The 72,089-nt window shown below is 43.1% G+C and overlaps 2 protein-coding genes across 2 annotated transcripts; both read right to left on the bottom strand.

Annotated features, from left to right (window-relative positions):
- Positions 1–17,451: 17,451 nt before the first annotated feature.
- Positions 17,452–51,253, bottom strand: LOC146635152 (uncharacterized). Its single transcript, XM_085350040.1, has 9 exons — positions 51,223–51,253; positions 50,408–50,443; positions 49,966–50,232; positions 49,641–49,886; positions 49,369–49,554; positions 47,574–47,638; positions 44,778–44,856; positions 19,781–19,957; positions 17,452–17,495 (listed from the first exon to the last, which is right to left on the bottom strand). The coding sequence occupies exons 1-9, from the start codon at positions 51,251–51,253 to the stop codon at positions 17,452–17,454; spliced, it is 1,131 nt and encodes a 376-aa protein (XP_085206166.1).
- Positions 51,254–66,439: 15,186 nt separating this feature from the next.
- Positions 66,440–68,900, bottom strand: LOC146635153 (Fc receptor-like protein 5). The gene is made up of 5 exons (XM_085350506.1): positions 68,870–68,900; positions 67,512–67,547; positions 67,075–67,338; positions 66,750–66,995; positions 66,440–66,663 (listed from the first exon to the last, which is right to left on the bottom strand). The coding sequence occupies exons 1-5, from the start codon at positions 68,898–68,900 to the stop codon at positions 66,440–66,442; spliced, it is 801 nt and encodes a 266-aa protein (XP_085206632.1).
- Positions 68,901–72,089: the final 3,189 nt, after the last annotated feature.

Raw genomic sequence — 72,089 nt, forward strand, 5'->3', positions numbered from 1 at the left:
AAGTAGATGTCTTTCTGAAAGTGCTGTAACTAAGTTTAAGAATATAATCCACCCACTGTTATCATCTTCAATGCCCTGTACCAACATAGAGCAGAGCAGCTATCTGAACGCTACTCCAACAGAGGTCGATTATCTTGTTAATAATTTTACATTCTCACTACGTACGACTGGACACTGTAGCTCCTGTGAAAACTGAGGTCTCTAATCAGAAGTACCTGACTCCGTGGTATAATTCTCAAACACGTACCCTAAAGCAGATGACTCGTAAGCTGGAGAGGAAATGGCGTGTCACAAATCTAGAGGATCATCATTTAGCCTGGAGAAATAGTTTGCTGCTTTATAAGAAAGCTCTCCGCAAAGCCAGAACATCTTACTATTCATCACTGATTGAAGAAAATAAGAACAACCCCAGGTTTCTCTTCAGCACTGTAGCCAGGCTGACAAAAAGCCAGAGCACTGTTGAGCCAACCATCCTTTTAACGTTAACTAGTAATGACTTCATGAATTTCTTCACAAATAAAATTTTAATCATTAGAGACAAAATTACCAATAATCATCCCACAGATGTAATATTATCTACAGCTACTTTTAGTACCATTGATATTCATTTAGACTCTTTTTCTCTAATTGATCTTTCTGAGTTAACTTCAATAATTACTTCCTCCAAACCATCAACGTGTCTTTTAGACCCCATTCCTACAAAACTGCTCAAAGAAGTCCTGCCATTAATTAATTCGTCAATCTTAAATATGATCAACCTATCTCTAATAATCGGCTATGTACCACAGGCCTTCAAGCTAGCTGTAGTTAAACCTTTACTCAAAAAGCCATCTCTAGACCCAGCAGTCTTAGCTAATTATAGGCCAATCTCCAACCTTCCTTTCATATCAAAAATCCTTGAAAGAGTAGTTGTCAAACAGCTAACAGATCATCTGCAGAGGAATGGTTTATTTGAAGAGTTTCAGTCAGGTTTCAGAGCTCAGCACAGCACAGAAACAGCTTTAGTGAAAGTAACAAATGATCTTCTTATGGCCTCTGACAGTGGACTCATCTCTGTGCTTGTCCTGCTAGACCTCAGTGCAGCGTTCGATACTGTTGACCAGTGTTGGTCAAGTTACTTGAAAAAAGTAATCAGTAACTAATTACTGATTACTTCCCCCAAAAAGTAATCCCATTACTTTACTGATTACTTATTTTCAAAAGTAATTAATTACTTAGTTACTTAGTTACTTTTTAAAAACACGATTTACAACCTGAATAGGTGATAAAGCGATAGATCTTTCAGCCCAATTCTACTTTTTCTACATAATCCATCATACAAAATGTAATCAAATGGAAAAGTCTCTTTTTTTTTAACTTGTTTTATCAGTTTTAATCTTTTAACTTTATGCATCAAGCAAAAATTTAATTATATGCAACATTCTCTGACTTGAATAAATTAGTTTAACATTTAAACTTATTTTCTACACATTCCAGCACATAAAATAAAATATTTTTTGTGTTTACACTCACTCTTTCAAATAGATGCAAGTAAAACACAGCAGAAAATAAATAAAGTCAAAGACTCAGCGGTCCTGTTGCTCTATTTTCACCTGTAAAGCAGGACTGCGGTAGGCGGAGGTTTACTCTGGTGCAGGTGTGCCGCGGTCAGTTGAAGAATCCGCGAGTTTCTCTGTGAATTTCCCATTACGTCATAGCACACTCGGTGCTTGCTTGGAAGTTTAGGGGTTTTTTTTCGCTGTAAAAAGAAGTTTTCTTCCCACGCACGATGGACGCTAATGTTTTTGTCACTTTTTATGGAATCAAACTCAAAGTAAGGTCAGTACTTCCACGCTTTAAACGCTGCACGCTCATACTCTCTCCCACAGTCATATGATCCATTGTTGCTCTGCACACAGCTGTTGTCACTAACGGCGCACTTGCTTACGTCACTGTCGTGAGACATTCTCGCAAAAAATCACGGTTTTAGTAACGCAGTAACGCAGCGTTCCTACGGGAAAGTAACCGTAATCCAATTACCGTTTTTGCAATAGTAATCCCTTACTTTACTCGTTACTTGAAAAAAGTAATCAGATTACAGTAACGCGTTACAAGTAACGCGTTACTGCCCATCTCTGCTGTCGACCATAATATCCTATTAGAGCTATTAGAACATGCTGTAGGTATTACAGGTACTGCACTGCAGTGGTTTGTATCATATCTATCTAATAGACTCCAATTTGTACATGTAAATGGAGAGTCCTCTTCACACACTGAGGTTAATTATGGAGTTCCACAGGGTTCGGTGCTAGGACCAATTCTGTTTACATTATACATGCTTCCCTTAGGCAGCATCATTAGAAGACATAGCATACATTTACACTGCTATGCAGATGACACCCAGCTCTATCTATCCGTGAAGCCAGATAACACACACCAATTAGTTAAACTGCAGGAATGTCTTGAAGACATAAAGACCTGGATGGCCGCTAACTTTCTGCTTCTTAATTCAGATAAAACTGAGGTTATTGTACTCGGCCCTGAAAAGCTTAGAAATATGGTATCTAACCAGATTCTTACGCTGGATGGCATTACCTTGGCCTCCAGTAACGCTGTGAGGAACCTTGGAGTCATTTTTGACCAGGACATGTCCTTCAACGCACATATTAAACAAATATGTAAGACTGCTTTCTTACATTTGTGCAACATCTCTAAAATTAGAAATATCTTGTCTCGGAGTGATGTTGAAAAACTAGTTCATGCATTTATTACTTCCAGGCTGGACTACTGTAATTCATTATGTTCTGGCTTCTTAAGAGTCGCCCCTCATGTTATGTAATGTTATATAAGTTCATGGAATCTTTATTTGTTTCTGGCACACTGTTCATTTTATTTTGACATCCTACCGGAAGTGCTACTTCTCATTACTTCCTGTCTAACGGGAGCTGGACGGTTTGCTACTCTTGAGAGCTCTGAGCCCTCACTCATGTGCGAATGCTCTGGTGGCTGCCCTTGCTATCAAGAAAACCTGTGTGTTTCTCCTCTCTGATTCTCTGCTGAAGAAGTGTTTCAGAATACATCTCTTGACAGGTACTTTTTTAGTATCTACTTAACTGTGATACTATCCAAGGCGAACTGAAAATCTCATGTCAACAAACTGCATGCCACCGATTGGATGGTAAGCGGCGTCCCTCGATGAGTCACGAGAGCATCTTGCCATTTTTGAAACCCAGCAATGGAAATAGCTACAAAAAAACATTGTGGTCCCCAAGTCTGACAAAATGCAAAAGGGGATTTTGTTTGTGACAGTGATGAGAAATCTGATTCACAAGTCAGAGCTCTGAGCTGGAGTCCTGATGTGGTTAGCTTAGCTTAGCATGGTGAATGGAAACAGGGTGAGCAGCTAGCATGTCTCTGTCTAAAGTGAAAGATAAAGAGCAGCTGTACCTGGACCATGTTCTGATGGTGTTTGGTAAATAACTGACATATTCAGTTCTCACAGATGAATCAACTGCAGCTGCTTCACTCTCTGCAGAATAAAATACATTTAATTATTGCAGTTACAACTGCAACAGTGCTGTGATATGAATTACTTTTATGCAGGTTTTGCCAACGAGCACACAGAACAGCGAGGTGCCTCTGAGAACAAGAAAAGTAAACGACCACAATGTTGCCATTTTTTTCCACACTGACGCGCTTCACCACAAAGGTCAAAGCAAACATGTTCTCACAGCATGAACACTATTATTAGCCAAAAGAGAAGTGTCTTGTGCTTCTGAGTATATGTAGCTGGTGTTATGAAGAGGTGATGTTGATTCTTCATTATCATGAAAACACACTGCAGGTTGCTGTGACTCACACAAAATTTTGCTAAAGACAAAAAACATTAACAAATTAATTTTGTTCAGTTTGAAAGTAACGTTTACCGGGTGTTTTAGGAGAAAGACTAAAAAAATATGATTTTGGTTGTTAAATTCAGTTTTGCGTTCATCAGGAGGAACAGAGAGAGCAGAGAAGCCGGGAAAAGTTTTTGATGCATAAAATATAGGAAATACAGGCGTAAGTGACCAACCACACTCACAGAGCTGTAAGCGTTCATCATCAGGCTGAAGCTTCAACACATTAGGATGTCACAGAAACTACAAAATTATTAACTTTATTAAAGTCAGACTAAGAATTTAAATAAAGACGCTGAGAAGGAATTTAAAATGATCTCCAACTCCAAATGATGTCTACATGATCCTTCCTGTTTTTAAAATGAACAACCCTGAGACTCACCTTCGAGTTTCCTGTGAACATATCGTCTCACCAGCAGAACCAGTAACACCAGTAGAAGCACAAAAAAGAATGATCCAACAAATGACAACACAGAGAGAACAGCAGCAGAGGTGGATGTAGATGGAGTTGTGGATGTAGCTGGAGGTGTGGATGTAGGTGGAGTTGTGGTGGCGTTTTCCCCTAAAATAAAGCAAACACAGTCATTAAATTGTCGTCACATTGTGAATGTTGAAAGCTGCAGAAACACAGACAGGTGAGTGTGTCACCTGTGACAGTGATCCAGCTGGATGGAGACTCTCCTTGACCGCTGATGTCACACTTGTAGAGGCCTTCATCAGACCCGGAAACATGCTGGATGGTCATGTGACCTGTAGGCTGCTTCCTGATGAGGGAGCCATCTTTATAGAAAGCAGCTGGGAGGTTGGAGGGAGTGGTCTTTGTTTTACAGAGCAGAGTGACGTCATCTCCCTCCATCACAGGGAGGACAGGACTCTGCAGGATCACTGATCCACCTCAACACAGAGACAAACTACAGCATTTCATCCATTTACACACAGCTTCATCAACACTAACTCCACACACTCAGCTTACCAGTGACTGTCAGGTTAACCATGTTACTGATGGGACCCTCTCTGGACTCACACCAGTAAACTCCACTGTCTCGTTCAACGATGTAACTAATGTCACAGGAAGAGTTAAATGATGTTCCCCACCCATCTCCACACTGAGTGGTATTTCCTTTGCTTGGTTTTCTCCTCAGAGTCCATCCAGCAGAGCTGTCGTCCTCCTCACAGCTCAGAGTCACAAAGTCTCCTTCAAAGGACTGAGAGCTGCTGGGACTCACAGTCAGATGAGCTGTAAGCGTTAAAATTATGATATGCTTTTGTCAAAATCTGTTTTTCATCAGCTCAATAAAGTGCTGATAAAAAGCCTTCAGTTAAACTTTCCTCTGCATCACATCTCGAGTGCTGACATATGACATTATCACTACTTGAACAGAATCAGGTCATATCAGTGAGCATTAATCAGGTTTAAACTGTGACAGAAGAAGGTTACTGACCTTGGTTTGTTGAGCAGCTCAGCAGTGAGATCAGAACTAAAGAGAAATGACACTCAGGTTGATTTGAGGTGAACATAAAGAACAACTCCACACAAACAGCACTAACAACTGGACCGCTATGATGCCTCCAATACTACAATCATTTCAACAGCAGATGCTGAAAAGCAACTATTGAAAGATCTCACGAACCTTCTGTTTCCCGTACCTCTAGTTTGGCATGCATTTTTAAAAAGCAGCTCTGAAAATGAGCAACATTGTTTTAACAGCAATAATTAAAATAATTATTTTATTTGCACTGACTATACTGTGGGTATTTACAAAATATTCAGTGTAATTAAATAACACAGTAAAGTCATGTGTCCACTGTGTAGCTGTGTTGATATAATGAGTGAATGAGTTGAGCTTTTCACTGCCTGCTGTGTTTCCTCGACTCCTGAGCAAAGATAAAGAGTCAGATGAGACCTGCAGTTGGTCCTCGTGGTGCTTTGCACTTGAATTCAGCCTGATTTGTTTTTCATGTCTTCTCCTCCATCATCAGTTATCAGGAGAGCAGACAGTCAAAGTACAAGAATTCAAACAAACACAGAGATTCTACTTACAGAGCAGACACAGCACAGATGTTTCCTTCATCGTCCTTCTCACTCATTTGAGCTTCTTTTCATTTCTGTTACTGACACCAAGTAAAGCCCGCCCTCTTCCTCTGAAGATGTCCTCTTCCTTCATTTGTACAGAGACAGTGGTACAGCTGATACTACAGGAAATAGTATGCCATGGAGGGCCAGGAGTGACAAAATGAATTCATTAAATAGACCCTTAAATATTTAATTATTTTTTCATTAATTAATTACATTTGGAATTAATTAATTATACAAATATTACAATAATTAATTAAATGGCCATTAATTTCATTTAAAACATTCAATCAATCAATTATTTATTTATTTAAATTTTTATTTAATTAACACATTTAATTAATTATTGACCCATTTAATTAATTATACAAGCAACCAACGAAGACCTGGAGGCCTGGCTCTCATCAGTGGATAAATCTGGCCTTCCTGGCAAGTTTAAAGCCTGGATTTATCAGCAAGAAATTCTAACCCGGATTTTGTGTCCCCTCTTAGTCTATAAAGTTCTCATCTCAACAGTGGAAGGATTCGAGATGAGGATCAGCAGGTTTCTGCGCAGGTGGTTGGGTCTGCCTCGAAGCCTTAGTAGCATCGCTCTGTATGGTCATAACAACAAGCTGAAGCTCCACTTTAGCAGCCTAAGCAAGGAGTTTATGGTGAGCCGTTCCAGGGAGCTGCTCCAATATTGGGAGTCCAGTGACCCCCGGGTTGCCCTGGCTGGAATAGAGGTTAGGACCGGGCGGAAGTGGAGGGCTGCTGAGGCTGTTGAGATTACAGTATCAAGGCTGCAGCAAAGGGTGATAGTGGGTACAGTGGCCCAGGGAAGAGTGGGCTTGGGTAGCAGTAGAACACCTAACTACAACAAGGCACAGGGGAAAGATAGGCGGTCGCTGATCCGTGAGGAGGTGCGAGGAGGAGTTGAGGGGAAGTCAGCGTGCAATTGAGGCAGCAGGGGGCTTGGACAAAATCGGAGCAAGTTGTAGAGTGTGTAAAAGCCACTATGGTGTGGTGTCCCTTTAAGACATCCAGGTCGAGGGTTGATGGTGTCATCAGTTTGTGCCACTGCCAGGCTTTTATATGGTTGTTGAAGAAGGCGTATTAAAGAACCACCGTGGATTACCGATACCAGCGTGGGTGTGTGTTCTTCCGACTAGCCTGCTAAGTGTTTTGCCGCCTCCTCTCAACCACGCAACACAACCCAAGGTTACAAGTGCAAGGTCACGTGGAATGATCTGTGGAAAGCAGAACCCCAGCGGATAAAATTCCTGATTCACGCAGTATATGATGTGCTACCAAGTCCATCAAATCTCTTCACTTGGGGGAAAGTAGAGACACCAGGCTGTCTTCTCTGTCAGAACAGAGGAACCCTGGAGCACATTTTAAGTTGCTGCCCAAAAGCCCTGGCCCAAGGACAATATCGCTGGCAACACGATCAAGTCCTGTAGGCTGTAGCGGATTTGATCTGAAGTGGGATCAGTCATAGTAAGAGCACCTGCTCAGTTAAGAACAAGGTAACAAGCTGGGGCTTGATCAACCCTGGCTGGGTCTCCTGGGAGAGGGGGTCTGATTGTTGAAAGACACGAAACCCCCAATGACCCCAGGTTACATCACTGATGATGTGTCCAGGGGCACATCATCAGTATTATCAACTTTAATGATGTATTTATTTAATTCATTTTGGCAGTCCTGACCCTTCGGCTGTCTTCATGAATTTATTTTAACACAAAGTTAACGCTGATTGAGTCAAAACCTTTGCTTTGGCCTGGTGGCCCTTCTCTTTAGTAGGTGTTTCTCCACAATAACAAACGGCATTTGGAAACTTGCTAAAAGCCCAATTGGGATAACCTCATGTTTTAAGGGAACATGTGTGTGTTCCCTCTTTTTCCTTTCAGGCTCATAGGGAACATTTTCTGCCCGGTTTTGTAGGGTCCTGATTATTAACCCTGGGCTTCTGAAAGCTCACACACACAAAGCCCGCTCTTAAAACATCCTAATTGGGCTTTGATCAAGACAGCAAAGATTCACAGAAAAGAACATCAGACACCAACTAGGGAGGATTAGAAAGACAAATGCAACAACATTGTCATCCCCTATGTAGCTTGTGTATCGGAAAAACTCAGGAGAGTCTTCTCCAAGCACAACACCCCAGTTTACTTCAGATCCAGCAACACACTCAGGCAAAGTGGTTCATCCCAGGAGACAAAACTCCTAAACACAAACTTAACAATGTCGTGTATGGTGTACAGTGTAGCGAGGAATGCTCGGACCTCTATATTGGAGAGACCAAGCAGCCACTTCATAAAAACATGGCACAACATAGAAGAGCCACCTCCACAGGATAAGACTCGTCTGTCCATCTGCAACTAAAGGACAAAGGTCACTCTTTCGAGGATGCCAATGTTCACATTTTGGAGAGAAGACAGATTGTTTGAAAGAGGAGTAAAAGAAACCATCTATGTCCGCTGTCAGTTGACCATTTTTCAACAGAGGCGGTGGTTTATGACACCACCTGTATGCCATCTATAATCCAGTTTCACCTCCAAGCTACTGAAAAAGGTACAGAGACTGTACTTCCTGAGAATTCACAGGAGAACATCACACAGAGACTGCTGGTGTCCTTCTACAAAGCCACCATTGAGAGTGTTCTAACCTATTGCATATGCATCTGGTACACTTGCTGCACAGTGGCTCAGAGGAAAGCACTCTAATGGATCATTAACACAGCCCAAAAGATCACCGGCTGCCCTCTGCACACTGGAAGATCTACACAACACCCACTGTCTTAAAAAGGCCTAAAACATCATAAAAGATACCTCACATCCTGGTCACTCCCTGTTTGAACTGTTGCCAATCACCAATCACGCCAGTCTCGTATTAATCTATGCGCTGACTGAAGCATGTATGTGGGAATGTATGTGAATGTTTGTTGATACCTCTTATTAGCACTTTAGGTATTCTATTTATTTTACTATTGAATTCTATTGTTTTATTTATATTTTGATATCGTTAGGGATGATGCAATGATCGGGGACCATTTTTAATTTCGTTGCACCTGTGACAATGACAATAAAGATTCTGATTCTGATTCTGAGATCCCTTCCCAGACGCCTTAACACCCACTCACATACTGGGCCACGTGACCTCAGGAAATCACATGATAGGGTGGGGCTAGGTTTCCCAATGACCTTACCTGAAACCTTGGCTGATTGTGACCTACACCCATTTTCACACCTTGACTTGTCTGATTAGGTAGAGGATCATTAGAGGGTCCATTGTCCCTCTTTGGAAGATTCTCCCACAGGGCTTAAATCTGGGACTCTCCATCATTTCACCCTAGAACCTAAGAAGTTTCTCGGAGGTAAAACGTCTTCAAGCGACTTAAAGAAGTCCAGACACTTTTCTTTCCAAGCTCCTAGGACTACAATGACCTGGATGACTGAGAACCTTCATCGACATGGAGTCACTTTGATGTTTAACTGTCATTAGCGCCAGTTGCTCTGTCATCCATCAACGAGTCCATCACTCTGTAGTCAGAGGGATGTTGTATAGGTCTTATGGGAGCCTAGTTTCTTGCACATGGTCGCAAACACGCGGGACTCAAAATTCCTGCCCTGGTCCATGTGAATTACTTCAGCCACCCCAAATCTGCTGAACATCCCCTCGACCACAGCATTCGAATTGTCTGGGCCTCTTGGTCAGGTAAGCTGTATGCCTCTGGCCACTTTGTGAAATAGTCCATAGCTGTGAGGATATAGCGGTTTCCCCTTTCTGTGCAGGGGAATGGACCCAGGATGTCCATCCCCACCCCCTCTACATCCACCCTGTTGGAGTTGAGCATATAATTTGGCTGTGAGACTCTTCAGTGTTGTACAGCTGGTGGCAAAAGTCCACTACATCCTGCCTATGTCAGGCCCAACAAAATTCCTACCAGAGGCGGCGGAGTGTTTTATTGACATCAAAGTGGCCAGACCACTGATCAATGGCCATGAGTACCATCAACAGAGAGTTGGGGAATGGCTGCAATCACAGCATTATAAGATGGTGAAAGATGTACCCTTAGGCCCCCTCCTTGATTCGGAGAATCGGTACTCATGGCCATTGATCAGTGAGCTTTGATCAGTGGTTGTTGATCAATGGACATGAGAATTTGCATAATTATGATTATGAACTGACCTCCCAGCCCATTGTTCCTTCAGTGGGCTTGTTTCAGTCATTATGCAAGTGTACTGATTGGGAAACCTGCAGTCAGCTGAGACTGAAGAAGTCACTTGGATGAGTGACAAAACGTTTCTCCCGATGAAAATGCTATGTCCAGATGAACAGAAAAAAACTTTTGGGGATTTACTTACCTGGACGATTGAGCATGCATCAAGACGTTACCAGCTGTTTATTAAAAACAGTAACACAGGCTACTGTGGGCCACAGCCAACCAGAGATGGGCAGTAACACGTTCACACCGTTACATATTCCATATGTTTTCTCAATTCTCAATTCTTTATTTATTTGTCACATGTAGTTATAGCTAGTACAACATACAGTGAAATGTTTTTCCTGGCTAAAAAATACTCCCCCCGACTGTGAGAAACATACTAGAAAAAACTTTTACCTAAACTAAACTAAACTAAACTAAGAAAACTATAAAAATGAACATATTTACATAAGTACAAATGTATATGATAAAATAAGATAAGATAAGATAAGATTCAGGAAAGAAAAAAGTAAAGTGTGAATTATGTACTATGTGTGAGATTGTCCAGCATATTATCCGGTTTGCGTTTTTGGTTGAGGAGTCTCACTGTTTGTGGGTAGAAACTCCTCCTGAACCTTTCTGTTCTTGTTTTCAGGCTACAGAGGCGTTTCCCTGACCTCAGCAGCCTGAACAATTTATGGGCTGGATGGCTGGAGTCCCTAATGATCCTGATGGCCCGGGAACTGCACCTTTCAACATAGATGTCCTGCAGTGCTGGTAGAGGTGTTCCCATAGTGCGTTCAGCTGTGCGCACAACCCTCTGCAGGGCTTTCTGTTGCTGTACTGTGCAGTTCCCGTACCACACCATGATGTTGTTGCACAAAATGCTCTCAATGACACCAGTGTAGAATCTCCTCTGTATGTTCTTGGAGATCTTAAACCTCTTTAGACGCCTCAGGTGATAGAGGCGCTGTCTGCCTTTACTAATAAGGAATTCCGTATGTGTGCTCCAAGTGAGGTCCTCGTTGTACGGGGTATGACCCCCCTTGGTCGTGGTGTGTGGATATTTCTTTAAGACACTCCGGCACGCCCGGCTATGCTCCACAACTTACATATAAAACAGCTGTGCAGACGTGACACCGGTGATCATTTGATCTCCACTTGTTGTGTGTGTGTGCAAAAGAGTGCTTACCTTGAGAGTACTGTGTGTGCGCGTCTATTGGAGCGTGCTTCGGCATCTTTCGTGGGCGATGTATTTCTTCCTTCTAGGTCCCCTGGTAGCCCTGGTATTCCCCTGGTATCCCTTAGCTTGGTTCCCCCTAGTTGGCCCTTGCTTCCCCTATGTTGGTCCCCCTTCCCCGGCATATCGCCTCGAAAAAAAAAAACAGGCTTATGCGCTGGTCGGACCATGCTGTGCAGCTGCCGGCTAGCGAGTAGCTCAGCTACAGTGTGGAAACGCGGCAGGGACACGGCTTCAGCGTTCAAGCATACGCTGTCGCCTTGGCACTGTGCAGCTCGGCTGCTAAGTGTGTTAACACAGAGGGGATACGGCTTCAGCGTTCCAAACGTTCGCTGTTGGCCTGCTTAACACTGTGGGAATAAACAGTGGGGAATTATGCTATGGTTCATGCCAGCTATCGTTAGCCGGCATGCGAGTAGCATTCCAGCCGGTTAGCCTGCCTGACGTGTTGCCCGCAGCTCGTGGGTTAACGCGGCCAGCAGGGCTCCTTTCGTAGCTCGGCTGCATTGGGGAAATGTGTCAGAGTTCCAAGCATATGCTTTTACCTGTCAGCACTGTGACACAGGAGCTAATAAACAGTGGAAGGGGAGTTCAGGTTGCGGCTAGCGCCGGCTGGAATGTGCAGAAAATAGGTTTAAATGTTAAACTAATTTATTCAAGTCAGACAGTGTTGCATATAATTAAATTTTTGCTTGATGCATAAAGTTAAAAGATTAAAACTAATAAAACAAGTTTTAAAAAGAGACTTTTCCATTTGATTTGATTACATTTTGTATGATGGGTTATGCAGATAAAGTAGAATTGGGCTGAAAGATCTATCGCTTTATCACCTATTCAGGTTGTAAATCGTATTTTTAAAAAGTAACTAAGTAACTAAGTAATTAATTACTTTTGAAAATAAGTAATCAGTAAAGTAATGGGATTACTTTTTTGGGGAAGTAATCGGTAATTAGTTACTGATTACTTTTGTCAAGTAACTTGACCAACACTGCAGCCAACACCAAAAAAACAGGAAAAAACATGCTCTTCTGAATCAAAACAAACCCCCACTTACTCTCTGCCCCAACTTGTGCTCCTTTTCCCCGCACACACCAACGACAACACTCTCTAACATCCACCCCCCAAACACTATCAGCCAAACCACACACATGCTCTCCTCAAGAGACTCTGTCATAGGTAGCTTATCTGACAGGCCGATTACCGATTCAAGACACTCAGTAAATCACATTGCTACCGGTGTGGATCAACTATGCCATAAGTGAGTGGCAATTCTGAACACAAAACACTGATAACACAACGGTCAACTAACTTGTAACCCAGTCTGTTACAATATAAATGTGGAGGTGCTATTAACATGTTTTGTTATAAAGGGCAGCTTACTGCCTTTAGCCTCATTCATGAGCATTACCAATTGTCTTCCAAAATCCAGAAGTCTGTGATGTGTTTCATAGTTTTGACAAAACCTTTGACAGCTAAACGTAACATGACCGAAACACCAACATAAAAAAACAACTGACATGAATCATATGTTAACCTTACTTATTTTTATTTTATTAACATGAACATTCTAACAGACAGCTGTTACTTAGAATACAGTTGAATAACTATTAAAAAACAGATGATTTAATATTTCGAGACAGTTAAAACTAATATTAGTTTTAACTCAAAATTCACAGTTAAAAAATTCCAACTCATATGAACACCAGATAATAGAGATAAAGATAAAGTGCTCTGTAGTTTTCTCAGTATCAGTCTCGTCCATTTCAATCCTGTTTTTCATCTTTAATCCAGCAGTTCTGCGCTCTGGAAACAAACAGCATTCACTTATCTTGTGCACAATATCGTGCCAACATTACATTATATCGAGCAGCAGCTGCCCATGTTAAACTGTGACTGTCACCAGGTAACATGGGTGTGTTTCTTGAATCAGCAGAAGTGTTAAACAGCTGACAGGTGACCAGGATGTATGCAGGTAAACTGAGGCTCTGTCGAGCTTATTGGTTGTGTCGTGAGGAAAATGTTGGCTCATTATTTATATGACTGAAACATAGAGACAGTAGACCAGGCAGAATTTCAATTAAAATAATTTAATTGTTGTCTAAAGATAATATTGAGAGATATATGTATTTGTTGGAGCTGGAGAGGATGGAGACCTTTTTTGCTGAGTCTTTAATCTTGTTAAACCACATGATGAACCACTGACAGAAAGAGACAACCATTCTGTTATCGTCCTGAGTTTTCGGACTCAGTAGTTTTGTTTTGATTATTATTATCTTTTCATTTTGGTGTTATTCTGGTTAAGATTTTCTAGTTCTTAGGTTTTGGGTTATGTGCTCCCTCGGTTTTTTTGTGTCTAGTCTTTCCTGCCAATGTGTTTCTATCTGTACTGTTTTGTTTATTTATTTATAAAGCAAGTTTAATTACAACAGAAGTGTTGGCCAAAGTGCTGTACAAAGATATAAATTACACAATAAAATTATTTTTTGCAAATTTAGTGTGTTGGGCACCTGGGTTCAGTTTACTTTGAAGGTCTTTGTCTCATGTCAGTGTATTCTTGTCACGGTATGGCATGGCACACCGTGGAAGGAGTGGGGAAGGAGGACCCAGGCGCGGTGCTCTATGTATAGACAGTGTTTATTTACAATGGTGACAATCCAAACAACGTAACAATAAATCCCCGTGTTTTCCCAGACTCCCGTGTCGTGTCTCCCCGTGAATAGTCCGTGTTTCTGTGCTCTCCGCTCCCGTGTCAGCACCCCCCGGTGCTCGCTGCTCCCGTGTCTTCCACGCTCCTCCTGCGGGAAACAAAAGACGCAGCCGTCAGGACACATACAACGCGGGCATACACACACACTAACTCAGTAACAGGACGACTAACGTGGAGTCTCATGCAATGATCCCGCGTCGGTGGGAGCTCCAAGACTCTCTTAAGTAGCTCCCCCGACGAGGCCTGATCAGCAGCAGGTGTGTGGCTTCGGGTGTGGCCAGTCCCCTTGCAGGGCCACACCCTCCAGGCCTGACGCCGCCTATAAACAAGTGCTCAGCCACCCACACACACACACACATATACACAAGCACAGGGAAGGGGGAGCAACACCAAAATACACAGCAATAATAATAGTAATAATAATAATAATAATATAATACATAACTGCTCAGGGATCCTGGGTTGCTCAGACCCAGGACCCTGACAGTACCCCCCCCTCTAAGGGTCGGCTCCCGACGACCCCAAAACAAAAACAAAAACAGCACAACCAACCCAGGGCGGGCGGCGGGGGGTCCAGGACGGAGGGCCAGAACCAAAACAAGCAAAAACCACAAAACAGCAAACCGACCCAGTTCACAGTCCCAAAGTCAGACCGCGCATCCCGCAGCGGTGCAAAAAGAAAACGAAAAGACGCCACAAACAGTCACAGGCGGCCCATCAACACAACAAGAGAGTTCAGGGGGCCTACCTCGAGCCCAACGGCGACGTAGCAGCTCCGGCGGACGGCCCCGGGTCCGGCGGCAGCAGCAAAACAGTTCAGGGGGCCTGCCACGGGTCCGGTGGCGGCAGAACGGTTCTGGTGGCCTGCCACGGGTCCGATGGCAACGTCGCTGCTCCGGTGAGCAACAGCGAGGCGTGGCAACAGGTCCATGACGCGCCGATCGCTGACGTGGACGCACCGGACGTGGACGGCGAGGAGGCCGCGCTAGACGTGGAGGTCCCTCCGGTCCGCTGACCTCCTCGGCCGGCAGCGAGAGCTCCTCCTCGGCCGGCAGCGAGAGCTCCTCCTCGGCCGGCAGCGAGAGCTCCTCCTCCGGCTCGCTGAGCTCCACAGCTGGCGATGCGGGCTCCTCCGGCTCACTGAGCTCCTGCTCGGGCATGCCGAGCTCCTCCGGCTCGCTGAGCTCCTCAGCTGGCGGTGCGGGCTCCTCCGGCTCGCTGAGCTCCTGCTCGGGCATGCTGAGCTCCTCCGGCTCGCTGAGCTCCTCAGCTGGCGGTGCGGGCTCCTCCGGCTCGCTGAGCTCCTGCTCGGGCATGCTGAGCTCCACAGCTGGCGATGCGGGCTCCTCCGGCTCACTGAGCTCCTGCTCGGGCATGCTGAGCTCCACAGCTGGCGATGCGGGCTCCTCCGGCTCACTGAGCTCCTGCTCGGGCATGCTGAGCTCCTCCTGCTCGCTGAGCTCCTCAGCTGGCGGTGCGGGCTCCTCCGGCTCGCTGAGCTCCTGCTCGGGCATGCTGAGCTCCTCCGGCTCGCTGAGCGCCTCAGCTGACGGTGCGGGCTCCTCCGGCTCGCTGAGCTCCTGCTCGGGCATGCTGAGCTCCTCCGGCTCGCTGAGCGCCTCAGCTGACGGTGCGGGCTCCTCCGGCTCGCTGAGCTCCTGCTCGGGCATGCTGAGCTCCTCCGGCTCCTGGGTTGCTCAGACCCAGGACCCTGACAATTCTCTTTTGCTTACCTTGCCTTGTCCTGCCAAATTAGTTCCAGCTGTGTTTCCACCTGTTCCCTCATGTTCCTGCCTGTGTGTATGTCCTCCAGTGCTCGTTGTTGCCTCGTACCCTTACGCTCTGTGTGTGTGTGTGTGTTTCCCTCCATGCTTCTCGTCCCTAGTCTCTTTTCTCAAGGTTTCTCAGTATTTAGCATTGGTATTGGTTTGTTATTGCAAGTTTATTGTTTATGGAATTTTTCTGCAACTGCAGTAAAGCAGCCTCTTTGAGTTTATTCCTCCGTCTGACTGTCCTGCATTTGGTTCCTAGATCCACGCCACAGCCGAATCATGACACGTTGGTGAAAATAAGAATCTGCAGATGCAACATATGGAACTATCAGCTGACTGTTAGCAGAGCTAACGAAATTACCGAAAAGAATGGAGCACTTTAGCGAACACGTTCTATGCTGACAACCTAAGCACACATGTGAAGATTACGCCACTACATTCAATATCAAAACAATATTTAAAGTGTAGTTGGTGACAGAAAAATTTTAAAACTTTTACTTACAGTTTAGATCACCACCACCATTGTTGCTTGTGAATTGAAATGATGTATTATTGTAGGGTCTACCTTACAGTATAAAACACCTTGAGGCAACTGTTGTTGTGATTTGGCACTATATAAATAAAATTGAATTGAAATGCATTCTGGGATACCTGGCTGCCTCAAGTCCACACTACCACCAGTTCATAGCAATTAATTATCTTGGAACCTTGGTCAATTAAGGGTTAAACTGTTGTTAAACATCAGCTGTTCTGCTGTAACAACAATGCTTTGTGGAAACTAAAGTCAACTATTGAAGAACACTGTTCACATCTGGGTTCTTTCTCATCCATGGTAAAAGCTGCTGCTCAGACTCTGGTTATTTTTTGACCAATATTTGACTTTTTATGCTCACATCAAGTCTGTAACCCACTCTAGCTTTTACCATTTAAGAAATATGGCTAAAGTCAGGACTGTTGTCTCCAAAGCTGAATTGGACATGCTTGTTCATGATCATTTCATGTCTCTCCTTTACCCGTCTTATCTCATTGAATTTTATGATGAGTTTTAGATCAACAATGGCGTAGTTTGTGATCAAGGTGATGCTGTAACAATATCAACCCAAAGATCTTGCAACTCATACCATCAGTAAAAAGAATTCTTTATTGACTTGTTTATTAATATTTAAAAATTAATTGAAGAGGTGGAAAAAATACAAATAACTACTACCAGGCAATTATATTTATTTACCTAGAAAAGTGGAAAAATTATAAAACTTTTTCACCATGCCAGTGGCTGCTGGTTGGTTTCTAGGTGACTGAGTAAACAAAGAGATAACACTCTTCAGTCTCAAACACAAATAAAAGAAGATTTAAAGACACAGGTTGATGCTCCGGTTGTATTTAGGCTGAGGTTGTGGTTTAGTCTTTATTCTTTGTTTTCTTCAGTTAATAGAGGTATGTGTCATTTAGCCAGAACCAAACCAGAAGTCCAGTTTTCCATCTGAGACCTTTGTGAAACCCACAGAAGTCTTGTTAGCATGTGAATGTCCTCTGGTCTGAGGTGCTGGGGGGACCAGTTAGAGACCAGCAGCTGGACATCAGTGGTTGGACTGGTGGACTACTTCAGTGAAGAGTAGACGACATCTGGCTCTGGTTTAAAGTCTGAACACAAACACAAACAGTTAGAACAACAGGGAACATGATTACAAGCTTTTTAGTTCAGTAAAGAACTCCAATCTCCATCTCTCTGCATCACACACAGTCCCAGTTTAGACTTTACTGGGAACCAGCTCCGATACAAATCACAGAGCTTCCATTCTGTTCACACTTTAGCTGCTTCTTCAAACCTAGAGCTCACAGATCTGTGCTGATCTTTAACTTTGATCACATGATTTCTTCTAGTTTGTTTCTTCTCTCAGCTTCAGTTTTTACCTTGAATTTTTACTTTGAATTTATTCCCTCTGCATTCCCTGTCTGTTCTCCCTCTGTTCCCTGGAGCTTATCTGTCATATTAGGGATTAGTTTAGAGTTGCAGCCTGAGCTTTAGGTTCACAGTTACATTTATATACACTGAACCCATTAATAGAAACTTTGTTCAATACAAACATCCACAAGAGGAACATGAGGCATATGACAAAAAAAAAATAAGAAACACCAGAACAGGTCCTCTGTAAACAAAGATTATCACCATTTTTTCTTCTTCTTTACATTTCAATAGAAACTGGCTTCTGTCAGGTTCTGTTTGTACTGTCCAAAGTGTTTCTTACTTATCAAAAAGTAGACAAAAACGTTTTCTAGAACATTATCACAAAAACATTATATTTAGTGTGACACAAAATACACTAAGTGTAGGAGCTAGTTTTATTCTGAGAGGAATAAAGAGGAACACACATCTGTAACTGCCCTCACTTCCTGCTGCTCATATCTCATTAAAGGAGCAGGTCAGTTATTCAGGAAATACTTTTCCATTAGTACCTACTCAGGTTAGCTCGCCACATCTGTCAGGGTTTTCCATTAGGTCATAGTAACTGGTATCCGGTACTTTTTTAGTATCTACTGCACTGTGATACTATCCAAGGCCATCTGAAAATATCATGTCAACAAACTGCATGCCACCGATTGGACTGTCAGTGCCGTCCCTCGATGAGTCTTGAGAGCGTCACACCATTTGTGAAACCCAGAAATTGAAATAGCAAAGAAAAAACAACGCTGTGGTCCCCAAGTCTGACGAAGAGCCACAGACCGAGCAGCAGGTCTATTATGGCCTTGTCACCCACCTTTGTTGCAATGACCACTCACATTAGACTATAATGTGAGTCTAGTACCATTATAGTCTATGGTACTAGACTATAATGAAAAAATTACTTGATCCAAATCAAATCATGTTGAGTCGATCTGAGTCGGTACTAACGCAAAAGATTTTTTTTGTGTGACAGTGATGAGAAGTCTGTTTCACAAGTCCTGATGCGGTTAGCTTAGCTTAGCATGGTGAATGGAAACAAGGTGAGCAGATAGCTTTTCTCCGTCCAAAGTGAAAGATAAAAAGCAGCTGTACCTGGACCACGTTCTGATGGTTTTTAGTCAATAACTGACATATTCAGTTCTCTGTGACAGATCAAAAGCAGCTGGTTCACTCTCTGTAGAATAAAACACATTAAAATTATTGCAGGTACAACTGCAACAGCGTTGTGATATTATTGCAATACAGCCACATAAATAAGTTTTATTATTTAATATTAATTACTTTTATGCACCTTTTTACAGTTTTTCTTCTTTTTTTTGCCAACAAGCACACAGAAAAGCGAGGTGTCTCTAAGAACAAGAAAGGTGCACAACCACGAAGCTGCCATTATTTCCACACTGACGCGCTTCACCACAAAGCTCAAAGCAAACATGTTCTCACAGCATGAACACTATTATTAGCCAAAAGAGAAGTGTCTTGTGCTTCTGAGTATATGTAGCTGGTGTCATGAAGAGGTGATGTTGATTCTTCATTATCATGAAAACACACTGCAGGTTGCTGTGACTCACACAAAATTTTGCTAAAGACAAAAAACATTAACAAATTAATTTTGTTCAGTTTGAAAGTAACATTTACCGGGTGTTTTAGGAGAAAGACTAAAAAAATATGATTTTGGTTGTTAAATTCAGTTTTGCGTTCATCAGGAGGAACAGAGAGAGCAGAGAAGCCGGGAAATGTTTTTGATGCATTAAATATAGGAAATACAGGCATAAGTGACCAACCACACTCACAGAGCTGTAAGCGTTCATAATCAGGGTGAAGTTTCAACACATTAGGATGTCACAGAAACTACAAAATTAACTTTATTAAAGTCAGGCTAAGAATTTAAGTAAAGACGCTGAGAAGGAATTTAAAATGATCTTTAACTCCAAATGATGTCTACATGATCCTTCCTGTTTTTAAAATGAACAACGCTGAGTCTCACCTTCGAGTTTCCTGTGAACATATCGTCTCACCAGCAGAACCAGTAACACCAGTAGAACCACAAAACAGAATGATCCAACAAATGACGACACAGAGAGAACCGCAGGAGAGAGTGATGGAGGAGGTGTGGATGTAGGTGGAGGTGTGGATTTAGGTGCAGGTGTGGTGGTGTGTTTGTCTAAAATAAAGCAAACACAGTCATTAAGTTGTCGTCACATTGTGAATGTTGAAAGCTGCAGAAACACAGACAGGTGAGTGTGTCACCTGTGACAGTGATCCAGCTGGATGGAGACTCTCCATGACCGCTGATGTCACACTTGTAGAGGCCTTCATCAGACCTGGAAACATGCTGGATGGTCATGTGACCTGTAGGCTGCTTCCTGATGAGGGAGCCATCTTTATAGAAAGCAGCTGGGAGGTTGGAGGGAGTGGTCTTTGTTTTACAGAGCAGAGTGACGTCATCTCCCTCCATCACAGGGAGGACAGGACTCTGCAGGATCACTGATCCACCTCAACACAGAGACAAACTACAGCATTTCATCCATTTACACACAGCTTCATCAACACTAACTCCACACACTCAGCTTACCAGTGACTGTCAGGTTAACCATGTTACTGATGGGACCCTCTCTGGACTCACACCAATAAACTCCACTGTCCCATGGAAAAACAGTGATGTTACAGGTCAAACCAGCTGGTTTTCCCCACCCATCTCCACATTGAGTCCTCTGTCTTGCATTTGTGTTTCTCCTCAGAGTCCATCCAGCAGAGCTGTCATCCTCCTCACAGCTCAGAGACACAAAGTCTCCTTCAAAGAACTGAGAGCTGCTGGGACTCACAGTCAGACGAGCTGTGAGGGTTAAAATGAAAAACTGATGATCACTGTTTGCTTTTGTCAAAATCTGTTTTTTATCAGCTCAATAAAGTGCTGATAAAAAGCCTTCAGTTCAACTTGCCTCTGCATCACATCTCGAGTGCTGACATATGACATTATCACTACTTGAACCAGATCAGGTCAAATCAGTGAGCATTAATCAGGTGACAGAAGAAGGTTACTGACCTTGGTTTGTTGTGCAGCTCAGCAGTGAGATCAGAACTAAAGAGAAATGACACTCAGGTTGATTTTAGGTGAACATAAAGAACAACTCAACACAAACAGCACTAACAACTGGACCGTTATGATGCCTCTAATACTACAATCATTTCAACAGCAGATGCTGAAAAGCAACTATTGAAAATCTCACAATTTTTTCTTCTGCCTCTAGTTTGGCATTTTTAAATAGCAGCTCTGAAAGTTAACAAAATTATATGAATATATTAATAATAAAAATATATATGTTCACGTGACTACACTGTGAATATACACAATATATTAGCTTAAAAAATACCAGAGTAAAGTCATGTGTCCACTGTGCAGCTGTGTTGATATAATGAGTGAATGATTTGATCTTTTCACTGCCTGCTGTGTTTCCTCGACTCCTGAGCAAAGATAAAGAGTCAGTTCAGACCTGCAGTTGGTCCTCGTGGTGTTTGAAGTTGAATTCAGCCTGATTTGTTTTTCATGTCTTCTCCTCCATCATCAGTTATCAGGAGAGCAGACAGTCAAAGTACAAGAATTCAAACAAACACAGAGATTCTACTTACAGAGCAGACACAGCACAGATGTTTCCTTCATCGTCCTTCTCACTCATTTGACCTTTTTTTCATTTCTGTCACTGACACCAAGTAAAGCCCGCCCTCTTCCTCTGAGTCTGTGGTTTATCTATAAGTACAAAGACTGTGGGTGTCTCACTACATGTGATAACATTATAAAAAACACATGTATATATTTCTGTCACCGTCACACCTAGTAAAGTCCTCCGTCTTCTTCTGAAGATGTCCTGTTTCTTTCTTAGTACAGACACGGTGGTACAACTGATGCCCCGGAAGTAGTGCTGAATATCCGTTTCATTAAAGAATCTATTCTTAAATATGTCACATTGCAATGCCCATGTATTATAAAAAAAGTAATAAGTTTTATATGAGGATCAATAAAGCACATTGTACTCAGTGAAACTTCACAGTTTATTCACAAACGTTAAAGAGGATCTAACGTCTATCCAATCTATCCTCTGCTCTCAGTGATCTGTATTTTGGTTGATGAACAAATCCATGTCCATGTAGTGGACGTCCCCCTCAGTGAGAGAGGCAGATATGAGCTGAAACACAGGAATTAAACCAGGGACGCTGCTGTTATGGAGCTGAACTGGAACCATTCAGACACTGAGGCCCTCTGAACACATTTTAATTACAGCTGTGCAGAGACACACTGATGACTGACTGGAACACTATGATTCACATTTACATGAACACCATCTTCACACATGGTTTATATGTGACCACTAGAGGGAGATGTTGGACTTTAAACACTTTAATGAATACAAGCAGCTCATCAGTGATGCTTCCTCAGTTTGTTCTGAGGAATAAACGAGCTGATCATGTGCAGTTCCTAATAAAATTTCAGTATTTTATTCAACGCGTTATTAAAAAATATATTTACTTAAATATGCCGCTAAGACTGGTGGACCTAAATCTTCACCACCACCTCTTTATACATACAAGCGAAAGGGGAGTGAGCGGGTCAGCGCTCAGGGCACAGAAACTAAGCTGGCTTCAAACACCATTTATTTCCATAAAAAAAAAAAACAGTCACAAATACAAGATAAAATTCCCCGTATACAATAAAAATAGTGTTGCAACCCGCTAAAAACCCTGCCGGCAGAAATAACTATACACTATTAAAACAAGGCTAAAACATGTTTTCCATATGCTAAAATTACCCTCCCATAGTCCCATAATCCCACAGTCCAGCCACACATGGGCGAGTGGTCCTTATATGAAAGAGACAGGAGAGGAACTTCTCTTCCGGGATGGTAAAACACGCCAGCAGCAGACCAGGGAGGAGGCTCCTATCGCAGACCTGTCTCCTCCTGACAGTGCGTCGCCGCACAGTCCCGCCCCACTCCACACCTGAACATGGCATCCCTCGTCTCACCGTCAGATGCAGGCAGAAGGGCATCCATGCCCTGTTGTGAATTGCGGCCATCGCCACCCACTGTTGCTGTTCCTGCCGTTGGGACTGGATCGCCGAACAGCACCCCACAGTCAGGCAGCAGTTCCTTCAACACACGTGCGGCCTTGCACGCGTTCCTTTTTCTCCTGCTCACCTTTCGTGTGTCACTCCTCTCTTTGTCTCTGCGCTCGCTATCCCCTTTAACAGGTCAACCTGGCAGCTGATAGGCCACCTTGGGGAACGCCCCCACCTCACAGGTGGCTACAATTGTCTGTTTAGTCCACAGTGGATTAAAGGAACATGGTACAACATTAACACACATAATATAAATATGAGGATAAAACCATGCCGTATAAATATAAATAAACAAACATGCAATATAAATATCACAAAATAAATATCATAAAATCAACACTATGTACCAATACACAGATTGATAAAACATAAAAACACAAATTTCCACTGTGTGACATGTGTTCATAAATATGATGATCAGACTAATTTTTAACATGTATGGACATCCTGATTCAATTTCAATTCAATTCAATTTTATTTATATAGCGCCAAATCACAACAAAAGTTGCCTCAAGGCGCTTCATAGATACAGAGAAAAACCCAACAATCATATGACCCCCTATGAGCAAGCGCTTTGGCAATAGTGGGAAGGAAAAACTCCCTTTTAACAGGAAGAAACCTCTGGCAGAACAAGGCTCAGGGAGGGGCGGGCATCTGCCGTGACCGGTTGGGGTGAGAGAAGGAAGACAGGATAAAAGACATGCTGTGGAAGAGAGACAGAGGTTAATAACAGATATGATTCAATGCAGAGAGGTCTATTAACACATAGTGAGTGAGAAAGGTGACTGGAAAGGAAAAACTCAATGCATCATGGGAATCCCCGGCAGCCTACGTCTATTGCAGCATAACTAAGGGAGGATTCAGGGTCACCTGGTCCAGCCCTAACTATATGCTTTAGCAAAAAGGAAAGTTTTAAGCCTAATCTTAAAAGTAGAGATAGTGTCTGTCTACCGAATCCAAACTGGAAGCTGGTTCCACAGAAAAGGGGCCTGAAAACTGAAGGCTCTCCCTCCCATTCTACTTTTAAATACTCTAGGAACAACAAGTAGGCCTGCAGAGCGAGAGCGAAGTGCTCTAATAGGGTGATATGGTACTACAAGGTCATTAAGATAAGATGGGGCCTGATTATTGTCAGGCGTTGTGTGCGGTGGCGAGGAAGGGATGACCCACATGCAGGACTCTTGGTGCAGAACGAGGTTTATTGAATAAGTAGACAACAGATGATAGGATGGATGGCTGGCTGACTGGACTGAACACACGATAGGAACAACATCATCATCAATGACACGACACCGATCGGATGGAACTGAGGACTTAAATACACGCTGGGTGATGAATGATTAGAAACCGTTGAGTACGCAGCTGAACTTAGTCTGACTAATGATACATGGAAATAACTGGAACACAATATGCAGGCGGTATGCTGGCACGGAAAACAGATGTGAAAATAAACTGAACATGACAAAACAGAAAACACTGGGTCAACGACCCAGGAACCCTGACAATTATTTAAGACCTTGTATGTGAGGAGCAGGATTTTGAATTCATTTCTGGATTTAACAGGAAGCCAATGAAGGGAAGCCAAAACAGGAGAAATATGCTCTCTCTTTCTAGTCCCTGTCAGTACTCTTGCTGCAGCATTTTGGATTAGCTGAAGGCTTTTGAGTGAGTTTTTTGGACATCCTGATAATAATGAATGATCAGCTGTACAGTACAGTGAACATATTTAATAATCAGAGTCAGAAGTAAAAATTGCTTTCTTTTTGCAGACTGCAGACTGTTCTTTGCTGTTAATGTGCAGCCACTGAGTTTTAATGCTTGCTTAAAAGTTGCAGCACTGCATGGCCCAGACCTCCCTCTCCCCAGCCACCTCCTCCAGCTTATCCGGGGGAATACCAAGGCGTTCCCAGGCCAGCCGAGAGATATAATCTCTCCAGCGTGTCCTGGGTCTGCCCCGGGGCCTCCTCCCGGTGGGACATGCCTGGAACACCTCACCCAGGAGGCGCCCAGGGGGCATCCTTGTCAGATGCCCGAACCACCTCAGCTGGCTCCTTTCGATGTGGAGCAGCAGCTGCTCTACTCTGAGCCCCTCCCGGATGACCGAACTTCTCACCCTATCTCTAAGGGAGAGGCCAGCCACCCTTCGGAGGAAGCTCACTTCTGCCGCTTGTATCCGCGATCTCGTTCGTTCGGTCACTACCCACAGCTCGTGGCCATAGGTGAGGGTAGGGACGTAGATCGACCGGTAAATTGAGAGCTTCGCTTTTACACTCAGCTCCCTCTTCACCACGACGGACCGGTGCAGCGTCCGCATTACTGCAGCTGCAGCCCCAATCCGTCTGTCGATCTCCGGCTCCCTTCTCCCATCACTCGCGAACAAGACCCCGAGATACTTGAACTCCTCCACTTGGGGCAGGAACTCATCCCCGACCCGGAGTGGGCACTCCACCCTTTTCCGGCTGAGAACCATGGCCTCAGATTTGGAGGTGCTGATCCTCATTCCCGCTGCTTCATACTCGGCTGCGAACCGTTCCAGTGCGAGCTGGAGGCCCTCACCCGATGAAGCCAACAGAACCACATCATCTGCAAAAATCAGAGATGAGATTCTGAGGCCACCAAAGTGAAAGCCCTCCGCCACTTGGCTGCGCCTAGAAATTCTGTCCAAAAAAAATTATGAACAGAACCGGAGACAAAGGGCAGCCCTGGCAGAGCCCATCACCCACCGGGAACGAGTCCGACTTATTGCCAGCAATGCGAACCAAGCTCTTGCAACGGTTGTATAGGGATCGAATGGCCCGTAGCAATGGGCCAGACACCCCATACTTCCACAACACCTCCCACAGGACACCCCGAGGGACACGGTCGAATGCCTTCTCCAAGTCCACAAAACACATGTAGACTGGTTGGGCAAACTCCCATGCACCCTCAAGTATCCTCGAGAGGATAAAGAGCTGGTCCAGTGTTCCGCGACCAGGACGAAAACCGCATTGTTCCTCCTGTATCCGAGGTTCGACTAGCGGACGAACTCTCCTTTCCAGCACCCTGGCATAGACTTTCCCAGGGAGGCTGAGGAGTGTGATCCCCCTGTAGTTGGAACACACCCTCCGGTCCCCCTTCTTAAAGATGGGGACCACCACCCCGGTCTGCCAGTCCACAGGTACCGCCCCTGATCTCCACGCAACATTGCAGAGGCGTGTCAACCAGGACAGCCCTACAACGTCCAGAGCCTTCAGGAACTCGGGGCGGACCTCATCAACACCAGGGGCTCTGCCACCAAGGAGTTGTTTAACTGCCTCAGTGACCTCGCCCCCGGAAATTGGCGGGTCATTCCCCTCATCCCCAGACTCTGCTTCCTCCTCGGAAGACGTGTCAGTGGAATTAAGGAGGTCCTCGAAGTATTCCTTCCACCGCCCGACAATTTTCTCAGTCGACGAAACTAATAATGTCCAATATAATGTGATCCAACACTGATGAAGATTAAAGTACACTAAAGTACATTGATTCTGCAGTAAATGCACCCTAATGTTTAAACACATGATGTCTGTGATGCACTGTCTTCCAAGTAACCTAACAGTGAGCAACACTGCCACCATGAGGTTCAAGTAAAACATTACATGATATAATTCGGCAAAAAGACATTTCACTTAAAATTTAGGGAACTTTAAATTGTTTAAAGTTTAAATAAATGAATAAAAACCGTTATGAATTGGCTTTAAATAATTTCACTCTTATATCAAAATCTCTAACAGATTAAACGTGTTCTATGTGATGTGAACGACTAAATATTGACATTTCAGAAGAATCTGTCACTCAGTTTTAAAGATTAATAATGAAAATCTTCTAGTTTTAATAGTCAGCAGGTCCGTTCACAAGAATGATATAACTGAAACCAAACTCTCTAACGAGCCTCTGAATGGCTCTTCATCAGAGGAGAAACAATTCTCTGCAACTTTAAAACTTTCACGTAATCACACAAGTTTTACATGTGGCCATTAGAGGGAGGTGTTATAGTTTTATTACCACATGGATATAAGCAGATCGTCAATGACGCTTCCACAGTTTATTACGAATGAACATATTTATTGTGAACAGTCAAAATTACTTTCTGCTGTACTCTCCTGCTGATCACCACAACATTCATTCAATCCTCTTCTTTTATTTCATTTTTATTATTATTTTTATTTTAGTTAATTTTAATATTAATTCTAGTAATACAGGAAAGCAAAATATTATTTTGTTCAATTGTGCTTAAAATGAAACAATCAGTAAATAAAATTGATTTTTTTTGTCTTATCAGCTCCTTCTGTATGGTTTCTTGCTGAGTAAGGTAGTAAAGACATTAAGACATTTCACACAATCATGGTCAGAATGAACTATAAGATCACTGAGGTCAAGACTTTAAACCTTCTTTTTTTTCTTTTATTTCAGAATAAGATGGAAAAATGGCACAAACCACTATTTTTAAAGTAGAGAATTCTGTAAAGTTTTGGCCTGCCTGCCACTCACTGGGTTATATTTAGGTTATTAACTGGTTAACTTGTTGGTTCAGGCACCAGGAGTGAATCAGAGGCTCAGTAGGGCCAGAGGCATAAAGTAAGTCAGGCTAATTTCATGTCAAGTTAAAATAATTAATCTAATCTGCATTTTTTAAATGTTTTGTTTCCTTTGTTTCACACAGACAACATTCATCTTCCATATTTATACATACACAGCTGCTCCTGCAAAAGGATAGAACAAATTAAAATTCTTTAAACTTTTTGTTTTTGATTCCAACTCTTGTTTCTTTATAAGTGTGACATTTTATCCTGGTGAATAGATGACAGGATTGCACTTTTAGTATGATACATCAAGAGAAGAATTCTGGTCCTCACTCGTTTCTAAATCCCGGCTATAGTCTTACTCATACTCTATTCCCCTCTGAAGCTTGTTTTTGTGCCATTCACTGACAAGTTCCTGTTTTTGGGTTTTAATTATAATTTTTGCACTGAAGAGTTTTGTATCAATTGACCAACACAATTCTTATTTTTACATCTGAGACTTTGGTGAAACCCAAAGAATCACATGAGAAAAACAAGTGAGAACAAAAGTTTATTAATCCAACAGTGAAACTAAATCACTGACATGGGAACAAGAACAAAGTGCCGGATGCATAGATTAAGTATTAATAACAGCGAAGATACTGTGCCCATAAAACATATTAACATACTTTAATTATCATGGTTGGTTTTAAGTACTTAAGAATAACTCCTGTGTTTTTTTTAAATTACATAATTAAAGACAAAAATAAATAGAAAAGCCTCTGGATGTGCTCTGGTCTGAGGTGCTGGGGGTCCAGTTAGAGACCAGCAGCTGGATGTCAATGGTTGGACTGGTGGACTACTTCAGTGAAGAGTAGATGACGTCTCGCTCTGGTTTAAAGTCTGAACACAAACACACACAGTTCAAACGACAGGAAACATGATTACAAGCTTTGTAGTTCAATCAATTACTTTCATGGAGTGAAACATTCTGCAAAACAAACTTAGTATACTAACTTCATCTTATTCAAATTTTGCATGAAAATACTTGGTAGTTTGTAATGGGATAAAGAGCCCATACTGGTGCACAGTGGTTGGTCAGTGTTGGGTTACATCAACTGTAGCAGACTTATTTTGTCATGATGAAGTTAAAAAGTCAAACACTTCTCTATCAATTGTATAGGAATTTCTTTTATTTATGTATTAATCAATTTATTCTATCCTATAATGCCTTTGTGCCACTGGATTTGAAGAAGTCTCACACTCATACAGTAAGACAAATGGTGGGGGTGTAGTAAGGAAGTTGGGGGAAGCAGACAACTCCACAGGAAGAGTCTTTTGTCTCTTTCAGGACTCTGGGAGGTAGCAAGGGAGTGTGAACCTTAAGGTGTGAAACAGCTGTGTACTGCCTTTTGTTCCTGAAGAAGGTATTTAACTGAGAGCCATGCTAGACTAGGGCGACTGCTGACCGTTTGCCCCGAGATCATGCAGGCTCTCCACAAGCTTGGTTGTCTGATCTTTGTTTTTTGATTAAAGAATGTTAGCTAATGCTCACCGCTCGTCTGCAGGCTTTATTTAATGGAAAAATTCCAAAACACTCTTCTCTTCATCTTGATAGATTTCTTAGATATCATGAACAGTGAATTTAAAAGACAGAAATCTACAAACTATAAAACATGTTATGTACAAATAATGATGATTCATGGTCCTGGATCTTTGGCCAAGTAAGGCAAGGCAAGGCAAGTTTATTTATATAGCACAATTCAACAACAAGGTGATTCAAAGTGCTTTACAGAGACATTAAAAACAAAAACAAATAAAAAAGCATGATTTAAAATTTATTAAAAAAACAGTAGATAAAATCAGTAGTTAAAATTTAAGTTTTGAAATTTATACTTAAAAGTGTGGATTTGGTGTTTTATTCAAATCCAGCTGAGAACAGGTGAGTCTTCAACCTGGATTTAAATAAACTGAGTGTTTCAGCTGATCTGAGGCTTTCTGGGAGTTTGTTCCAGATATAAGGAGCATAATGTCATGGTCCCTGTGCCCCGCTGGTCAATCCTCTATTGGGCAATATGTTTGTGGTTTGTTTGCTCTCTCGCCCTCTCTCTCTCACTCTCTCTCTCTCTCGCCACGGCGATGCTCACTGCGGGCTCCCGCTGCTGGCCCACACACCTGCTCATCACCACACCGGCCGCTGATCCCAGCTGATTACTGCACTACTTAGATGGCGAGTCTGCACTAGTCTTCGCTGGATCGTTGAGCTATCAGTGTCAGTTAGACTTGTGTTTCGGCTAACCTTTACCTTGAGAATTTCTTATAATTATCCTGCTAACGTTTTGTGTGTAGATCGTTTTTGGAACCCGATGCGGAGAGGAGTGATTGAGGGGGGAACGTTTTGTACAGAAAGTGTGGAACACCCTTCTCCCAACCCTGTTTCCCACGGACCCTGGCGACCCGGACCCATTTCCCCTGCACGTTGTATATAGCCACTTGGTGTATGTGTTCACTGTAAATAAACGCACTGTCCTTCGCTTAAAGGAAAACCCTGGCCTGCGCCTGAGTCTCTTTTGGAACCCCTAACACATAAAAGCTGAATGCAGCTTCTCCGTGTCCGGTTCTGACTCTGGGAACTGATAAAAGACCGGATCCAGATGACCTGAGGGATCTGGAAGGTTCATACTGGGTCAGGAGGTCATTGATGTATTTTGGTCCTAAACCATTCAGAGCTTTATAGACCAGTATCAGAACTTTAAAGTCTATCCTCTGACGGACAGGCAGCCAGTGTAAAGACCTCAGAGCTGGACTGATGTGGTCCACTTTTTTGGTCTTAGTGAGGACTCGAGCAGCAGAGTTCTGAATGAGCTGTAGTTGTCTGACTGATTTTTTAGGTAGACCTGTAAAGATGCTGTTACAGTAATCAAGCCTACTAAAGATGAATGCATGGACTTGTTTTTCCAGGTCCTGTTGAGACATCAGATCTTTTATCCTTGATATATTCTTGAGGTGATAGTAAGCTGATTTTGTTATTGTCTTAATGTGTTTTTCTAAGTTTAGGTCTGCATCCATTACTACACCCAAATTTCTCGCCTGGTTTGTGGTTTTTAGATGTATAGATTGAAGTTCTCTGGTGACCTGTAATCGTTTCTCTTTGGCGCCAAAGACTATTACTTCAGTTTTGTTTTTGTTTAGTTGGAGAAAATTGTGGCACAACCAGTCATTAATTTCCTCAATGCATTTACCAAGAGCCTGTACAGGGCCTCGGTCTCCTGGTGACATTGTGATATATATTTGTGTGTCATCTGCATAGCTGTGGTAGTTTATTTTGTTGTTGTTTATAATCTGTGATGAACTGCTGGACTTCCTCACACACACACACACACACACACACACACACACACACACACACACACACACACACACTCTTTGTGTGTATGTAGACGTCATATGTTAATGACCCTATGCATATTCATTTAACCACAATAAGAGGAGTGCTATGAGGAACCTGGCTGAGAGTCTGACGGAGGTCAAGTGGTGGAACGACACTTGGCTCCAGGCAGGTCTCCCTCATGCATGAGTAACAAGAAGAACTTTGCCTACTTCGTGTCTTGCTTGCTGTGTAATTATTAGAGATGGACCGATCCGATATTACGTATCGGTATCGGTCCGATACTGACCTAAATTACTGGATCGGATATCGGAGAAAAATAAAAAATGTAATCCGATCCATTAAATATCACGAAAGCACCTCACAAAACTTGCAACACGCCGTAACTCACCTCAGAACGTTAGCAGTCGGAGCAGTATGCATCACGTGATAGAGCGGCTGTGGCATGCGGGACCTGTCGGTGGTCTGGATAGCATTTGGAGCTTTGCTAGCAACCTGGCATTTCATCTCCGACAAAGTTATCCCCGAGAGAAGTAAAGCAAGTGTGTAAGTCCATCTCTGAATGTTTGTAAAGCATTCCTGCGTTAAGCTTAACGAGCGACTGCCTCTCGCTCTCCGGCTGCTACTTCAATCGTGAAACTGCTCAATGATCAGCTGATCGGCTTTTCTGCCGCGAGTCCGTCTCTCTTGTTTGTTTTTTGGTCCACTTTGCGCCAGAAAGAGGAAACCAGCGGCTGAACAACAGCAGCACGTTTAAGCTTGATCATCTGTTGTTAGAATGTATTTAATATTACTTTCTACACCAGGATCTTTTTCTACGTAGCTGACGGCTGGTAACTGTGCAGGGGCGGATCTAGCAAAGTTTAGCCAGGGGGGCTGATAGGGCATGAACAGGGAAAAGGGGGCACAAAGACGTACTTTTCTTTCTTATTCTCATTTAAAATGTCGAGCTGTTAATAAATAATTATCTGACACCCAAAGTTTTAATTTGATGTAAAATGAATAGAAGTCAATTACTGTATATAGTGACTATAAAGTCTAATATATATATACCCTAGTAAGCTATAGTACTTTTTACTTTGGGAAGGTACCATCTGTGCAGTCTGCAATTTTGTTGAAGATGTTGAATCTATTTAATATTTCTTGAAAAATAATTGATTTCTGTGCATTTTTTTTCACACTGCATCAAATTAAGGTTGATTACGTCGATTAAGCATCATGAGGTGGCGCGTGAGGGGTGGTTCCCTATTTTTTATTTATTTATTTTTGTTGTTGCTGGGAGTTGGAACCCTATTAGTTAGGTTGCTTAATATTTACGCTAAGTACTCTTTAAAATACCAGAATAGGGAGGATGGTGTAGGTCTAAGTTTATTAGATTGATCAGTATTGCTGAACTATGAAATATTTTTTTTGTATACAGGTATAACAGAATAGCTTTAGTGTAGTTGTTGTTTTAAACTTGAGTATGAACTTGCAGACTTGCAAAATGTAGCAAGATATTTTAAAAAACAGTTTTGTTGATTAAAAAACACTATATCGGATTCATATCGGTATCGGCAGATATCCAAATTTATGATATCGGTATCGGACATAAAAAAGTGGTATCGTGCCATCTCTAGTAATTATATTGCCTTCAACGTTCCAGCGAATAGGTTCAAGCTACAAACCTATCAACACCGTTTTGTGATCACTGCTGTTGATATATTTTACTGAAATTTTACTTTCAAAGAAAACACAGTAATGATCAGACACGCCCACATCAGACACAGTAATGTTTGAAATGCTCAGGCTCTTGGAGATCAGTAGGTCAAGAGTGTGTCCTGTATTATGTGTGGCCTCTGTTACATGCTGAGTCAGCCCAAAGTTGCCCAGAGTGTTACTCAGGTCTTTAGTCCCTTTGTCCTGAGGGTTGTCCACATGGATGTTAAAATCCCCAACAATAATTACACAGTCGAAATCAACACAGATCACAGACAGCAGTTCACTGAGGTCATTAAAAAAAGTCTGTGCAGTATTTGGGAGGCCTGTAAACATTAAGAAACAACTTTGGATGGGGCCTTCAGCTGTAAAGCCACATATTCCAAAGACTGAAAACTTCCAGGAGATAGCTGCTTACATTGAAATGATTCATTAAATAAGACAGCAACCCCCCCTCCTCTCCTGCTCACCCTGGCCTCACTGATAAAACTGTAGTTAGGAGGGGTCGTCTCGATGAGAACAGCTCCACTGTTACTTTGGTCCAACCAAGTTTCAGTTAAAAACATAAAATCAAGGCTGTGCTCAGTGATTAAATCATTAATTAAAAATGTTTTCCCAGCTAGAGATCTAATGTTTAATAAAGCCAACTTAAGTGATTTAGAGGTATTACTTGTTCCCTCGTGTTTGGGAGCAGTCTGTGGCACACAAGGTATGTTTACTATGTTCAAAGGTCTTTTAGAGTGCACCTCTCTGTGTTTTGACCAGGCCACATGTCTCCTTCTGTCACCTAAGAGTACAGAGATTTTAAAACCTTCTAGTAAACAGGGTCCCAGCTTCTCCTGGGAAAAGTCACCACTGCCATAATCCTCACAGCCCGGACCCTCCACACATCACACATCAGACTGCGGAGACAGAGCATGAAGGTGGTAAGGAGGAACTAAGGGGGGCGAGGCTGGGCAATGTAACTTCGATTGCTCTGTTGAGGGTGGGGCTCGATGGCGAACCTTTGGCTGCTCTGGTGGGGGGTTTATGGGGGACAAAAAGGGATTGGACCGGGAGGTAGATCTGAGCCCAGCATTGTCCTGCTCCATCATCTCCTCAGTGAATTTCAGGTGTGGGGAGGAGGGAGAAAGGGAGGAGAAAGGGAGGGGGAGGAGGGTGATGGCCTGTCAGGGGTTTGGGGGACTGGGGAAGATCGTGGTCCCTGGTCCTGGTCGTTGGTGTTGTTGAGAGAGTTGGAGGCAAATGGGGACCCCTCTTCTTGCCTCGGATGTCTCTCCTTTCTGAAGCTCTTCCGGGGTGGCAGACGAGGCTCCTCTTCAAGGTTTCTGCTGGGCTTTGTCTGTTCTTGGAGTACTGTTTCTTCCTCTTTATGAGAAAACTCCTCGTTTATCTCAGCCTTGGCACCAAGCACAGATGGATGACGTATGGAAAACATTTTAATTACAGCTGTGCAGAGACACACTGATGACTGACTGGGACACTATGATTCTAATTTTACATGAACACCATCCTCCCAGGGCAACACAGTGGCTTTTGGGATCGATTCCACCATCTCACTGGGGCCTTTCTGTGTGGAGTGTTCACCCTGTGTTTGCATGGGTCAGGTCTGACTGTCTCCCACAGTCCAAAACAGTTATCTGGGTTAATTGGTGATTTTAAATTGCCCATAAGTTTAAGTGCACATGGAAATCTGTCTCTCTGTGTTAGTCCTGCTGATCTGTTGTCCACTAGGACCCTGTTAAGGACAAGTAGAGGAGAATGGACCCTATCCTCACACGTGGTTTATATATGGCCACTAGAGAGAGAAGTGTGACTTTAAATACTAACATGGATCATCAGAACATCAATAATTATTTTATAGTAATACTGAGGATGTGCTGTTCTTAATAAAAGTTATTTTAACTGAGGGTGAAGATTATATTCACTTAAATATGTGTTTAGAACTGTGATGAACGAGACAGAGAGCCAGTGAGGCTGTTTGGACTTTCCTATGAAACATCAGTGCAGGAGTCTCTCAGTACAACTGTTTACAGTGAGGACAAAGAAGCAGCAGAAACACAAACAGAGAAAAAAACGGAAAAGATGAGCAGCAGCAAATAGTCTGCAGGGAGAGAGAGCACCTGCAGCTTCTGCAGCACTTCCTGGAAATCACATGACTGTAATTAGAGTACAGGAGAGTAACTGAGTACATTTCCTCTTTGTGACTGAGGTGATTTTCTTCTTGATATTGTTTCAGATAAAGTTTGAGAGCTTCTGGTTCTTCAGATGATAAAACTGATTGAATTCATTTGATATGATGTGTTTCAAATGATTTACACTAACTCCACATGATGTTTATCTGTAAATAGTAAAGTGAAGCTTTAATAAAAGTGAATCAGTTAATCCACTGAATCTAAATGACAACTATATGCAGGACTCATATGAGGGCTGATAACTGCTTGGTTTAGGGCCAGAGTCATGAAGTAAATAATTTTATCCCTCTGGCTAATTTCACATTAAGTGTAAGAATGATTCTGTATTTTTATTATTTGCTTTCCTTTATTTTACACAGACAGCATTGAGCCTCCATATTTATACACACACAGCTGCTTCTTTAAAAGGAGGAAACTGTACAAAATAAAATTATTTTCTGGTTTTAAAATTTCTGGTTTTGACTTTATTAAAATGGTTATCCTTTATATTTTGTCAAAAACAAAAGAACCACATGAGAAGAAAAAGTGTGAACAAAGGTTTATTAATCCTATAGTGAAACAAAATCACTAGTATGGGAAACAGAACAAAGTGCCAAACTCATAGAGTGACTTTATTATCATTGTTTATTTTAAGTACTAAAATAATTCCAGTTAAACTTATGTGATTTTTGAAGCATATGAGTTTAAATAAGTGGAAAAAAATCTGAGTAATCTTTTGAACTTGTGGTTGTCTCCTTGTCTGAGGTGCTGGGTAACCAGTTAGAGACCAGCAGCTGGACATCAGTGGTTGGACTGGTGGGCTACTTCAGTGAAGAGTAGACGACGTCTGGCTCTGGTTTAAAGTCTGAACACAAACACACACAGTTCAAACAACAGAAAACATGATTACAAGCTGTGTAGTTAAATAAAACCTCAAATGTCCACCACTCTGCATCACGTGCAGTCCCAGTTCAGACTTTACTGGGAACGAGCTCAGATATAAAATACTTTACTTCCTGCACTGCCTACACTTTAGCTGCTTATTGAAATAAAACTAAATAAATAAATACATAAAATAAAACCTGGAACCCACAAAACCAATTATGTTACAAGAGTCAGACTGTCACGGTCCGCAGTGGCTGACCGTGTGGTCGAGTGTTTGGAGGACCCAGGTGCGGACACAGATGAGCAGACAAAATTAACTTTAAAGAAAAGCGAGCCTTTATTTGAGGCTGGAGTACATGAACTAAACTAAACAAGAGCTGAACAGGGACAACAACTAAACAGGAACCTAAACTGGGAAGAACAGTGAGACCATGAACAAGACTGTGCCAGAACATGAAGGAACTATGAAATATAAGAATAAGCATCATGAGTCATGACCTGCACAGAGACTTGAAACCTGACATGACATAGGGCGTGGAACACAGACGACGCGACACAGACTGAATGAGACACAGTGGCGGTGTCCCAATAGGGCTTTGGAGCGTGATGTCACGGGGGTGGGCGTGGAAAGCATTTTGGCCCGATCCGCCATTTTGGGGGTCTAGCGCAAGTGAAAAGGGAGCGAAGGCACACACAACAGCCATGGTTTGTATTTGCTGTGTGGGCAAGAGAATAATCTTGAAAATTGTTTATCTTTTCATTCTTTCCCAACCTGGAAGCAACATGAGGCAGCTCGTGTATCGATGTTACCAAACGAAGGCGTCTAGCCTGGAGAGCAGCTGTGAGACGAGCTGACGTGCAGTTCTCTTCCATCTCCAAATATCTGTTGGTGCTCCAGACATTTTCATTCCGGTAAGTTCTAAATATGTTCATATCACTCTTTATAGCCTATTAGTTTTATTTTCGATGCGCTCTGAGCTCATAGCAAATTAGAACAAACATCCTACTGAGTGATTTTGCAGAACTACCTTCTATTTATAGAGTTGCTAATTATTTGGCATTATTGCAGCAAACCAGCCGATGAAATGGATGAAACATCATGACTGGGTTCCAGCGCTACACAAGGGACCTGCTTCAAACATACCACCATGTCAATCAGATTACTTCTTCCATGTGAGGGTGAAGAGGTGACCCTCCTGGATAAGATGGTAAAGGTTTGCTGCATTTTGGTGAACAGTGTGATAATAAAACCAGGGAAGAATGAAACCTGCTCCTGTTAAATATTCTAAAGTCTTGTGCTGTTAAAATTGCTGTATTTTTTCAAAAGATACAGTAAATAAAGTAATGTTAGTAGTGGGTGATATCATGTAAACACTCATGATTTTGTGTAAACATTTTGTCATTTGTAAACTATAAATGACATGGATTCTACACTGTAACTGATGTGATGTTCTATAAAATGGTTTTAAGTTTTAAAAAAAAGAGGCAAAAATTAGTTTGTTTGTTTATTCAACTTTTGAACAGTGGGACTCAGTCAGTACATATTCAGTAAATGCAAATTATTTACACGCCAGTGCACTACAGGCATAAATCTAGACCCCTAGATAAAACATTATGGCATTATAGCAGTGACAACTCCTTTCATTCCCACGACCCACAGCTTTACTGTGTTCCAGCAAAGTATCCAATAGCAGTGACAACTCCTCCAAAGTAGTGGGATTTTTCTGTTTTGAGGACGGCTCCTTTTACCTGTCGGATGGTCTGACAGGTGGTCCCATATATCCCACAATTCATAGCGCGGTGGTGGGTGTGGATAATTTTGCCGCAAAATACAGCAGAAAGGAGCGGCCAAAGAGGTTATTTATATATATATATATATATATATATATATATATATATATATATACACACCTCAGGCAGCAGAAACCCAAGAAAGAGGAGGGAGACGAGGAACCAGCATGGAAGGACAGGCCCCTGCACGGTATGTACCACCGGCAGATAGAGGAGGTGGCTGATATCCAGAAATCCTACCAGTGGCTGGACAAAGCTGGACTGAAAGACAGCACAGAGGCACTAATCATGGCAGCACAAGAACAAGCTCTGAGCACAAGATCCATAGAGGCTGGGGTCTATCACACCAGGCAAGACCCCAGGTGCAGGCTGTGTAAAGATGCCCCAGAGACAATCCAGCACATAACAGCAGGGTGCAAGATGCTAGCAGGCAAGGCATACATGGAACGCCATAACCAAGTGGCCGGCATAGTGTACAGGAACATCTGTGCCGAGTATAACCTGGAAGTCCCGAGGTCAAAATGGGAGATGCCCCCAAGGGTGGTGGAGAATGACCGAGCTAAGATCCTGTGGGACTTCCAGATACAGACGGACAAAATGGTGGTGGCTAACCAACCGGACATAGTGGTGGTAGACAAACAGAAGAAGACGGCCGTAGTGATCGATGTAGCGGTTCCGAATGACAGCAATATCAGGAAGAAGGAACACGAGAAGCTGGAGAAATACCAAGGGCTCAGAGAAGAGCTCGAGAGGATGTGGAGGGTGAAGGTAACGGTGGTCCCCGTGGTAATCGGAGCACTAGGTGCGGTGACTCCCAAGATAGGCGAGTGGCTCCAGCAGATCCCGGGAACAACATCGGAGATCTCTGTCCAGAAGAGCGCAGTCCTGGGAACAGCTAAGATACTGCGCAGGACCCTCAAGCGCCCAGGCCTCTGGTAGAGGACCCGAGCTTGAAGGATAAACCGCCCGCAGGGGCGTGCTGGGTGTTTTTTATATATATATATATATATATATATATATATATATATATATTTATTTATTTTAGGGGTGCAACGATATTCGTATCGATATTGAACCGTTCGATACAGTGCTTTCGGTTCGGTACGCATATGTATCGAACAATACAAAATTTGTAATTTATTTTATCAACTTTCCTTCTGACGATGCTCTCTGTGTTGAGCGCTCAGTGAATCTGCGTTCGACTACTCCGCCTAGGCTGCACTGTCGAGCGCAGATCCACTGAGCGCTCAACACAGACAGCATCGTCAGAAGGAAGAGCGCAGGGCAAGCTAGCGAGACAGAAGTTAAGCTCTCCTTGCAACATGGACCTCCCCCCCACCCTCATTCAGATCTGGTGTTTGGAATTATTTTGGTTTTCATGTGACATATTGCAAGAAACTCCGTCCCGGGTCTGGTCCGTGGATCGGGTTTCCCCGAGGCGTGGGCGTCTATAAGCAGAGTTTCGTCTTTACCCTATAAGATTCAAAATTATTCTTAAGTAACACTCAGCAATATATTCTCAAGTAACACTCAGATATGCCGTCAGCGGGTTAGTTACGACGTCGGGAGCAGTTAGGAGAACAAAATGATACAGAGACTGTTCAGGTTGCTTTTCCAAAATCAACTCAAAGTTTTATTCTTCTGTGCAGCGGTATTTATAGGCAGAAAGTTCGTGTGTCAACAAGTTTCAAGTTAGAACCATATAAGGAAGGTCCCCCCCGCTCTGAAAGAGGCCTTCTACAATCGTATCTCAACACACCTTTGCCAGGTCCGTTAAACACTAGACAGTTAGAATCCTTTGTTCTACAATTGCAGTAAGATGCACTCTCAAGGCCTATAAATCTTATACAGAGGTCTCCTACATCCGTGAGTTCTGACACAACCCAGATGGTCTTCACATAAACATCTTCTGCAAGGGCGTGATAAGTAAAAGAGTGATTTGTTGGTGTTTTCCCTCCAACCTTAGTATCTACTTTCACACCATAAAATCTTGAGTTGACAAAGCAAGAGAAAATGACGGTTAACATAAAGAGCCTTGTTGAGTCACAGAATCTTCTTGTCTAATATCATAAAAACAAGTACCCAGTACATGCTCCCATAATACTAAAATATCTAACAGTTATGACCCTGAAGGTAAGCGAGTCATGGACTAAAGTAAAACAGTATGTTGGATGTGCCATGCAATGCTCAATTACATGGGTGGGAACTAGTGTGTTAGCGCAGTTAGCTCGTTAACGTGTTGGCCATCTAGCCCCATGCACGGGGCGATCGACGGTAGCTCGTTAACGGAGATTTGCCGTGTTGTGGCGTTAAGGTCATTTCAACGAGATTAACCTGAAAGCACTAGTGGGAACACAACGAATATGACTGCACATTTACGCCGACATCATCCTAGTGCAAAGACAAGTGGAAGCAGACAAAAACAAGCAAGCATGCTACTAACTTTAGCCGAGTCATTTAGACAGCTGTTAGCACATATTTCTCCTTATGGGGACCTGATATGTTTAATATGCTGCTGAGAATATAGCCCAGAAGAAGCGGATAGTATAGCTTTTATTTTGGAAAGAGCCATTTCTCTGTAATGAACTCTCTTTTCCAAAGATGAGTGATTCCTCAATCAGATACAGGGCTCGCAATATTTTTTCAGTCGGGCTACCAAAATCTATCTCTGCCCTGCCCATCGGGCTATTGTAGGAAGGAAAAATATATGTCAATGCTTTTGCATTCTTTCAGAAATGTAGCTGGGTAATTATGTCATTGGCATCGGTGAGCCACTGTCAATATGTGACATATTGAAATCGCGTTTGAATTTGCGCTTGTTTTTTTGCTTTCACTTTGCAATCGTGCGAACTGTGTATAAAGAGCGACAGCACTGATCTGTGAGTGATGATCATTTGTGCACCAATTCCTCTGACATAGTCTTATTAATTGTTAGCTTACTATGCAAAAATGACAAGTGAAATCTCCCGCAGCAAGCTTAAACATGTGAGAGGTTGATCGCGCAGAGAATCGCTGAGCTTATGTGAGTGCGTGTGTAAAAGCAGCAGGATTTATATTTCTGTTCTGCTGAGCCAAATAAGACAGGCCAGGGTGAAGAAGTGACAGCCAAAGAAAAGCTTACCACAAAACGGAGAAGTTATGACAAATCAGACTATAAGGCAAAAAGAAAGTGCAGCTTTATGGTTTCATGGACAAAAGAATTTCTGTGGCTGCAATATGACGAGCTAAATAACCAGGGCTGCACATAAGTGGCCCGCAGGTGCACATTCGCTGTCAAAATAAAAAACACGCACAAGGGTTAGGGTTAAATTTAAAAACTGTACTTTTGAGTTAAAATATATATTTATAATTTTAATAAATGACAAATTAAAAAGGCATGAACATTTTTTTGTATCGAAAAAATATCGAACCGTGAATTTTGTGTTGTTGCACCCCTAATATATATATATATATATATAAATAAATAAAACACCCAGCACGCCCCTGCGAGCGGTTTATCCTTCAAGCTCGGGTCCTCTACCAGAGGCCTGGGAGCTTGAGGGTCCTGCGCAGTATCTTAGCTGTTCCCAGGACTGCACTCTTCTGGACAGAGATCTCCGATGTTATTCCTGGGATCTGCTGGAGCCACTCGCCTAGCTTGGGAGTCACCGCACCTAGTGCTCCGATTACCACGGGGACCACCATTACCTTCACCCTCCACATCCTCTCGAGCTCTTCTCTGAGCCCTTGGTATTTCTCCAGCTTCTCGTGTTCCTTCTTGCTGATATTGCTGTCATTCGGAACCGCTACATCGATCACTACGGCCGTCTTCTTCTGTTTGTCTACCACCACTATGTCCGGTTGGTTAGCCACCACCATTTTGTCCGTCTGTATCTGGAAGTCCCACAGGATCTTAGCTCGGTCATTCTCCACCACCCTTGGGGGCATCTCCCATTTTGACCTCGGGACTTCCAGGTTATACTCGGCACAGATGTTCCTGTACACTATGCCGGCCACTTGGTTATGGCGTTCCATGTATGCCTTGCCTGCTAGCATCTTGCACCCTGCTGTTATGTGCTGGATTGTCTCTGGGGCATCTTTACACAGCCTGCACCTGGGGTTTTGCCTGGTGTGATAGACCCCAGCCTCTATGGATCTTGTACTCAGAGCTTGTTCTTGTGCTGCCATGATTAGTGCCTCTGTGCTGTCTTTCAGTCCAGCTTTGTCCAGCCACTGGTAGGATTTCTGGATATCAGCAACCTCCTCTATCTGCCGGTGGTTCATACCGTGCAGGGGCCTGTCCTTCCATGATGGTTCCTCGTCTCCCTCCTCTTTCTTGGGTTTCTGCTGCCTGAGGTATTCACTGAGCACTCGGTCAGTTGGGGCCATCTTCCCAATGTATTCTTGGTGTTCGTTGTCTCATCCTGGACTGTGGTGCTGACACTCACCAGTCCCCGGCCCCCTTCCTTCCGCTTAGCGTACAGCCTCAGGGTGCTGGACTTGGGGTGAAACCCTCCATGCATGGTAAGGAGCTTTCTTGTCTTTATGTCAGTGGCTTCTATCTCCTCCTTTGGCCAGCCTATTACCCCAGCAGGGTACCTGATCACGGGCAGGGCGTACGTGTTGATGGCCCGGATCTTGTTCTTACCATTCAGCTGACTCCTCAGGACTTGCCTGACCCTCTGCAGGTACTTGGTGGTTGCAGCCTTTCTAGCGGCCTCTTCATGGTTCCCATTTGCCTGCGGGATCCCCAGGTACTTGTAACTGTCCTCTATGTCTGCAATGTTGCCTTCTGGTAGTTCAATCCCCTCAGTTCTGACTACCTTCCCTCTCTTTGTTACCATCCGACTACACTTCTCCAGTCCGAACGACATTCCAATGTCATTGCTGTATAGCCTGGTAGTGTGGATCAGTGAATCGATGTCTCGTTCACTCTTGGCATACAGCTTGATGTCATCCATGTACAGGAGGTGGCTGACAACTGCTCCGTTCCGTAGTCGGTATCCGTAGCCAGTCTTGTTAATGATCTCACTGAGGGGGTTCAGGCCTATGCAGAACAGCAGTGGGGACAGAGCATCTCCTTGGTAGATCCCGCACTTGATGGTGACTTGTGCTATGGGCTTGGAGTTGGCCTCTAGTGTTGTACGCCACATCCCCATTGAGTTCCTGATGAAAGCTCTTAGGGTCCCATTGATCTTGTACAATTCTAGGCATTCCAGTATCCAGCTGTGTGTGTGTGTGTGTGTGTGTGTGTGTGTGTGTGTGTGTGTGTGTGTGTGTGTATATATATATATATATATATATCATAATAATCTGACAATACTATAATATTGTCCATATTATATTTACATTATCACAGTGAGATGACTTTAGTCTCATGAACAACATTAACTGATTGTTATTTACTAACTAATCTTAAACGACTGTTCAGCACAGAAATGAAGCCCAACAATCATGTTTTACAGTCCCGTGGTCTCAGCCTCAGATACTCAACTAATCAAAGTGATGTCATGACAAAAATAAATGACCAACAAAACATTTTTCTCCTTTCTCGCGGTTAGTATCATGGTTGCTAGGCTACCTGAACAGTGCGACGAAGCATCCCATTTCACAAGCCTCTCACTTCCGCACTTCTCATATGACCCTGCCATAAAATTCTAAATATGAATGGAAAACTGATTTTGATAATATCAGTGTGTGAATGTGTGTGTGAATGGGTGGATGACTGGATATGTAAAGCGCTTTGGGGTCCTTAGGGACTAGTAAAGCGCTATATAAATACAGGCCATTTACCATAATATAATTAGTATGATACAAATGTATAATCTATTTTCCAAGCTGTTGGTTACGTATTTTAATGAAAATAAAAAATAAAAACAGGAAACAGGAACAATTATTCTCTTCACAGTTTTTACCACTTTTTAACACCTGCTGAGAAACAACAACAGACTACAACAAACTGGGGGTGTTTGTGTGAGTAAAACTGCGCGACCACAAAGCTGCCATCTTTTGTTAATGCAAACTGGCACCCCTCCCCACAGAGGCCAAAGCAAGTGTGTTCTCACAACACTATTTTTAGCCAAGCAGCAACACAGTATGAAAGTGTTTTCAGCCTATGGTTCACTAGAATCAACAGCAGGAAGCTGCTGCTGTGGTTTTACATGCAGAAGTCAAAATAATTCATTGTATTAAAGGGACAGTTTTTCACCCTGAACACACAGTTAAAGACTTTTAGTCTGTTCATATGTCTCATTATACGCCTCACATTCACAACAAATTCATCCTGGTTACATCCTGCTGCCAAAAGTAGATTTAGAAGATACACCTGACCTGCTTTCAGACTAACTGCTTAGTTACAGCACTTCTAAAAGTCATACCACACCTGACATCTGGGCCATACAAGGTCAGCCTATACCATGGTCTAGATTATTAGTCAAAATTGACCAAAGTAAACTGCACATTTGGACCAACCAATGCTATATTGATATTCTTCAATATAAATATATTTTCATATATGTTTATCATGTAACAGTTGAACCTGATCTTGAATACATGCTGTACAAAAAAAAAGAAATAACAAGAAAAATGATTCAATAAATAAAAATAATGGCTGAAAGGTTTAGGAGTTTCAGCTCCTTAACATGTGACAACCTCTTTTCAAACAGACCAAACAAAATGGGACAATTGACTCAAAGTGTCAAACAAACAAAGTGTTTGTTACTGATGATGTGACACAGGACAGATGCAGCTGAATGAGGTGTTCAGAGACCTACTGTCTGCTTAAGTCCAGCTAAATGTAGTCAAACTGATTGGATAGAGATGACTTATCAGCAGAGTTGTGTAGTCCATTATTGTCCAATTTTTAAGCTATGAAGACCAAAAAGGGGTTTCATGAAATCAGCAACAGTCAGCACAAGATCTAGAGTGTGATTAGGACTTGGGCTCATTTACATTTCGATAGAAGCCAACTGAGTCGATCAATAAATAAAAAGTTGAAAATATTAAAGCTGTTACACATATATGTTGGTTGGTTGGTTGATCAGTAAAGTAGAGTGGAAGATTTCTGACTCTTTCTCAGCCTGTGTTTTTTTGATAGAACTGCTAAATGACCAGCTCACATGGGGAAAACAACTATTCCTGGAAATGAAGTTTAGCTGCCTTAATTATCTGTGGAATTCTTTATCTGTCAGGCATTGGGAAGGTTCCTTGTGATTATCTGGAATAAATAGATTGCCTGACAATTTGTCAAAAAAGAATAATTTAGCGTTGTTCTTGTGTCTAATGTTTTTTGAGAGATAATGACTTGGAGCTCTGGATTTTTGTCTCCTCCCAGAATCAAACTGAGACTTAATACGTGTTAGATAAATGTGGAAATCATTACAGTGTAAGGCCACTCTGTCGACATGAACAATGATGAAAACAATCACTAGCAGACTTACCTTTATTTTGGCTTCCTTTCACCATGATTTCTTCATAAGTGCTGTCACCAGTTTGAGTAAACAGCAGCTGGATCACTCCCTGCACAATAAAGGACACACAGAAGACATCAGTGCAGGCAGAACAACTCATAGCAGAGGTTATATATTAATGCTACTGCAGAAATACTTAGACAAGAAACAATTTGGATACAAAAAGTAATTGAAAACACTGGAAACATGACTGTTCATCATCAGGATTAGTGTATTGACTCAGCATGTCAGGATACTAAAAGAATAGAAATGTTTCAAACATTTCAGAATTTTGAAAATATACACAGACATAAGCTGAATTCAAAATATTGGTGTCACATTAATATGAAGGAACAAGGGCACCCAAAGGTTAACTGTGAATAATACCAGAGTAAATGAATTAATGAGCGTATTCATTAGAGTCATTATTAACTTGTCTGTCTTGTTTACCCCCTTGTGTTGAAACACCTGCAGCTGACGTGTTTTCTTTCTATCAGAAACAGGATGCTGGACGACTGCAGAGCTGTTAGCTTCAGTTAACCACAGACCACAAACACACAGTCCAGTACAGAAATAGTAACGGATAATACGCGACAGCAAACTTTAAAGACAAACTCATATCATATCTGATTAAAATGATCAAGGTGTTCCATTTTGGACAAGGAAGCAAATAAAAAAAAGTATGCATCAATGGAAGTGAAAGGATAAATGTAAACTGAAACAATTCTTGTTACATCACACATTTTCTTCACTCGCATACTCCATAATGTCCTCATCCATTATATATATATATATATATATATATATATATATCAACCGTAATCACAATCAGCATCAAACTTAAACCAAGTCAGAAAGACTTTTGCCAAAGGAAGCAATTCTAACAACTCAGCAGTTATACATTTTATGTCTTTAGGTTTTTGTTTTTTGTTTTTTCAGTGTTTAGTAGTAAAATTTATACAAACTTTTCAAAATCTTAAAGTTTGCATTAACTGGGCGGTGGCCTCTTTGACAGACAGGTTGCTGATGACACAGGCAGTAGGCTGTAGCTGTGAGCTGTCTGCTACCTAATCGGAATCCCCCGTAGTGGACCACTGGACTACTGTACCGTCTGAGCTTTTTTAATGCAATTTCTATTCTGGCCAATAATATGGCTGGTGTGTAGTTAACTGTACTACCAGACTATTCACAAAGTCTGAGCTCCAGTTTTGGTGGTTAGTTAGCAGTAATTAGCAGCCATCTGTGTCTGACCACATAATATCAATGTATTTAGCTTAAAACAAAGCTTTTCTAAATACAAAATAGTCACTTTTGGTTGCAAAAACCACCCCTTTCCAACAGTGTTCCAATTTTCTAAAATAACTCTTCTCTTCTGACAGATCTGATCTCAAAAAACAAGAACTAGACCATGAAAAAAGAAAAGAAAAACCCAAAAAGAATGAACATTACCTCTGCATTGCTTGATTGGATGTTTTCGACAGTGTGATGTTTTGATGTTGCAGTATGTCATGTTTTCTTCTGCTGAAATGAACCAAATTTAAGATCAATTACTGTAAAAATTGTCACTGGAAAGTTACTCAAGAAAAAAAAAACATTTTGTCAACATTCCTACATTTTAATGTATTGTAATAATTGTTGTTATTCGTGTGATTCAAAATGGCACCTGTGGTTGGCACGCCATCTACCGCTCTCTCTTATTTGTCTCATTTTATTGTTTTTAGCCAACGTTGTACAGCATCTCAGTTCCACACTGTCTTGTGATTGCCAGACACTGAAAATAGGTTCATGGCCCAAAGTTTTAGCTCTGCTTGGTAAATGTAGCCAAGATTCTCTGCATCCTCATCTGGAAGCAATACCATTGTGCTGGATTCCCATACCACCGCCACCATCTATGCGCAAGCGACATAGGAAACGGGGTACCTGTGGAGGTCACCTCGCTAAGCTGAGACTGGATTTCTTACCTTCCCAACAATCTTCACTTCATTCATCAATCTTTTCCATGAATCCTGGTGCCATGATGTGGACCCTGCGGACTCCTGGTTGGTTCCCTTTGTTGGCTCGATCAAGAGGAGCCCTCTTCAATCCCTGCCTCTTCGCCATTTGCGTTGGTAGGGAGCGACTTTATCCAACATTCGACCTGTGGCTCAGGTTGTTGCTGCAGGGGAAGTCTCCGACCCAGCTCCCCTCAGGTTGGGTTTAATAAATGTCAGATCAGTGGCAAATGAAAATGTCTTTTCTTCCCATGCATTGGATTTCCTCTGTCTGACAGAAACTTGGACTTCACCTGGTGACTTAAGCACCTTTTCTTAACTACTGCCAGCTGGCTTTGCTTATTTTAGTGCTCCAAGATCTTCTGTTTGTGGTTAGCTGTTGTTTTTAAAGCACACTTCGCCTTTAAGCAGCTATCCTCAAGAAGATGCTACACCACCTTTGAACTTTGTTTGTGTGAACTGGGCCACTCGCTGCTGTGTGCAGTGGTTTAACTGCCTCCTAAATATAATAATGATTTATTTTTTTTTATCTCAGTTCTCTGACATTCTCGCTGACAGTGCATCACAATATGACCAGATCCTGCTACTCTGTGATTTTAATATTCACATCTGTTGCCCAGGGAAGCCCCCTGGCTAAGGACTTCATGGACTTCATAAACTCTTTTCTGTCATGAACCGGCTGTGTGGAGGCAGATGAGGACCCAAACGCAAAACTCACGGAGGCAGGAACTGAACTCAAAATCACTGCTTTATTGCAGGTTTCACAAAGGAACAGAACTAAACTGGGAATACTAACAGAAGACCGTGGGAACACAGAAAGACACAGGTTCGGGGAGAAGACATTGACGACGCGACACTGACCTGAGGGAGACATGCACATAAATACTCAGAGGGTCAACGAGGGAAGTGGGAGCACACGGGGAACACAGCTGACACAGATAATCATAACGAGACAGGGCAGGAGTGAACACAACATGACCCATACTGACGAGAGACTGTCAAAGTAAAACAGGGAGTACAGAGGTTCAGACAGGAGGAGAGAGAGCACGGGGAGAACACAGACATAACAGGCTGGGGAAAACATGGAATAAAACACAAGGAGAGACGAAGGCTCACAAATACACAGAGGGGCACACAGGGGGTAAGAGTCATAAGGGGAAAACACATAAGGAACAACGTAACAGGGCAACCCAGGAAGCATGGCCTAAATAAGGAACAAAATACAAAAATACATGAAAACTAAGAATACTGGGCCAACATGGCCGAGGATCATGACACTTTTCATTTTATTTAATCTGTTAAGGGTGGCACTCAAGAATGGGTTATCTGTCTGTAACTTACATGTCGAGGATGCTACATTCTCTGACCATGTGCCCATTTTATTTATCCCTTTCACTATATTTCTAAAGCCCTTCAAAAACAACATTATAGCTTACCAAAGTGCTGTACAAAATATAATATATAAAGGGTAAAATGTTTAACACAGATCACGACCCAACTTAGGTTAAAACCCAAGGAGAAGAGATGTTTTTAAACGAGTTTTGAAAACAGCAAGGGATGGAGCCTGCCTGACCTCCAGACACTCGCTGCTCTGGATTTATAAAATGTCTTTGGGACATTGAAAAGCACCTGGTTTGCTCCTTGTTGCTCTTGGTGCTGCTCTTAAACAGGTTGCACCTGTCCAACGCTGTTGAGGCTTCGGCTCAAATACAGCAGAGCATTTTTCTACACTGTTCGATCAACTTGTATCCAGTCATTCTAAGTTGTCCAGCTCAGATGGATTACTCTTTCATCTGGACTGTCATGGTCTGGGTGAGTCCTTGGGTTTTTCCACTCAGTCACAGTTCCACCGCTGGGCAGAGTCGCTGCTTTCCTGCATGTCTCCACACCTGCTGGCAATTGAGCTGCCAGTACTTAAGACCAGCGCTCACCAGTCTTCTTCCTCTTCGCCAAGTCTTCAGCTAACCACACTATCCTGTTGTCTGCTACCTCCATCTCCTGGCAATACACGCTTTCATCCTGAAGCTGGTTTGTGCTTGGCAGCTCTTTGTGTCACAGCACCTCTCGGATTCACTCACCTGCTTGCCCTCCTGTCACAGTACTCAATCGGGCCAAAACTGCTCACTCTGACCACTCACTCCTTCTTTGCCATTCCTCCACCTGCCAAAAGTTCAGAGCCTCCAGGTCATGTTTCCTGCCCCGTGCCCCTGTACATATCCCCTCGTCACAATCCTCTGGTGCTTTTGTAAATCAACTATTTCTCATAGTTTAGCATCACTCCTGTTTACCACCATAATTGAAGTCCCATGTTATTTCTCATAGCTCACAGTATTTGTCAGGCCCTAGAAAATAAAGTTCTGTTAATTACACTCATCCTTGCCTCTGAGTATGATCTGCATTTGAGTCTGGCTGTCGGGTTCGGCCTCGGCCGTGACATGGACTATGTAAATCTGTTCTTGATGTTGTTGCTTCTCTAAGCTTTAGAATGATCTCCCTTTTCACATCTGTTTCAGTGGTGGTCTTTAAATCCAGGATAAAAACCATTTAAAAACTATGCATCTATATACACATATAAAATCAGGAAGTCTCACCTTCAGGTTTCCTGTGAACACATCGTCTCACCACCAGAACCAGTAACACCAGTAGAACCACAACACACACTGATCCAACACATGACAACACATAGAGAACAGGAGGAGAGAGTGATGGAGGAAGAGTGATGGAGGTGGAACCAGGAGGAGAGGTGGAGGTAGGTGGAGGTGTGGTGGTGTGTTTGTCTAAAATAAAGCAAACACAGTCATTAAGTTGTCGTCACATTGTGAATGTTGAAAGCTGCAGAAATACAGACAGGTGAGTGTGTCACCTGTGACAGTGATCCAGCTGGATGGAGACTCTCCATGACCGCTGATGTCACACTTGTAGAGGCCTTCATCAGACCTGGAAACATGCTGGATGGTCATGTGACCTGTAGGCTGCTTCCTGATGAGGGAGCCATCTTTATAGAAAGCAGCTGGGAGGTTGGAGGGAGTGGTCTTTGTTTTACAGAGCAGAGTGACGTCATCTCCCTCCATCACAGGGAGGACAGGACTCTGCAGGATCACTGATCCACCTCAACACAGAGACAAACTACAGCATTTCATCCATTTACACACAGCTTCATCAACACTAACTCCACACACTCAGCTTACCAGTGACTGTCAGGTTAACCATGTTACTGATGGGACCCTCTCTGGACCCACACCAGTAAACTCCACTGTCATGAGGCACCATCAAAGTGATGTTGCAGGAAGAATCAGCTGGTTTTCCCCACCCATCTCCTCCACACTGAGTCCTCTGTCCTTTGCTTGTGTTTCTCCTCAGAGTCCATCCAGCAGAGCTGTCGTCCTCTTCACAGCTCAGAGACACAAAGTCTCCTTCAAAGAACTGAGAGCTGCTGGGACTCACAGTCAGACGAGCTGTCAGGGTTACAATGAAAAACCGACAATGTGATACAATAATATAAAAGGTGTTTTCTGAATTACTTATTTCATTCAGTTTTATATTTGAGCTCCATTGTGAAGCATGAACCCAATCAGGTCATATCAGTGAGCATTTCTCAGGTTTAAACTGTGACAGAAGAAGGTTACTGACCTTGGTTTGTTGTGCAGCTCAGCAGTGAGATCAGAACTAAAGAGAAATGATGCTCAGGTTGATTTGAGGCGAACATAAAGAACAACTCCACACAAACAGCTGACAAACACACAAACTTGTCTCTCTGATATATCTGCTCATTTTCCATTTGATGCCAAGTTTGAAGAAAAAAAAATGATAAAAAGTGTTTAAATGGTGGAAGGTCCATCCACATCCATCATCTTAAAGACTTAACCATGAGGGAGAATAAAAGTATTTGAGTGGCCAGTAGAAAACATTTATCACCAGCTGATGTTTGGAATGACTACCACTACACCTCTGTGACACTTGTACCGTTAAATATAATTTATGGATCACTTAGCTTCATTAACATTTCTCAACAAATCCAATCCTTTCTGGAAAACCTGTATGGATATTAAAGTATTTGCATAGGTTGGAGTCTTCACTGCTTTCTAAACAAGTTTGATCTAAAATATAGTTCTTACAGTGATCATAATGATTACAATCATGTGAACTGAATACACAGATTTTATAGAAAATATCCACTACTTATAACAACCCAGTAAAGTCATGTGTTCACTGTCTAGTTGTGTTGATATAATGAGTGAATGATTTGAGCTTTTCACTGCCTGCTGTGTTTCCTCGACTCCTGAGCAAAGATAAAGAGTCAGTTCAGACCTGCAGTTGGTCCTCGTGGTGTTTTGAACTTGAATTCAGCCTGATTTGTTTTTCATGTCTTCTCCTCCATCATCAGTTATCAGGAGAGCAGACAGTCAAAGTACAAGAATTCAAACAAACACAGAGATTCTACTTACAGAGCAGACACAGCACAGATGTTTCCTTCATCGTCCTTCTCACTCATTTGAGCTTTTTTTCATTTCTGTCACTGACACCAAGTAAAGCCCGCCCTCTTCCTCTGAGCAGGAGGAAGAGGGCAGGCTTTACTCGCCTCTGAACATAAATCACTGAGACCTCAACAATCAAATGATTTCCTTTGAGTGAGCACTTGGCGATAGTGGTAAGGAAAAACTCATTTAACAGGAAGAACCCTCCAACAGAACCAGGGTCAGGGAGGGGTAGACAGCTGCCTTGATTGGTTGGGGGTGAGGCATAGAAGACGGGGCAAAAAGAATTGCTGTGGAAGGATGCCAGAGATTGATAACGACTAAATCGATATTAGATATTAATGTGCTGAATTGGAACCACAAACTAATGTGAATCAAGTTTATCTGTTTTGACACATCTAAAAGTGCTGCAGCATCAAGATAGCCCCAAATAAGCTGATGCTTTCTTGTAAGAGTGCCTGTAGCTCAGGAGGAAGAACAGGTTATCTACTAATTTGAAGGTTGTTAGTTTATTGGTGTTGGGTGGATAAAACCATCCGCGATGCTCTGAGATCCCGCACCGCTGCCTACAACACGGGACTCGCGGCGGGGGACATGTGTAACATAGTTAATTAGAGTTGAAGTTAAATCCCACTAAATGGGACATTGGCGCCACCTACTGTTGAAAAAGTCACCCTGCAACATTCACAAAGGGCAAGGGATTCTGGGTAATTCTCAGAATAATGGAGGATTCCTGCGAGGTAAGGAATGCGCAAATGTCGTGGGGAGGACCCGATTATTTTTGTTGTTTATACATCATTTGTTGCGGGTCATTTCTCCAGTGTTTATGTTGAACTGAGAGCACCTTTATGTGAGATTTATTTATTGGGAGGAGAGGAAACAAAATGGGAGCATAGTTAGCTAACTCTGTTGTTGCTTTCCCGTTTAGATTTTGTGCTGATTGCCCATGACATTAAAAAGAGAGCATTCTAACCATTGCCTTTTTGTTGTGAATGCAGGTATGTGACTGTGCCACACTGTTTAGAGAATTTACATTGTTTCATGTACAGCTTTAAAATATATTTCTATATTCCTTTCATTTGGGAAATTTAACATGCAATGTTAATGGTGTTGAAGTTTTTCTATTTTGGTTGTATAAATTTACCACTATACGATCACACTGCAAGTGGAAATGTAATACTCAGAATAATGGAGGATTCCTGCGAGATTTTGTGCTGATTGCCCACGACATTAAAAAGAGAGCATTCTAACCATTGCCTTTGTGTTGTGAATGCAGACCAGAGAAGACACTACATAGAGGTCACATTGGTGCTGTGACTTGTTCGTGACGCTGCTGAATCAGGCTAGTGTCTTCTCGTTGCAGCATCATCGTGGAGCATCAACTTCCTTATTCTTTAGCCTGTTGGGTAACAGAATCAAACTTTGGGGACTGTTGGACATACTTTTATATTGGCTTTGTATATTGCCATATTGTATTAAGTCCACCTTAGCTCTATTAATATCCTGCTAGATATGGATCTAAGTGACTCTGATGACACCCCAAATGTGACTCCCCTTGTTGTGGGTAGGGGTAGAGGGTTCACAACTGTTCCTTTTTCACTGGGTGACTGTCGGGTGGGGCAGGGTGGGGCAGAGCAGCAGATAGTTCTTGTGAGCTTGTGGCTAAGTCGCAGTCAGTACAGTGCACTAAGTCATCTACCTCAGACCCCCCAATAACTGATGTGAGTTTAGTCGACCAAATGAGTGACATTGTGCAGCAAATTGGGCAACGCCTGGCTGATAGCATTCTGTCACACCTGACTACGCCACACACTTCGAGCCCTGCATCTGCTACATATACATGTCCTGAGGTGGCGCATGAAACAACAGATCTCCCCTCCAGCCGCTCACTAGATCTCTCTCAAGTCCAGCTGGTGGCTCCACGACAGGTTAAAGACCCACCTGTGTTTCGGGGGGAGAGTTCGGACTCATTGTCTGTTGATGAGTGGCAGGAAGCCATGCAGAGTTACATAAAGAAGAGTGGCATTCTTCGAGAAAACCAAGCTGAGGAGATTTTGATGCATCTGAGAGGCAGGGCAAAAGAGGTTGTGAAATTTGGTGTGAGGAATGGTGGAATTGATGTCCAGCATAATCCACAAGCTATCTACAGACTTCTGAACAAACATTTTAGTTCCACCCAGTGCTCGTCTGTGCCCCTGGCTGACTTTTATTCCACCCTGCCGAAGGACCGAGAGGATCCATATGAGTATTGGCTGAGGCTGAACAAAGCTGCTGATGTTGTTGGCAACTGTCTTAAGGAGCAGGGGAAATCTTTTGAGAACTCTGGTGTGGAGGTTGCACGCATGTTCATCAGACACTGCCCCTGCAGAGACTTGGCTCTTATTTTTAGAACCAAAACATGTGATAAATGGTCAGCTCGTGAAGTTCAGGAGGTACTGGATGAGTATCACTTGGGTAAGGGGTTCCAGTCTCCTCCACAGAAGGGTAACTGTGTCTTTGTGAATAAGGCAGAGGTTAGCACAAATGCTACTCCTTGCTTGGCTGACCATGAGCAGAGGCCAGCTGTGAGTCAGGATGGCTCTGCTATTGAGAGGTTGATCAGCATGCTAGAGAAGGTGCTGCTTCAAGGCCCAGGCTATGCTCGAGTTAATGCCAGGTGACAGAGTGCCCGACTGCTGAGAATACCGGGCTTAGATGACACACCATGTTCCATCTGCAGAGATAGCTCCCACTCCACACTCACGCACTGTCGGGAAAACAGATTGTGCTTCCTGTGTCACCTACCTGGTCATTCGAGACGTAACTGTCCAGAGGGCAAGTGTACTCCTTCCAGTGGTCATCAGGGAAACTGAACAATCTGCGTGGAGGGGAGGACAGCGCAGATCCAGCAAGTAAGCCTCCCATCTTGGACATGACTGATAATAATGATTATGACACTTTGTATTCCACTTACAGTGGCATTGTCCCGTCAAATAAAACACGGATTGCACAGGGCTTGCATAGGCTCTCAAACACTGATAGCTTATTCTACTCTGCAGTGACTACTAGTAGTGGACAAGTTCTTAAAGCATTAGTGGACAGTGGATCTATGGCGTGCACCATAAGTGAGACAGTTGATGAGAAACTTTCACAATCGATACCTGATATTGAGAGACGTTCAGCTGAAGACGTTGTCATTGTTGGTTGTGGGGGTCACCTCGTTACGCCTTCTGCTATGTATGATCTTACAGTGTCAATACTTGGCTTTAAGGTGGTGATTCCTGTTCTGGTGGTTCCGGGCCAGGCTGATGACATGATTCTGGGCAGCAATGCGATAAAGTGGCTTATTTCACAGTTAAAAATGACTGTTGGTACCCAGGATGATGCTTTTCCTCATTTGGCAACTTTGCTGTCCTATTCTGATGACTGTGATGGCAGAGCAATGCCTCCAAGTTTTGGCACTGCAAAGTAGTGATGGGACGTTCTGTATCGAGGCTTCGGAGCGCGTGTCGAGTAATGGAGGGGGCGTTTCCGCGAAGCGCGTATCGAGGCTTGCTTCATTTATGGGAGGAGCTGAAAATGATGACGTCCGAAGCCTCGCTGCCCGGCTGTACCACGTGACTGGTTCATGAAGTGGTTCGAACTTTGCCGCGAGATATGACAGCGATATAAACCCCTCAGACTTCATTCAAAAATGTGGGTGTTTGATGGAGAGTTGCGGTTAGTGAGAGTTTGGAGACCGTATGGAGGTTTATGAGAGTGAGGAAAGTCAGGAGAGAATGGAGCCAGCTAAGAAGAGGAGGATGTCCTCCCCTGTGTGGGAACATTTTGATCTTATTCCTCCCAACAAGGTATTTCTACAGAAGATGTATTTTCATGATACTGATGGTGCAATACAATTTATGTTGAGCTGTCTTGACTTTTGTACAAGGTGAAGTGTTTGCTATGTGCCAGGGAGCTGGGATATAACAGCAACACCTCATCCATGCTTAGGCACTACAGAGCTTTGCATGAGAATAAGGGGGACACCGATCGTGGAGCAAGACCAGGTGAGCCATCAAATGCAATGATAATATAGGATGCAGTAATGTTACTAAATGATATAACAATATTATACAACTGTTATAAGTTACGTGTGTGATATTTATATTTGTGCTTTATCTTTATTGTCTTTCCTCAGGAGAACAATCTCAAATAGATGAAGACCTGGTCAGCATGGTGATTGAGGACTCCCAGCCATTTAGCATTGTGGAGGACAAAGGATTCAAAAGATTTGTTAAATCATTAAATCCCAGCTATGTTCTCCCCACTAAAAAGGTCATAAAAGCAGTGAAAATTTTATTTTTTACAGAATAAAATGTGAACAGGCAGGACTGTGTAGCTGTCCATACCTCAACGTTACAAAAGCACAACCACTGTCCACACCCCAACCACACCTCACCTCACAGTAAATGATCATTTCCATTTCAAGCATTTCCAAATAATCATTTCCCATACTGCCACTATAAATATACACAGTATACTGCCATCACTACAATATACATGTTTTACACACTCCTTTTGTTGTTGACATTTACAGGCTGTGTGCAAAATGCCACACTCTTCAAATTCATGCCAGCTATTATTTTTACATCCAGTAGGTGTCCTGCTAGAGCAAATGAAGCTTCATGAAGCTTCGCGTTGGGGTGAACCAATTGGATGAAAAGCTTCAGTGCTTCATGGGGCTTCATCTGCCCATCACTACTGCAAAGCTTAAGAGACGTGTCACACACCTTGCAGCCCTTGTCTGAACATTTAGTGTGGGCTAAGCTCCCTGCTCCTGATGCCTCAGCGGTGGGAAGTGCTGTTGTCATGTCTGTGTGTAGGCAGGCAGGAAGGTAGGACCCAAAACGCAGGACTCACGGAGGCGGAAGTAACTCAAAGCACCCAGCTTTATTGCAGGTATGAAACTGAACAGGAAAAACACTAACTAAACTGGGTGAACAGAATAACTAGACAGGTTGGCAGGCTGGCAAATGGAACACACAGAGGAAGCGAGGGTGAACAGACGTTAACGACGCGACGCTGACACAAAGACACACTGGGCTTAAATACACTGAGGGAGTCATCAAGGAATTAGAGACAGAAGGGGGACACAGCTGGGAGAAATAAGACCTAACGAGACAGGGAGAGCAAAGCCGGAACACTGACATCAGACAGGAACAAGAACCTTCAAAGTAAAACGGGAAACAAAACACACTTTACTAAGACACGGACTAGACAGAGAGAGACAGACTTGACACTGACCAAAGTCTACTAAATAATCATCATAATCAAAACAGTATCACTGATAAATCATAAATCATAATCTAGAAAAACACCAAAGCATGAAAAACAGAAAGCTGGGTCAACATGACCCAGAACCGTGACAGCTGTCATTATTGAACCCACTCAGTCTCGATCCAAACCTGCACAGATCCTAGTGGGGCGAGTTGTCACTTCCTTGTTTTGGGATGGTTGGGTCCCTGTTAAAGTGGTGAATCCCTCCGACAAGCCCCTCACTCTCAGGAGAAATGCTAAGGTTGCTGATGTGTCCCCCTGTCTTTCTGTGCAGGACTTACCTGAACCTGTTCAAATTCAATCCAGTTCACAATACACACAGAACTCGTCGCCCGCACCGAGATCAGAAGCGGAGATGTCACAGCGCTTGTGTGATTTGGGCCTGCAGGACCTGGACCTCTCGTCCTGTGAAGTTTCGCAATAATGGAGAGATAGGCTGCTGCGACTCTTTGAGCAGTATGAGTCCATCTTTTCAAGGCACAAAATGGACTGCGGTGAGGCTGCTGACTTTGTCCACAGAATCCGCCTGGTGGATGACAAGCCCTTCAGACTGCCATACAGACGGGTCCCACCATGCCTTTACGAGAAGCTTTGCACTGCCCTAGATGAGATGGAGGAGTCAGGGATAATCCGTAAGTCCCAGAGTGAATTCTCATCCCCCCTTGTCTTAGTTGTTAAGCCAAATGGTGACCTGCGCATATGCAATAACTTTAGATGGTTAAATGCAAGAACAGTTAAAGATGCGCATCCATTGCCTCATCAGTCAGACGCCCTCGCAGCACTTGGTGGGAATGTTTTTTTTTTTTTCTACAATGGATCTCACATCGGGGTTTTACAATGTCAGACTCCATGAGGACGACAAAAAATACACGGCATTCTCCTCCCCATTTGGCCTTCATGAATATAACAGGATGCCTCAAGGCCTGACAAATAGTCCTAGACCCGTACAAAGCCGCATCATATGACGTGCGGAAGGCGGTGAAAGAGGCGAAGCAGCGCTACGGGAGGAAACTACAGTCACAACTCCAACAGAGTGACTCTAGAAGACTGTGGCGGGGACTAAGGACAATAACGGATTATAAAGCACTAACAACCGGTATGACGAACGTGACCCTGGCAGATGAGCTGAACACCTTCTATGCTCGCTTCGAGGTTGCAGCTAAGGACTCCAACGATGCTAGTGCTAGCGGCGCTAACGGCCACAGACAGGAAGATACTGCCAACACCGGAAATGTGCTCATCATCTCCGAGCATGACCTGAGGAGAGCCTTCAAGAGAGTGAACACCAGGAAAGCAGCAGGATCAGACGGCATCTCAAGTCGTATCCTCAGAGACTGCGCATACCAGCTAGCTCCTGTGTTCACTGAGATATTCAACATCTCTTTATCTCAGTTTGTGATCCCCACATGCTTCAAAGAGTCCATCATTGTTCCTGTCCCGAAGAAACCCCACCCTGCTTCTCTCAATGACTGTCGCCCTGTAGCCCTCACCTCAGTAGTGATGAAGTGCTTTGAACGCCTGGTCAGAGAGTTTATCATTTCTTCACTACCAGACACACTGGACCCACTACAGTTTGCTTACCATCCAAATCGTTCCACAGACGATGCCATCTCTCATCTCCTCGACACATCACTCACTCACTTGGACACTAGAAGGGGGAATTATGTTAAAATGCTCTTCATAGACTACAGCTCTGCATTTAATACCATAATTCCCTCCACACTCACCACCAAACTGGAGCACCTGGGACTCAACTCATCTATGTGTCAGTGGATCTCCAACTTCCTAACTGGAAGACCACAGGCAGTAAGGATGGGTGGACATGTCTCAGCCTCCACCACTCTCAGCACTGGAGCCCCCCAGGGGTGTGTTCTGAGCCCCCTGCTGTACTCTTTGTACACATATGACTGTGTGGCCACTACCAGCTCCACCACGATCATCAAGTTTGCTGACGACACCGTCGTGGTGGGCCTGATCTCTGATAACAATGAGACGGCCTACCTGAAGGAGATTAGGAATCTGGAGAACTGGTGCCAGAGGAACAACCTCCTTCTAAACGTCAGTAAGACAAAAGAGTTGATAGTGGACTTTAGCACTAAGCAGGAGAGGAACTACCAGACCCCCGTCATCAACGAGTGCCCAGTGGAGAGAGTGGACAGCTTCAAATACCTCGGAGTTCACATCACGCAGGACCTGTCATGGTCCTGTCACATCAACACCGTGGTGAAAAAGGCCCGACAGCGTCTCTACCACCTCAGACGCTTGAGAGACTTCCAACTGCCCTCCAAGGTGCTCAGGAACTTTTACTCGTGCACCATAGAGAGCATCCTGACGGGAAACATCTCAACCTGGTTCGGGAACAGCACCAAGCAGGACAGACGAGCTCTACAGAGGGTTGTGCGATCAGCTGAGCGCACCATCCGCTCCGAGCTCCCTGACCTGCACTCAATCTACAGCAGGCAGTGCTGGACCAAGGCCAGGAAGATTGTGAAGGACCTCAGCCATCCCAACAACGGACTGTTCTCTCTGTTGAGGTCAGGAAAGCGATTCCGCTCCCTGAAGACCAACACAGAGAGACTGAGGAGGAGCTTCTTCATGCAGGCGATACGGTCTCTCAATCACACCACCACACAGTACTGACCCACACATATGGTTTTTACACACACACTGTACATTCTGGACTTTGTTTACACTAATTCGGTTAGATGCGTGGTCATCTAATCGACTCACTTCATCACTAAATCACTTTAAGCATATTTGCACTGCACAAGACACTTACAAATGTGGATTGCACAACACTGGACAATATATTTCTTCAGTTCCATTTAATACTTGTACGGCTGCTGTTATTGTATATATATATATATATATATATATATATATATATATATATATATATATGAGGCTGGGGTCTATCACACCAGGCAAGACCCCAGGTGCAGGCTGTGTAAAGATGCCCCAGAGACAATCCAGCACATAACAGCAGGGTGCAAGATGCTAGCAGGCAAGGCATACATGGAACGCCATAACCAAGTGGCCGGCATAGTGTACAGGAACATCTGTGCCGAGTATAACCTGGAAGTCCCGAGGTCAAAGTGGGAGATGCCCCCAAGGGTGGTGGAGAATGACCGAGCTAAGATCCTGTGGGACTTCCAGATACAGACGGACAAAATGGTGGTGGCTAACCAACCGGACATAGTGGTGGTAGACAAACAGAAGAAGACGGCCGTAGTGATCGATGTAGCGGTTCCGAATGACAGCAATATCAGCAAGAAGGAACACGAGAAGCTGGAGAAATACCAAGGGCTCAGAGAAGAGCTCGAGAGGATGTGGAGGGTGAAGGTAATGGTGGTCCCCGTGGTAATCGGAGCACTAGGTGCGGTGACTCCCAAGCTAGGCGAGTGGCTCCAGCAGATCCCGGGAATAACATCGGAGATCTCTGTCCAGAAGAGCGCAGTCCTGGGAACAGCTAAGATACTCCGCAGGACCCTCAAGCTCCCAGGCCTCTGGTAGAGGACCCGAGCTTGAAGGATAAACCGCCCGCAGGGGCGTGCTGGGTGTTTTTATATATATATATTATATTTCTTCATACATTTTTATATATTTCTATACTGTGTATTTGTGTATTGTGTATTTTGTTGTACAGTTATTTAATTTTCAACTTTAATTTATATATTTATCTTGTTCTTTCCCAGTCAAATTTACCCTTTTTAATTTTCATATTTATTTCCTATCTTATTCATAGCCTTCTTTTTTCCCTTTCAGGCCACAAGCAGTTGTGTAACATGTGTAGTTTGCTGCTACAACTACACATGTTTCTTTTCCAAATATTTATTTATAAGTGACTTATGTATGTATGTATGTATATATATGTATATATTGTACTATTCTTAGTTAGCGTATTGTCTGTCTTGTCTTAATGTTGGTTTAAAATGGAGCACTGTAACAAAAAATAATTTCCCCCAGGGATCAATAAAGTATTCTGATTCTGATTCTGATTCTGATTAAGCATTTCACTGCATATCGTACTGTGTATGTGACAAATAAAATTTGAATTTGCATTTAATCCCTGTCTAATCCAATATACTGAACCCCAAGTTGCTCCCAGTGTCTTCATTGGAGTGTGAATGTTATTTAGAATGCTCTCTCCTAGATGTAGAAGAAAAGTGTTTGGGTTGTGAAGCATATTTTATAAAGTGCTATATGTAGAATACCACTAAATAAAAATAACAAAACTCACTTTTTGCCTATTCCGTGTATTTATCAGCCCTGGATTAATAAGATGGTACTTGCAGTCCAGTAAGACTGGAAACATTTTCCAGGATGGCACATTCATATTTAACATCATCAACAGAGCGTTCCTCCAGGTGAGCTAGTAGAGTTTCTGTTCATGTCTTTAAAGATGTTGTTAAAAAGCTGACATCTCACTAAGGACACAAATGAAGGAATTGCCTGGGAAAAATGAGAAACTATAGCTTCTTATAAAATTGACAAGTAATTTGAAATAGTTACAGGGAGTGCAGAATTATTAGGCAAATTAGTATTTTGTCCAAATCATCCTCTTCATGCATGTTGTCTTACTCCAAGCTGTATAAGCTCGAAAGCCTACTACCAATTAAGCATATTAGGTTATGTGCATCTCTGTAATGAGAAGGGGTGTGGTCTAATGACATCAACACCCTATATCAGGTGTGCATAATTATTAGGCAACGTCCTTTCCTTTGGCAAAATGGGTCAAAAGAAGGAAAATAGTCAAAAATAGTGAGATATCTTGCAGAGGGATGCAGCAGTCTCAAAATTGCAAAGCTTCTGAAGCTTGATCATCGAACAATCAAGCGTTTCATTCATAATAGTCAACGGGGTCGCAAGAAGCGTGTGGAAAAACCAAGGCGCAAAATAACTGCCCATGAACTGAGAAAAGTCAAGCGTGCAGCTGCCAAGATGCCACTTGCCACCAGTTTGGCCGTATTTCAGAGCTGCAACATCACTGGAGTGCCCAAAAGCACAAGGTGTGCAATACTAAGAGACATGGCCAAGGTAAGAAAGGCTGAAAGACGACCACCACTGAACAAGACACACAAGCTGAAACGTCAAGACTGGGCCAAGAAATATCTCAAGACTGATTTTTCTAAGGTTTTATGGACTGATGAAATGAGAGTGAGTCTTGATGGGCCAGATGGATGGGCCCGTGGCTGGATTGGTAATGGGCAGAGAGCTCCAGTCCGACTCAGACACCAGCAAGGTGGAGGTGGAGTACTGGTTTGGGCTGGTATCATCAAAGATGAGCTTGTGGGGCCTTTTTGGGTTGAGGATGGAGTCAAGCTCAACTCCCAGTCCTACTGCCAGTTTCTGGAAGACACCTTCTTCAAGCAGTGGTACAGGAAGAAGTCTGCATCCTTCAAGAAAAACATGATTTTCATGCAGGACAATGCTCCATCACACGCGTCCAAGTACTCCACAGCGTGGCTGGCAAGAAAGGGTATAAAAGAAGAAAAATTAATGACATGGCCTCCTTGTTCACCTGATCTGAACCCCATTGAGAACCTGTGGTCCATCATCAAATGTGAGATTTACAAGGAGGAAAAACAGTACACCTCTCTGAACAGTGTCTGGGAGGCTGTGGTTGCTGCTGCACGCAATGTTGATGGTGAATAGATCAAAACACTGACAGAATCCATGGATGGCAGGCTTTTGAGTGTCCTTGCAAAGAAAGGTGGCTATATTGGTCGCTGATTTGTTTTTGTTTTGTTTTTGAATGTCAGAAATGTATATTTGTGAATGTGGAGATGTTATATTGGTTTCACTGGTAAAAATAAATAATTGAAATGGGTATATATTTGTTTTTTGTTAAGTTGCCTAATAATTATGCACAGTAATAGTCACCTGCACACACAGATATCCCCCTAAAATAGCTAAAACTAAAAACAAACTGAAAACTACTTCCAAAAACATTCAGCTTTGATATTAATGAGTTTTTTGGGTTCATTGAGAACATGGTTGTTGTTCAATAATAAAATTATTCCTCAAAAATACAACTTGCCTAATAATTCTGCACTCCCTGTAGCTATGAAAATTATGAAGTTAGTAGTTTACCAGTAGATGGCAGCAGACTTTAAATGACTTATGGACATTTCAAGCTTCACTGACAAGATTAGTAGGAGGAGCTCTGGGCTGGTTCAGATTTTGAGATCCTGAGTCACATGTTCGTGAGTTTGTTGTTTATCAGCCATTAACACTTCAGCTCTGCTTTTAATCTGAACTACTGAGTGTGACACTGAATGCTTCACAGGGATGTTAGAAATAAATAATAGACAGATAAACATTTATCATTGAAAAGACTGACTCCTATTATTATATGTTTGTGATGAATCACAACAGAAAAAAATATCCATGTAGTCCAATTGCATCTGTTCAAATTGCCTAATTTGATTCGACTAACAGTCAATATTCCTCTGAATTTTGAATGTGCAATCATAAAAAAACAAGAACTCACAATTAGAAACCTGAAACCAGAGAGTTTTATTTAATTTTTGCTTTTAAAATTTAACAAAAGGAATCATTGTCGTGTCAGTGGCTGCTTTTGGTTTCTGGGTGACAAAGGAAACAAATTCATTCTCAAACACATACATCCTCTACTCAATCATTTCTGTGCCACCACTGAATGTTGACTGAATGTGGTTCTGGTTTAATGCATATTCTTTGTTATCTGCACTGATAATCAGTGAAGTGTGATGTTCCATGTGATACACTAGTGAAATACACAGAACCACATCATAAAAATAGAGTGACAGCAAAAGTTTCTTAATCCTGAGGAGAAAAAAATTACTCCCAAGAGCAACAAACATAAATGAAATATTAAAAAAAAACAAAAGAAAAAAACAGTTAAGTGACCATGAATAGGAAAAAAAAGATAATATAATGTGGATGTCCTCTGGTCTGAGGTGCTGGGGGGACCAGTTAGAGGCCAGCAGCTGGACATCAGTGGTTGGACTGGTGGACTACTTCAGTGAAGAGTAGACGACATCTGGCTCTGGTTTAAAGTCTGAACACAAACACACACAGTTCAAACAACAGGAAACATGATTACAAGCTTTGTAGTTTAACCAAGACCTCCAGTCTCCACCTCTCTGCATCACACACAGTCCCAGTTCAGACTTTACTGGGAACCAGCTCAGATCACAGAGCTTTTTGAAGTTCCCAAAAGTCAAACTGGAACCCAAAGACCTGAAACAAACTCTCACATTCACACTTATGTTCGGTTTGAAATCACAAATTAAAATAAACCCATGGATGTCTTTGGACTATGCAAGAGAACATGCACATCCACACATAAGAGCACATGGATTTTAACTTGTTACCTTTCTGCTGTTAGGAAATACTGCTAACCATCACAAAACTGCAACCCTGGGGGATAATCATTATTAGCTTATATAGAAACAGTACCAGGCTGCTGTCAGAATCTGCTTTTCCTGGTGTGCAAAATAGTTTTTACCTCTCAGATGTAACATGCTGATGGGGTATTGTTGTCACCCTGGCGGGTGGACAGTGTGGACACCTAATTTTGTGAATGTGATCATTTGAGCAGGGTGGCATATGAGCTTCAAATTGATACCATAGACACATCTACTGACACTCTTGGATCAGTTCGGATCTCAGTATCATTAACCTCCAAGGTCAAGATCAGAGGTCAAGTTTTCTTCAGCTGTTGCTTGTAAATGCAACAACTGGAGGACAAGGTGGCAGGATTTTGAAAGGGATACCACAGGTGTGACTATCAGGAGGCTGTTTTGTTTGTAGTCAGTCAGTCAATCCAATTAGATTTACAAAATGTCTTTAAATCTTACAAGTTATGTAACATCAAACTCTTGACTGTTGTTTCAAGAGAAGGAGGACAGCACCTCTATCATTGATCTAACGTTTTTCTGTCCATGTCTCTTTTTATAGGAACAGGTTTTTTGTTTTTATATATTATGTGTTTGCTTTTTTTGAAATGAGAAGTGTGAGTGTGATATCCTTCACAAATCTGAGATCTGAACTTGAATCGTGTTGTGATTAGCTTAGGTTAGGAGGATGCCTGGAAGCAGAGTGACCTTTATCCAAAGTTAAAGTAAAGAGCAGTTTTACCTGGGCCTTCTTTGTTCTGATGGTTCCTGGCTAGTAAGTGATGTCTTCAGTTCTCACTTCTGAATAGACTGCAGCTGAATACATAATAAAACACATTAGGTACAACTACTACATCTAACTTTATTTTATTATTATTTGTATTACAATGTTTTTAATCTTGCATCATGAAAACTTTAACTGACATCTCTTTAAACAAATCAGCACCTTTGTACAGTTTCTTTTTCTTTTTAACAGCTCTGCTGAGAAACACAGACTGACCACAAAGAACTGCTGAGAGTTTCTGAGAATAACAAGGTGGACGACCACAAAGCTGCATCTCTTTTAATGCACATTGACTCTCTTCACCACAGAGCTCAAAGTAAACATGTTCTCACAACACGACCACTGTTAAGTGCCTTGAGGCAACTGTTGTTGTGATTTGGCGCAATATAAATTAAATTGAATTGAAATGAATTTTTATCATCAATGAGTTGATGGTCTGTGTGCAGAGTTTAGAGAAATGCTTTTCCAAGTTATGTCTCCAAGTTCCTTTCTGTGTTTAAAATGAGCAGCTCTGTGTTGAATCAGCTGCAGCTGAAGTGTTTCTTTCTATCAGAAACAGGATGCTGGACGACTGCAGAGCTGTTAGCTTCAGTTAACCACAGACCACAAACACACAGTCCAGCTCACAGTGAACAACACTCAGTAAGTACAGTATGAAACACACATGGTAACATTCGTCTAAGTTAGCCAATGTTTAATCAAAGGACACAGATTATAATAAAGGTGTGGACTTAATTGTTATGATTTAAGGCTTTTGATCAAAAATAGTTTTACTATTACAATAATTTGCATTTCTACACTTCTGATCATCCCTCACTGCTTCATAATGTCCTCAAAATTCATCATATCACCAAAGTCATAAACAGTCTTCATGGACTAAATCTAATTCTACCTCCAGTCAAACACTCAGCAGCAGTCTTATATTGGGTCTGAGCAGAAATGTGAAGTTATTTTATAAACTCTGCCTAAATGAAAGAGAAACAACAAGGGCAGATGCAGAATCACCAGACACCATCTGATAAAACATGATTGAATGGTGTGATGACTTTGTCATAGAAAATAAATAAGTAAACCACACAAGTTATACTTCTACTCTTTATGTGTGAGCTGGTCTTCTAGTAAGGATTTTCTAATAAGTCTTCATTAGAACAATAAACAGACTGAGCAGAAACTTGCAGAGGTGAAAAGAACAAGTGAAAAAAGCTGCTGTTCCTCTAATAATCACTTTCCTAAAGAAATTTATTCCCCACACAGTAATCCAGGAAGTTACCATAAGTATATTGAACTCCATCCTTACTATGATAAAAAAGAAGCTGAAACTTTCTGATGTTCATATACTTTGTGTTTAAGCTGCTGATTGGCTCTTTGAGAGCGTTGCAACCATCATGTTTGTTACTACAACTTTCAAGCAAAATATGGCTTAAATATTTATGAATGTCCTCACATTATAAAACACACATCTACTCCCAAAACACACACAGACACAAAACACTAAAAACCGAGTGAAGGAAACACAGCGGTACCTCTACTTTGTATTTTGACAGCATGGTACATGACACGTGTGATGATGTCATCTTCTCCAGCTTGTTGATCTGCTGAAATTTTCCAAAATGAAAAATAATTCAAATTAAATATCTAAACAGAGATTACATTTAATCAAGTCATTACTGTGGTCATCATGAATGTGAACTTTATTCTACTAAACAAACTCAGACATGAAAGATCAGGAAGTCTGAGTCTCACCTTCAGGTTTCCTGTGAACACATCGTCTCACCAGCAGAACCAGTAACACCAGTAGAACCACAACACACACTGATACAACAAATGAAAACACAGAGAGAACAGGAGGAGAGAGTGATGGAGGAAAAATGATGGAGGTGGAACCAGGAGGACAGGTGGATGTAGGTGGAGGTGTGGATGTAGGTGGAGGTGTGGTGGTGTGTTCCCCTATAATAAAGCAAACACAGTCATTAAGTTGTCGTCACATTGTGAATGTTGAAAGCTGCAGAAACACAGACAGGTGAGTGTGTCACCTGTGACAGTGATCCAGCTGGATGGAGACTCTCCATGACCGCTGATGTCACACTTGTAGAGGCCTTCATCAGACCTGGAAACATGCTGGATGGTCATGTGACCTGTAGGCTGCTTCCTGATGAGGGAGCCATCTTTACAGAAAGCAGCTGGGAGGTTGGAGGGAGTGGTCTTTGTTTTACAGAGCAGAGTGACGTCATCTCCCTCCATCACAGGGAGGACAGGACTCTGCAGGATCACTGATCCACCTCAACACAGAGACAAACTACAGCATTTCATCCATTTACACACAGCTTCATCAACACTAACTCCACACACTCAGCTTACCAGTGACTGTCAGGTTAACCATGTTACTGATGGGACCCTCTCTGGACTCACACCAGTAAACTCCACTGTCCACTTGATATGTGTTACTGATGTTACAGGAAGAACCAGCTGGTTTTCCCCACCCATCTCCACACTGAGTCCTCTGTCGTGTGCTTGTGTTTCTCCTCAGAGTCCATCCAGCAGAGCTGTCGTCCTCCTCACAGCTCAGAGACACAAAGGCTCCTTTAAAGAACTGAGATCTGCTGGGACTCACAGTCAGACGAGCTGTGAGGGTTAAAATAAAAAAAACTGATGATCTGTTTGCTGTTGCAAATTTTGGAATTATTGCTTCATTTCAACAGTTTTTTATTCAAAATCCATTGTGAAACATGAACCCCATCAGGTCATATCAGTGAGCATTTCTCAGGTTTAAACTGTGACAGAAGAAGGTTACTGACCTTGGTTTGTTGTGCAGCTCAGCAGTGAGATCAGAACTAAAGAGAAATGACACTCAGGTTGATTTGAGGTGAACATAAAGAACAACTCCACACAAACAGCAAAGCTATATGTGGAAGGAAATGACTACAATTTGCTACAATAGGTGACACGGGGGAGCCTATTGTCACCTATTGTAGCCAACCTTTACATGGAGGAAGTGGAAAGGAAGGCTCTTGGCTCTTTCAAAGGAAGAGTACCCAGCCACTGGTACAGATATGTGGACGACACCTGGGTCAAAATCAAGACACAAGAAGTGGAATCCTTCACTGCGCACATTAACGCTGTGGATAAAAATATCAAGTTCACCAGGGAAGACACAAAGGACAACTGTTTGCCTTTCCTGGACTGCGCCGTGCACATTGAAGAGAACGGCAAACTCAACATCGAAATTTACCGGAAGCCCACACACACAGACCAGTACCTCCTGTTCGACTCCCATCACCCTCTGGAACACAAACTTGGAGTAATTAGGACCCTACACCACCGGGCAGAACATGTTCCCTCTAAGCCTGAAGGAAAAAAGAAGGAACACACACATGTAAAGGAAGCACTCAAAACGTGCGGCTATCCTAAATGGGCGTTCTTAAAGTCAGCAAAGAGGCACAGAAAAGAAGACCAGACACCAGCGAAGGAGGATAAGAAGGACAGACGCAACAACGTTGTCATCCCCTATGTAGCCGGTGTATCAGAAAAACTCAGGAGAGTTTTCTCCAAGCATGACATCCCAGACCTCTCTGCATTGAATCATATCTGTTATTAATCTCTGTCTCTCTTCCACAACATGTCTTTATCCTGTTTTCAGGGCGCGCTCTGTAGTTTTATTAGATCGAACTTCTACTTTTAATACGGTTGACCATAACATTCTCCTTACAAGGGTAGAAAATGTTGTTGTGCTTAAACCTAGTGTATGGCTCTCATGGAATTACATTTTTAAAATATGGCGTTCATGGCTCTCTCAGCCAAAAAAGGTACCCGACCCCTGTCTTAGAGTGATCATAATGATTACAGTCATGTGCACTGAATACACTGTGATTACATCGAAAATATCCACTACTTATAATGACACAGCAAGGTCGTGTCCACTGTGCAGCTGTGTTGATATAATGAGTGAATGATTTGATCTTTTCACTGCCTGCTGTGTTTCATCGACTCCTGAGCAAAGATAAAGAGTCAGTTCAGACCTGCAGTTGGTCCTCGTGGTGTTTTGAACTTGAATTCAGCCTGATTTGTTTTTCATGTCTTCTCCTCCATCATCAGTTATCAGGAGAGCAGACAGTCAAAGTACAAGAATTCAAACAAACACAGAGATTCTACTTACAGAGCAGACACAGCACAGATGTTTCCTTCATCGTCCTTCTCACTCATTTGAGCTTTTTTTCATTTCTGTCACTGACACCAAGTAAAGCCCGCCCTCTTCCCCTGAGCACCAGCTTTCTATAGATTCAAATACAGAGGTGGGATACTACTTTTCATCGTGTAAATATTATTATTTTATGTATGTTATTAACAGATTAATTTTAAGATGTAACTTGTCTGTGAAGGTTCAGGGGTCCTTTTGTCCCTCTGTGGGGGGACCCTCTAGGTTTAAATCTGGGACTCCAGATTCTCCATTCTCGTATTCTCAAAATGAAGAGAATGAGCAGTCTTTTTAGCCCAACGAATCAGCAGCCTTGGAATAAACGATTTTAGATTTGATGTTCTTAATAGGTTTTGAAGAGTGTTTACGTTTTTGGTATTAACCATCTCAGGAGGAACATGAAAAAAGAAATCATTTTCACTCCCTACCAGGAGTTGCTTGGTGAAGGAAGAGTGTCGGTGGCATGAGTGCTGCATTCTCTGGGAGAGGGAATTGAACTGTGCCTCCAGTGTGCAGAACAACAGCACCGAAGCTGAGGTGTGAATGCCTGCAGACACCTTGATACCGAAAAAGCTTTATTTATTTATCCAAAATAATAATTATTATTTGTTAACTGACGAGTTTCAAGGGGTTTTTTTGACCACAGAATGCAGGTTATGTTACAGCAAATTTATTACTCTTACTTTCCATTGTTTTTTTTCGAAGTGCATTATTTGAATTATTTAAAATGACAGAAAAACTTTCCCTTTCTGAGAGATGTCCAGTTTGATATCCTGAACTTTTCTAAGCAGCTTACCACCTCTGCTGAAAAACATCTGATTAGAAAGGACCAGTGGGTGTTTCTGAGAAAATGGAAGTCAGACGACCACAAAGGTGCCATCTTCTTTTAATGCAGACTGAGACGCTTCACCACAGAGCACAAAGCAAACTTTTTCTCACAACATGAACACTTCTGTTAGCCAAACCAGGACACACTGTGGTGAGAGGTCTCATCACAGTAAAACTACAGTTAACTAGTGTCAACAACAGGAAGTTGTTTTTGTGGTTTCAGAAGTGAAAGTAATGTATTGTATCATAGTAGATTAAGCCTGGTCAGTTTTTCTCCTTAGACACCTTGTACTGACAATGAAGTCTTCATGTGAACAACTTGTTTACATTTTAAATCCTAATCAACTCTGTTGAGGGATTTAATGCTCAGTAATGGCACTGCCAAATGTCACAACACAAGGTCCAAAGTGTTCCAGAGGCTGAAACTACACCATTGTGGTGGACCACTGGAGGGCTCCACTCACACCCAGTTTCTCAGGAAGTATTGTTGCTGTGTTTTGGAGGGAAAGTGTTCAGTTCTGTGGTGATGAGGAATAAACGAGCAGTGTTTATCGAGAGCTCTCGTGTCGTCTGTGTTTACCTCCACATTGGTGACCCCTGACTCGAACATGCTGCAGTCCAATGGTGGCGCCGACTCCGCTCTGGATGCATCAGCAGCCGCCAGCCCTCTGTCTCCAGCTACAGCTATGTTTGCTGTGGTGCTTGAGCTGCCGGACTTTTGGCTTCACGATCCCCCGTCGTGGTTCGTACACGTGGAGGCCCAGTTCGCCCTTCGTGGCATCTCGGCTGACGACACGAAATATCACCATGTGGAGGCTTCTCTCGACCCTCTAGCCACCCGTCGTGCGTTGACTCTCCTCCAGGACCCACCCACCCGAGAGAAGTACGCCGCCCTTAAGGAGCTGCTTCTTCGGCGCTATGCCCTCACCGACGCAGAGCGAGCCGAGAAGCTCCTCTCCCTCTCAGGCCTGGGTGGTGGTACGGCTCTCGAACTGATGGAGCACATGCTATCCTTTCTCGGACCGGACGACGGGGGATTCCTCTTCACCCACATTTTCCTCAGACAGCTGCCGGTGGCCGTGAGAGCCGGCCTCGCCAACTCTCCGCTTCTGGGCACGAAGGATTATCGCTCCCTGGCTGAGGACGCGGATCGTATTCTCCTGGCTACCCGCACTTCCCACGATCACGACCTAGTTCCAGCCTCGCCGGCGGTGCCTTACACTTCCCCGCTGACCTGCCACGACGTACCCGATCCTTCGCTGATGGCAAAGATCGCGGCACAGCGACACCACGGACGGGACCTCTGTTTCTACCATCAGCGTTTTGGCGCCGGAGCGCGCCGCTGCCTGCCGCCATGCGCTTTTCTGACCCTGGGACATGGACCCCGCCAGCGCGCTGTAGCGGCCGCGACCGCTGGCGACAAAGAAAAACTGCTCTTCATAGAAGACTCGCGCTCTGGGAGACGTTTCCTGGTTGACTCCGGCTCCCAGAAGAGCCTCCTTCCCCCGTCCGGAGCCGACAGTTTAGCAGCGGGCTGCGGACCGCAGCTTATTGCGGCTAATGGCTCTCCCATCACAACGTTTGGGGAAAGGTTCGTGACTGTTTGTTTTCATGGTCGGGATTTCCAATGGACCTTTGTTGTTGCCGCTAGCTCTGTACCTATTTTGGGCGCTGATTTTCTTTGTGCCCACGGACTGCTGGTCGATGTCGCTAACAGACGCTTAATCGTGCCATCGAGCCCCTGAATCGTGCTAATTTAGTGACTTCAGGGAATGTTTTTCAGCGTTTGCTCTTGGAGTTCCCTTCACTGACTGTTCCTAATTTATCGAATACGGCAACGAAGCACGGGGTTGAACATTATATTCCGACAGTCGGTCCCCAGTGTTCGCATGCGCGTGCCGCCTCGACCCCGCGAAACTCTCCGTCGCTCGGGAAGAGTTTGCCGCAATGGAGCGCCTCGGCATAGTGCGGCGCTCGAATAGTGCCTGGGCTTCTCCGCTACACATGGTGCCCAAGTCAGACGGTCGGTGGCGCCCGTGTGGGGATTTTCGCCGTTTGAATAATGTCACGGAGAATGACTGTTACCCCACTCCCCACATCCAGGATTTTTCCGCCCACCTCGCCGGCACCTCGATTTTTTCTAAAATTGACTTGGTGCGGGGGTATCACCAGGTTCCCGTGTGCGCCGAAGACGTCCCCAAAACTGCCGTTATTACCCCTTTCGGCCTGTTTGAATTTTTGCGCATGCCGTTCGGCCTGAAAGGCGCCGCCCAGACTTTTCAGCGGCTGATGGACTCTGTTTTGCGCGGGCTGCCTTTCGTCTTCGTGTACCTTGACGATATATTGGTGGCCA

This window comes from Diplotaxodon limnothrissa, linkage group LG3, assembly GCF_057381915.1.
Source record: "Diplotaxodon limnothrissa isolate DT_005_m linkage group LG3, D_limnothrissa_male_GT1.1, whole genome shotgun sequence".
NCBI lineage: Eukaryota > Metazoa > Chordata > Actinopteri > Cichliformes > Cichlidae > Diplotaxodon > Diplotaxodon limnothrissa.

What these genes read in the sequence shown, in the direction of transcription:
- LOC146635152 (XM_085350040.1), bottom strand. Translation starts at nt 51,253, where the DNA reads ATGAAGGAAACATCTGTGCTGTGTCTGCTCT. An exon ending in CTGTGTTCCCACGGTCTTCT is followed by an intron (nt 44,857 to 47,573) that starts GTTAGTATTCCC and finishes TTTATTGTGCAG; the next exon opens with GGAGTGATCCAGCTGCTGTT. An exon ending in GAAAGGAAGCCAAAATAAAG is followed by an intron (nt 19,958 to 44,777) that starts GTAAGTCTGCTA and finishes GCTTTATTTTAG; the next exon opens with ACAAACACACCACCACACCT.
- LOC146635153 (XM_085350506.1), bottom strand. Translation starts at nt 68,900, where the DNA reads ATGAAGGAAACATCTGTGCTGTGTCTGCTCT. An exon ending in GGTTAACCTGACAGTCACTG is followed by an intron (nt 66,996 to 67,074) that starts GTAAGCTGAGTG and finishes CTCTGTGTTGAG; the next exon opens with GTGGATCAGTGATCCTGCAG. An exon ending in CAGCTGGATCACTGTCACAG is followed by an intron (nt 66,664 to 66,749) that starts GTGACACACTCA and finishes GCTTTATTATAG; the next exon opens with GGGAACACACCACCACACCT.